Below are 72,089 nucleotides of genomic sequence, written 5' to 3'. Positions count from 1 at the left end.
CATCTCCCTGCCTCTACCACCCAGGCAACCATTGATCTGATTTCTATTTCCATAGATTCATTTCCTCTCTTCTAGAACTTCAAATAAAAGAAACACACTATATCTTCTCTCATGTGTCTGGTAAGAATGCTCACTTTGAAGTTAAAGACGCCAGTACAAATCCTGGTTCTTCCACTCACAATTCTGTGAACATGACCGAGTGTCAGCCTCTCAGAGGCTAAGTTTCCATTTGGAATATAGACTACCCACCTCCGAGCTGTGGTGAGGACCAGCGATCATATGATAAAATGGCATGTCGTTTCTTAAGTGGTATATGCTTATAAACACTTATTACCAACTCAAAATAAAAACTGGATTCTAACAACCTTTGGGTAATGCTATAATAAGTGATTTCTTAAAATATATACATATATGTATTTATCTATCTCAAGTTTGTACATTACCACAGATTTCTTTTAAAATAGGAAAAATAATTTCAAAATTAATTAGCACAGGAATGTTAACCAACTACTTTATATCACAACCCCTTCATTATTATATTTTTTATTTTAATATACTGTTTTAATTAATAACTGTAATCCTTAAATATGTACTTGTTCAAATCGTGGAAAGAGTTTTATTCACCACTATACGAGACACAGCAGAAAATAAGATATAAGGTTCCTAGATTATTATTTTCAAATTTTATAAATCTAAGTAATGTCTAATAGCATGAAATATGTTGCTGTGATGCTGTATCTAAGACTTAAGAACAAGCCACATCACTGAGTATAGCACGTCTAACTGTCCAGATGCAAAATCCTGGGGCAAGACCCATGACTATTTTTTGTCTGTGTCCCCAAGAGCCTCCATCAGTTGCTAGCACATAGCAGGTGCTCAGTGTTTGGGGATAAATATTTTTTCCATATCAATTATGATGTTACACTTCTAACTTAACCATCCTGTCATCAGCTAGTCCAAAATGTCCTTGTTATGATACTAGAACTTTACAGCAACCTCTATCTTTCTACCATTTAGATGTGTGTGTGTGTGTGTGTGTGTGTGTGTGTGTGTTTATTGATCTGAGAAAGAGAGAGAGAGAAACATCAATTTGTTGTTCCATTTATTTATGCATTCATTAGTTGGTTCTTATATGTATCCTGACCGAGGATCAAACCCGCAACCTTGGCATATGGGGACAATGCTCTAACCAACTGAGTTACCTGGGCAGGGCAACTTAGAATGTTTTTGTTGTTGTTGTTGTTTTATTTATTTTTGTTACGATGATTCTCCTTCTCCCCCCACTGATCCCCCCTCCCTCCCTGCCCTGTCCCCAGCTTTGTTGTCCATGTCCATTGTCCATGCATACATGCATATAAGTTCTGTGGTTTATCTCTACCCCACTACCCCCACTTTTGGGGATTGTCAATCTGTACCCACTTCCACGTCTCTGGGCCTACCCCACTCCTCAGACTGTTGTGTTCATTATATTCCACAAATCAATGAGATCATGTGATATTTGTCTTTCTTCTTGGCTTGTTTCCCTTAGAATAACACTCTCCAGGTCCCTCCATGTCATCTCAAAGGATAAGAGATCTTTCTTTCTTATAGCTGCATAGTACTCTATTGTGTATATGTACCACTGCTTTTTTTTTATTTTTTTTTTTTATCCTCACCCGAGGACATTTTTCCATTTTTTGTACAGATAGAGTGGGAGGGAGAGAGAGGAAGGGAGAGAGAGAGAGAAACATCGACGTGAAGGGACACATCGAGTGGCTGCCACCTGCACGACCAACCAGGGCCGGGGACAAACTGCAACCGAAGTACGTGCCCCTAGCGGGAACCGAACCCGGGTCTCTCCGGACCGCAGGTCAATGCTCTAACCGCTGAGCCAAACCGGCCAGGGCTGTACCACTGCTTTTTATCCATTTGTCTACTGATGGACATTTGGGCTGTTTCCAGATCTTACTTATTGTAAATAGTGCTGCTACAAACATGGGGGTACATATATCCTTTCTGATTGGTGTTTCAGGTTCTTAGGGTATATTCCTAGAAGTGGGATCACTGGGTCAAATGGCAATTTAATTTTTTATTTTTTGAGGTAACACCATATTGTTTTTCATAGTGGCTGCACCAGTCTGCATTCCCACCAGTAGTGTACTAGAGTCCCCCTTTCTCCACACCCTCGCCAACACTTATTTGATGACTTATTGATGGCAGCCATTCTGACAGGTGTGAGGTGATACCTCATTGTTGTTTTAATTTGCATCTCTCTGATGATTAGTGATGTTGAGCATTTCTTCATATGTCTCTTAGCCATTTGTATGTCCTGTTTGGAGAGAGGTCTATTTAGTTCCTCTGCCCATTTTTAAATTGGGTTCTTTGTCTTTCTTTTGTTGAGTTGTATGAGCACTCTATATATATTGGAAATTAACCCCTTATCTGATCTATCATTGGCAATTATGCTCTCCCATACAGTGGGTTGCCTTTCCATTTTGATAATTGTATCTTTTGCTGTGAAGAGGCTCTAATACCCATTCTCCTCAAACTATTTCAAAAAATTCAAGAAGGAAGACTTCCAAACTCGTTTTTTGAGACCAGCATAATTCTAATTCCAAAACCAGAAAAAGACACTACAAAGAAAGAAAACTACAGGCCAATATCCCTGATGAACATAGATGCCAAAATCCTGAACAAAATACTAGCAAATCAGATCCAGCAATACATCAAAACAATTATTCACCATGACCAAGTGGGATTCATTCCAGGGATGCAAGGCTGGTACAATATTCGCAAATCAATAAATGTGATACACCACGTAAACAAAATGAAAGATAAAAATCATATGATCATATCAATAGATGCTGAAAAAGCCTTCGACAAAATCCAGCATCCATTTCTGATAAAATGCTCAGCAATCTGAGAATAGAGGAATCATATCTCGACATAATAAAGGCCATATATGAAAGACCTACAGCCAACATCATACTCAATGGGCAAAAACTAAAAGCATTTCCTTTAAAAACAGGAACAAGACAAGGATGCCCACTTTCGCCACTCTTATTTAACATGGTACTGGAAGTCTTAGCCACAGCAATCAGACATGAAGAAAAAATAAAAGGGATCCAAATTGGAAAGGAGAAAGTGAAACTGTCATTATTTGCAGATGACATGATACTACTATATGTAGAAAATCCCAAATACTCCATCGAAAGCTTACTAGACTTAATAAATGATCTTAGCAAAGTAGCAGGATACAAAATTAATGTCAAGAAATCGACGGCATTCTTATACACCAATGATGAACTCACAGAAAGAGAAACTAAAAAAAACAATCTCATTTACCATCACAGCAAAAAAAAAAAAAAAAAAATAGATACCTAGGAATAAACTTAACCAAAGAAATAAAAGACCTATTCACAGAAAACTACAGGTCATTGAAAAAAGAAATAGAGGAAGACATTAAAAAGTGGAAGCACATACCTTGTTCATGGATTGGAAGAATTAACATCATTAAAATGTCCATACTACCCAAAGCAATCTATAGATTCAATGCAATCCCCATCAAAATACCAACGACATACTTCACAGAACTAGAACAAATACTTCAAAAGTTCATATGAAACCAAAAAAGACCTTGAATAGCCACAGCAATCTTGAAAAAGAAGAACAGAGTTAGAGGGATTACATTACCAGATTTCAGGTTATACTACAAAGCCACTATAATCAAACCAGCCTGGTACTGGCACAAGAACAGGCATATAGACCAGTGGAACACAATAGAGAACCCAGAAATGGACCCAAGGCAATATGCTCAATTAATATTTGACAAAGGTGGCAAGAGCATACAGTGGAGTAAAGACAGCCTCTTTAATAAATGGTGTTGGGAAAATTGGACAGCTACGTGCAAAAAAAAAAAAAGAAACTAGACCATCAACTTACACCATACACAAGAATAAACTCAAAGTGGATAAAAGACTTAAATGTGACTCATGAATCCATAAAATCCTAGAAGAAAATGTAGGAAACAAAATTTCAGACATCATACACAGCAGAATTTTCACTGATACATCACCTAAGGCAACAGAAACAAAGGGAAAAATGAACACATGGGACTACATCAAACTAAAAAGCTTGTGAACAGCAAAAGATACAATCATCAAAATGGATAGAATTGTTTTTAAATATGGATACTAATTTAATTTTTACAAAAATGGTTTGGCTTCAATAAACTGCACAAATACCTGAATGTTAATGATACTAATCAAATGTCAACTATTTTATTAGAACTTTATTCTTCATAATTTACAAAGTGCTATTGTAAACCATCCATAATGGACATAGGACTGCCGTGTGATAAAACTGTCCGTGACTACAACCAGTGAGTATATGTTTAATATTATGAACCAAGAGGGACTGACCTCCTAGAATTAGTCTGTATAATTCTTCCCATTGCTGCTGTGATGAAAGGAAGAAAAGAAAAGAAATATACAGAGAGAGATAAAAACATTGCCAGGAAGTTTAGTAGGGAGCAGTCGTGGGGATTCACAGAAATTGCCCCATAGAACAAGCCTCTAGTTCAGAATTGCTCAGAACAGTGTAATAACAAACACAAATAGGGGGCAATACAATAAAACTTTGCATGTATTGAGTGGTTACTATTTGCTAGATACCATATTCAGCAACTTCATAAATATTAATTTTTTCATTTCTCACTACAATCCTATGAGATCAGGGCTGTTGCAGCCCATTTAATAGAGAAGGCCACTTATTTGGCGGCACCACGTGGCATCAGAGCCCGTGCTCTCCATCATTACACCGCACTCACTCTCTAACGATGGCTGGAAAATGATGCTGCATTTAAAGTTTGAATTATAAGTAATTACAGTCGCAAAGACTGAACATTCTCATGAAGCAGTATGTGCGCTTTGTGAGAAAGAAGTGATTATTCAAACACATCCCTGTGGAGAATGTGTAATTACATGGGACACTTAAGAAGATCAAAATGTACAAACTCAGGACAACAAAAGAGCAGCTGTAGGCAGGTTGAAGAGGCAGTCCTTCTTCTGCAGAGTAACCCAACTCCCTGTGGGAAAGCAGTGTAGTTAATACCAGAAGCAATGTCTCTTCTTTCTACTTAAATTAAGAATTTAGCAAATAATATGCAGCTCATGCCATAGCCCAAGTTTCGTTACTCTCAGTTAATCCTTTCTGCTATCATTTGAAAGTCTTGAATAAAGGATCTACTTCTAAGGATTATATAAATTCCGTATCAGAACCAGAGGAACCAGCCCAAAGAAATGAGCTCACTTAAAAAATGACACCCTGACGAAGTTCATTCCCATCTGAGTGTGCAGCGGTGAGTCACTTTGGCACTGTATCTCTTTGATCCCCACAACAAGAGAACAGGAAAGATACTATAATCCTCCTTTTTTAAAATTAATTTATTTTTTTCTTTATTGATTTTAGAGAGAGAGGAAGGGAGAAGGGAGAGGGAGAGAGAGACAGAAACATCGATGAGAGAGAACATCGATTGGCCGTGTCCTGCATGATCCCCACTGGGGATCGGGCCCACAGCCTGGGCCTGTGCCCTGACTGAGAGTCGAACCGGTGACCTCTTGGTGCCTGGGTTGACGCCCAACCACTGAGCCACACCAACCAGGCTATAATCCTCATTTTCTAAGGAAGAAATAAAGCAGCCCAGAGAGGTGGAGGGCTGCGCCTAACACCAGCCAACAAGCCCTAAATCTGTGACTAGAATCCCGGCTTCTCCATTTCTTCTCTAATCCTGACCCATTTGAGTGACAATTTCTGAGATGTATTAATTAACAAAAGAACTGGCTGACTTGGCCTACCCTCTGGTGAGGTATCAGTGAGCGGTGAAATGTTCTAAAAGTGGACTGGGAGAAGAAGAAGGTAGAGCTTCTAGAACAAACTTAGAAAATGCAATAGTCATATAATAATAAATACCATGTTTTTAGCACTAAGAATGTGCCAGGAAATGTGCAAAATGCTATATATATACGCATACACACACACACACATGCATATATATGGGCATATATATGTGTGTGTGTGTATATGTATAAAATACCTCTTCTATCCTTAAACCATCCCTGTAAGGGATATATTATTAGCTCTGTTTTACAGTTACAGGAAGTGAAGGTTAAACAGATTAACTTACCAAGGTAACAGTCAGAATCCTACATAATGGGGAGCTGTGCACTCAGGGTCAGGGCTCAGCCCAGCCTCATGACCCCACAGAGACGGGCATTCCAGGGCTGCTCTCAGGGACGTGGGCTGGCGACCTGCGCAGCGTACCCCCCTGCACGCTCCCACCCCGCTGCTCCGACCTGCCAGCCTGGACTGCGAGGCTCTGTGTTTGTTCGAGCGAGCGTTCACTTTGATGCAGGAAACCTTCGGGCCTCTGGGCAGCTCCTGTTGTGATGCTTTGTGATAATCCACTCCCTCGATTCAGAAGGATCTGAAAAGCCCAAGTGTATTCCCCTTGTGGGCATGTTCACTGGAACTCACAGTGGGGCACAACAGGTAAGAAAAAGAATACTTTATGTAATATTTTGAAAAAAAATCAAAATTAATGCAACAATATCAATTTTAAATCCAGACGGGAGGTCCAACCTCACCCCTGCACCAGTCACCCCACCCCCTCACTTCGCCCCAGCCCTGCGGGATCTGGCTGTTTAAATCGCTGACATTTTGTGCAGTGATAGTTATTCCATAATATGGCACTAAAACATTTTTTATCTTGATGACAGAGGGGTTTTTTGTTTGGGGTTTTTGAGTCCCCTTACATGTTGTGCCCGAGGCCTCCCGGGACTCTCCCTCTCCCAGCCCAGGACTGAGAACGTAAAAGACAGACGTGCACTCAGTGAGCCGACTCCCAGTCTTCTCACGCCCTTTCCCGTCTTCTGTCCGTTCAGTTGCTCCCGTGTCAGCCCCACCGAATAACGGACCGCCACGTGCACTGAGGTGCGCGGCTGAGCTGTGGGGCGAAGGAGGAACGCGAGGGCCCCACCCGCACCAGAGCTGGAGGAGGGTGCGGCTGTGTGTCTTCCTCTTTCTCACAGGACACTTCTTAGCCCATCAGCTAAGCAACTTGCCATAAGGGGAATTCCTATCTTTGACACCCTCAAGTCGGTGCTGACATGTCATTTTAATTATTGAATTCCTATTACTGTTTCTCTAATGCAGTGGTTCTTGATCTTTAGAAAACAAATCCCTGGGCCCAGGCTGCTTCCAAGATGCGATCTCCCGAGGCAAGAGCCCGGCGTCCACACTCTTCCAGCCTCCTCGGGAGGCCGCTGGGCGTGGCTTTCTGTTCTCCTCCGGCGGGGAGTGTTCCCTGTGGTCCTTCCCAGGGCTCCAGGGGCAGAGGGAGCTGGTTTCAATCCCTGGCTTTCCCACACATTAGCTTTGTCACCTTGGATAAGATACTTGATTTTTGTTTCCTCGGCTGGACTCTGGAGATGACGACAGAACCCGCCTCACTGACTTGTTTGAAGGAATCAGGCCGCGGCCTCTGAGCCCCGGGCCCGGTGCTCAGCACGCGTGTGCCTGCATGTACCTGCGTGCTCACTGCGCGCTCTTAGCATGATTAGTTATGAATCCGTCCTGCCAACAAAATGACAAGAAGCCCCGTGACCGGACAAAGGTGGAACTGCTCTGTTGGAAGCCAGAGGTGGGGAGGCACTCAGAACCCCTCTCCTTTTCCAGGGTGCTCTGCGGAACCTCAGGGGCTCCGGGAAGTAATTTGAAGACCACCAGTATGGGACATAATGACATTACGCATCCAAATGTACTCCCTGGACACTGCTGTGGCCCATTTCTGATCTCTTCTGGTGGAAGGATCTGGCTGGATTCGGGTCACCCGTGGAGCAGGACCGCTCGGCCCAAGTGGCCTCTGGCCTCAGGCTTCTTTGTGCAGCAAGCAGCCGAGTTCACTGACCCACCTGAAGGACGCTGCTCTCAATTCGCAGGCCCCAGCTGGTGAATGTCTTTTTGGTTTTTAGGTGCATGGTGATGGCTAGGCGGCTTGAACACGTTTCCCGTTAGAAAGGAGAAGGGGCCCTGGCCGGTTTGGCTCAGCGGTTAGAGCGTCGGCCTGCGGTCCGGAGAGACCCGGGTTCGGTTCCCGCTAAGGGCACATACTTCGGTTGCAGTTTGTCCCTGGCCCTGGTTGGTCGTGCGGGTGGCAGCCACTCGATGTGTCCCTTCACGTCGATGTTTCTCTCTCTCTCTCTTCCTCTCTCTCCCTCCCACTCTATCTGTACAAAAAATGGAAAAATATCCTCGGGTGAGGATAAAGAAAAAAAAAAGAAAGGAGAAGGGTATTTAAGTGCCCTGTGCGGGAAGACCCTGAGGATGACCTGGCTTGGTGAGCACTGCTCCCTTTGGGAAAGAGTAGCTGCCCGTGTTCCCACCGGAGAACGGCTGCCCTGTTTGTTGATTGTTTCAACCCAACACGTCAAAACTCTCGGCCCAGTTCAGAGACCTGGGCCAGCCTCAGGCTGATTGAGAAGGTGAGGCAGACGGTACAGATGGGAATCGGTGTAGCGGAATCGGTGTAGCAGGTGGGCTGGGCCTCAGAATCGTCTGTACCACAGAATCAGCTGTGGCTCCTCTTCCCCTCGGAAGGCCCACCTGGGCCCTGCTGGTTCCTGTGTTACTTCCATCGCTTCCTTTCTTCCCATCAATAGAGTGTCTTTTTCTTTTTTCAGGAAGGAGCACTCCTTGTACCAAGCTAATAGCTGAATAAACTCCTCACTAGTGAGAGTGTTTTGTTTTTTCCTCCCCTGAGCCCATTTCCAGACCTGCTTGGGAAGAAAGTTGATATTTCACCCCATCCCCAGTTTAAAGTGTATGCCTCGATTGTTCTGCAGAGAAGCTATTTTAGTTAGACGCGTAGTCGTTGGGCTCTTTAATTGCAGGTAACAGAAACCGACTTGTGCTGGCGTTAGCCACAGAGAGGAATTTATTATAAGGATAAAGGAACATCTCATGGAAGCACAGACAGGAGTGTGGCCAGACTTCAGGAAGGAACCGAGGGCTGGAAAGCGGCCAGGACGCCTCCGCTGTGTCTCATCTCTGAAGCTGCGGGTGTGTGCTGCCTTTGTCTCTCTGCTGACTGGCTTTTACTGCCTCTGTCCACAGGAGACAGGCTGCTGTCACTCAGAGAGTAATGCTCTCCCTCCACGTCCACTCCCGAGTGCTGTCAGAATGACTGGTGTCTTTCAGTATCGATTCCCGGAAAAAAGAACCTGATTGGTCAGATCCCCCCAGTGATGGTCTGTGGACAGAGCACGGTGGCCGTCTTCTCAACCAAGGTTTCCAGATCTGGCTGATGATTCGAGTCACCAGGGGGAGATTTTGGTTTTTATTTTTCAATACAGACCCAGGCTCCACCTTAGAATCCACAGCAGTAGGAGCTGGGACTCTGCACTAAAAATTCCTCAGGAGATTCTGATGATAAATGAGATTTGAGAGCCAATGAAACACAAGTCTTAGGTATCCATTAATCTTTCTACTAAGGACTCACGAGAGGCTGCCTTTTAAGCTGTCTATTTGTAGAGGCTATTACTATAGGGCTGGAATGAGCAATTCATTTCAGTGCAAATATACGTGAGTGGGATGGGGAACTCCCTACCCGACAGAGCACTTGCTGCAGAACCAGTCTAGTGGAAATCTGAGAAGCCAGCTAGAGTTGGATCTAATGTCACTATTCTTTAAAGCAGTGGTTCTCAACCTTCCTAATGCCGAGACCCTTTAATACAGCTCCTCACGTTGTATGTGGGCGTATCTGCACGTGGGCGGACCCGCCTGGACACGGATGGAGGAGCGGTGTCTTGGTTCCTCAAACCATCAGAAATATGTGTTTTCCAATGGTCTTAGGTGACCCCTCTGAAAGGGTCATTCGACCCCCAAAGGGGTCACGACCCACAGGTTGAGAACCGCTGCTTTAAAGGCTTCATGTTCAGTACTTTTAGACAAGATTTCAAGAACAGTTCTTCCCTGGTGAAATCTGGCTCAGTGTTAGCCAAGCAGAGGATAGAGCATTGTGGGTCAGCGTGAGTCAAGAACAGGGTTAGAACCTAGGTCTTCGACGGAAGGAAAATAGAACTCAGCTGGGAAAACGCCATCTTCGAGAATTGTGTTTTATGTTCCATGCTTTAATTCTCACTCATGCCGTCTCTGCTGCCTGGTAAACCATGACCTCTTCTAACATCTACTGGCTTGTTCTTTAAGACTTAACTTGTGTTCCCACTGAGAGGAAGCCTTCTCCGACTCCTTAGTCCACTCACCTTTGCTTCCACCCCTATAATATCTTCTGTGTACCTCGACCACACCGTGGACTGTACTCCTTTGCTTCTCCACCACCTCCCCTTGATGATGGGGGGTTGGCACTCAGGTGACTACATCCACATAGGGGTTGGTGTGAACAGTCCTTCTACTGAACTGATGTGGTGATGCATCTGCCAATCTGGCCCCTGGCAGCCCTTCTGTCCCTCACACCCCTCTTATTCCCACAGCCAAGACTATTCTGCTTTAGCCAACAATCTCAACACCATTCCAGGCGCTGGGATCACTCGCCACCTGAATCCAGTATGCCATGCTAATTATGACCCCCTAAACACCATGGTGAATTCTGAAGATGTTTTATTTGTATTATACTCTGTGATACTCCAGCTAAATCAGCCATAATTCACTAGCCATGATTTGGATATTACTTCATTTAATTCCTACAACAAGCATACAAAGAATGCTTTATAGGGAAAACAGAGTTGGAAGGTTAAGTAACCCGCCTAAGCCACACCATCAGTAAGTGTCAGAACCAAAATCAAAACCCAGATCTGACCCCAAAACCTTATGTGCTTAAACACCAGGCTGCACATGAGTCCCTCTTTAAACTGACTTTACATAGTTGCTTAGTTAACTAGTCACTTTATATAGTTAGTTATCTTTCCCTGTGTATGCCTCATTTTTCTCAGAATAAAACAGTGTAAGTAAGTTGGTTGGTTATAAACAATACAATTGTGATGGTGTGTCACTAATCTTAACTAAAAAAAAAAAAAATAGTACCTAACCTTCTCTTATCAGCTATCAAGTACAGAATGATTTTCTACAGGTATCTCTTCGAAAGTTTCCAATGGAATGTAAGTCTAGGCCTCTTTGCATCTCATCCACTTGCCATGGCTGAGGAGGAGATTTCTCTATGGCTCTCCCTATTTGCTGTGAGACGTGCCTGAACTCCAAGGAACTCGTTTTAGGTGTGTCGCCTACACAGTAGGGTCTGAGAACACTGTATCAAGAGAGGGTGATGGAGTCCACCACAGCTCTCAGAGTAGTCATAACTGAGTCACGAAAGTTACATAGGCTGGGCCTGAAATAGGGCAGTTGGGGGAGGGCAGTGTGTACACAGATTACCCAAATATACATCTATGTATCTCTGACAGCCCACATAAGAAAACATTCTTCACTAGTCTTAGGAAGGGTTTTTAAGAAGACACCAGAGTTCTACAAGATATCAGAAATGGTTTGCATCATTATAAAGCGGGGAAGTTGAAAACTAAATTTTATTTTATTTTATTTTTTGGTACGTGCCCCTAGCCGCTAGGGCCTAGCAGAAACCGAACCTGGGACTCTCTGGTCCGCAGGCCAATGCTCCAACGGCTGAGCCAAACCGGCCAGGGCGAAAACTAAATTTTAAATAAGTCATGATTATACAGCTCCTCCTCCACATGGAAACGTGGTTCAAAGGCTGGAAACCTAGAGATATTCACTTAACCGTAGACCTATTCTGACAGAAGACGTGAATGTAGCCTGCAGGGGGGCAGGGCCAAGCCTCCTCTCTCCAGAGGCTACAGCAACCTAGTCCAGACCTTCACAGAGATGACAGATGTACCACGCAGATATATGACCCTACACTAGAGAGCAAAAGAGGGAAGGGCTGATTCAGGCAGCCTCAGGGGACACCGCCTGAAAGTATAAGGTTTTCCTTCAACTTCATGAGCAAACTTTTCATTCCAGGTGCAAAGGGTAAATACTTCGAGGCTTCCTCCAAGGGCAGAAAGCCCCAGCAGCCTGCAGTGGACAACTGATGCTCCCTCACAAGTATAAAGAACAGGGAACTGGCAGCTTTGCCACAGGTTGTGAATGTGAGTGATGAGCAGGTGACAGAGCACAGGCTGGGAGCAGGGATGGGGGAGGGAATAACCATGTGTTTGTTTCCTAACCTATCAACTCTAAATGCTGGTAACACTCAGAGAACATCCAGAAAGCTGGTAGAGAAGAAGTTCTGAAACTCTAAAGAGAGGTCCAGTCAGTAGATTTTAGGAACCATTTGCAGGGAAATGATAGTATCTATCTAATGTGTCACAGAAAGAAAAGAGAACCCAGGATTCGAACTTATGGGAATGTACACTGGCTGTGGCATTCTGGTGACACAGTCCCCAAGTTCCTCTTCTCTCTACAGAGATTCCTCTCGGCCCTGAGAAGTCCCTAATGCTTACCGTATTCTATTCCCTTCTACCTTGAACAGCAGTAGTAAATTTTCTCCCCAACCTGACAGTCAAATAGAGCCTTGGAATAATGACTTTACTGAGCAAGCCATAAAAAATGTTGTAGTAGAGTGATCTCTGAATGGATGAATAACCCTTCTCCAGAATAAAGAACTGTGGTATCTAAAACAGCATACGATTCTTATTGCACCCCATTAATCTATATAGTTGAGCAAAAGAAAATCACTTACAAGAATGGTTTAAATTGTTGAGTTGGAACTTTATTACATCTAATTTTCAAAAGCTCCCCTTCCTTCTCTCCTCCCCAAACACTAATGGGGAGAACGGAAGCAAGTTACCTGTAGAAGGACTGTGGGATTTAAAGCAAGTGATTTGATGTAAGGCCTATTTATTATATTTTCCGTCTTTCTTGAATTTCTCGAATCATCGTCAAGTTCTTGTTTGAAGTTCCCACATTCTTCTCCCTGTACACACAGAATGAACAAAAAGCCGTGATCATGGTGTTCTTTATCCCTCTGGCGCAGGCCCGCAGAAGTGCTGGGCAATCGCTGGGACACTCAGCAGAGCGAGCGATTGGGTTTCAGCTGTCCGCACTGAGATGTGTTTCCTAACATGACACCAGCACGCGGGCAGTTTCTGCGTGGCTCGGGGCTGAACAAGCACTAGACTGAGGTGGGAAGAATGCTAATCCAGGTTTCTTGACATTATCAGATAAAGGGAACTCAAGAGGCTGGGTGTTGGCTGGCTGACAGATATACTCTCTGACACTAATGCAGGTTCGTTTGTTTAACACTCCCCCTACAAAAGATTAACCCAGTTTCTTCACAAAGAACAGTGGCCAGCTTGCTCCTTCCCAAAGCTGTGGGGAAAAGCAGCAGCCCCGCCCTCAGAGATTCAGCTCCTTCCAGGTGAGGCAAATAAATGCAAATTGAGGCTTATTAATAACCAGCATCTATCCCACCCTCTGGAAATCCTCTTGTGCAGAACAGCAGGGCTACATTCCAAGTCCCTGAGTACTGAGACGAATAGCCTCTAGGCAAAAAGCTAGAGGATAACTGAACCATTTCTGGGCTTGCAAATCTACCCAGGAAAATAAGGGTTGACAGTGGTGTTTAACATGGGCCCTCTTATGCACATCCAAACCCACTAGAGGGAGCCACAAACAGCAGAACACCAATACCCACAGGGAAAATTTGGCAGGCTCCAAAACCCATTGAGATAGCCAAAATGGTGATACAAAGAAACAAATCCCAAATGAAAGAACAAGAGAACTCTATCGAAGATAAGTTAAATGAAACGCAATTAAGCAAGTTATCAGAGGTACAGTTCAGAGCCATGATCTTGAGGGAGCTCAACAGCATGAGTAAGGACATCAACACCATGAGTAAAGATATAGAAACACTGAAAACCAACAAAGTAGAAATGAAGAATGACACAGCAGAAATAACACATTGGGAGGACTAACCAATAGAGCAGAGAAAGCTGAGGACTGAATCAGTGAATCAGAAGACAGGGTAGAAAAAAATCAACCAATCAGAAAACCAAAAAAAAAAAAACAATAAAAAAACAGGAAGGCAGCTCAAGAGAACTGTGGGACAACTAGAAACATAATAACATTCACATAATAAGAGTCCCCAAAGAAGAAGAAAATGAACAAGGGTTAGAGAATATATTTGAAGAAACAGTGACAGAAAACTTTCCGAATTTGGTGAAGAAAGAAGGCATTCAAGTTCAAGAAGCACAGAGAGCCCCAAGTAAGAACCCAAACAGGCCCACACCAATACACATAATAATTAAAATACCAAAAATTAAAGACAGAGAATCCTAAAGGTAGCAAGAGATAAGCAACAAGTTACCTACAAAGGAACCCCCATAAGGCTATCAGCTGACTTCTCAAAAGAAACACTACCGGCCAGAAGGGAATGGCATGAAGTAATCAAGGTCATGAAAAACAAGGATCTGAATCCAAGACTACTCTACCCAGCAAGGCTATCATAAAAATAGAAGGTCAAATAAAAAGAGTTTCCCAGACAAAAAAAAAAAAAAAGCTAAGGAAATATATTAGCACCAAACCAGCCTGCAAGAAATGGTAAAAGGACTGCTGTAATTAGTAGAAAAAATAGGAAGATATATATAACCACACTAAACAAAAATGGCAATAAATAAGTACATATCAATAATCACCTTAAATGTAAATGGTTTGAATGCTCCAATAGAAAGACAAGAGTAGCTGACTGGATAAGAAAGCATGACTCAAAATATATGTTGTTTACAAGAAACCCACCTTACAACAAAAGACTCACATAGGTTGAAAGTGAAGGAAAAATATCTTCCAAGCAAGCGGAAAGGAAAAAAAAAAGCTGGAGTAGCAATACTCTTATCTGATAAACGAGATTTCAAAATGAAGGCCATAAGTGGAGACAAAGAAGGTCACTACATAATATTGAAAGGATCTATCCAACAAGAAGATATAACATTAGTAAACATATACACACCCAATATAGGAGCACCAAAATATATTAAAAATCTTCTTGAGGATTTCAAAGGAGAAATCGATAGCAATACTATCATAGCAGGGGACTTCAACACCCCACTGACACCACAGGATAGATCATCTAGACAAAAAATTAACAAGGAAACAGACTCTAAATAAAGCGCAAGATCAAAAGGATTTAATAGATATCTACAGAGAATTACACCCCAAAACTGCAGAATTTACATTCTTCTCAAGTGAACATGGGACATTCTCAAAGATAGGCCACAGGTTAGGGCACAAACTAAGTCTCCACAAGTTCAAAAAGACTGAAATCCTATCAAGCATCTTCTCAGATTACAATGGCATGAAACTAAAAATCAATTGCAACAAGAACATGCAAAGACACTTGAAAACGTGGAGGCTAAATAGCATGTTATTGAACAATGAATGGGTTACCATGGAGATCAAGGAAGAAATTAAAAACTTCCTGGAAACCAATGAAAATGAACACAAAATCTATGGGACGCAATGAAAGCAGTTCTGAGAGGGAAGTTCATAGCACTACAGGCCTACCTCAAGAAACAAGTAAAGTTACTAATTGACTATTTAACCTCACAACTTAAAGAACTAGAAAGCAAACAAAAAGAAAATGCCAGAGCAAGTAGAAAAAAGGAAATAGTAAATATCAGAGCAGAAATAAATGACATGGAGACCAAAAAACAATTCAAAGGATCAATGAAACAAAGAACTGGTTTTTTTGAAAAGATAAACAGGATTGATGGACCCTTAGCTAGACTCACCAAGAAACAAAAAGAGAGAACCCAAATACACAAAATCAGAAATGAAAGAGGAGAAGTAACAACTGACACCACAGAAATACAAAGGATTGCTAACAAATATTATGAACAATTATACGGCAACAAATTGGACAATCTAAGAAAAGTGGACAAATTTCTAGTAACACACAGTCTCCCAAAACTGAACTGGAAAATAGAAAACTTGAACAGTCCAAGAACAACGATAGAAAATGAAGATGTAATCAAGACTCTCCCAACAAACAAAAGCCCAGGCCCACACAGCTTCATGGGGGAGTTTTACTAAACATTCAAATAAGAACTAACACCCATTCTCCTCAAACTATTTCAAAAAATTCAAGAAGGAAGACTTCCAAACTCATTTTATGATGCCAGTATAATTCTGATTCCAAAACCAGAAAAAGACACTACAAAGAAAGAAAACTACAGGTCAATATTCCTGATGAACATAGACGCCAAAATCCTGAACAAAATACTAGCAAATTGGATCCAGCAATACATCAAAAAATTATTCACCATGACCAAGTGGGATTCATCCCAGGGATGCAAGGCTGGTACAATATTGACAAATCAATAAATGTGATACGCCACATAAACAAAATGAATAAAAACCACATGATCATAACAATAGATGCTGAAAAAGCATTAGACAAAATCCAGCACCCATTTCTGATAAAAACACTCAGCAATTTGGGAATAAAGGGATCATATCTTGACATAATAAAGGCCATATATGAAAGACCTACAGGCAACATCATACTCAATGCACAAAAACTAAAAGCATTTCCTTTAAGAACAGGAACAATACAAGGATGCCCACTTTCGCCACTCTTATTTAACGTAGTGCTGGAAGTCTTAGCCACAGCAATCAGACATGAAGAAAAAATAAAAGGGATCCAGCCCTGGCCAGTTTGGCTCAGCGGTTAGAGCGTCGGCCTGTGGTCCGGAGAGACCCGGGTTCGGTTCCCGCTAAGGGCACATACTTCGGTTGCAGTTTGTCCCCGGCCCTGGTTGGTCATGCGGGTGGCAGCCACTCGATGTGTCCCTTCACGTCGATGTTTCTCTCTCTCTCTCTCCCTCCCACTCTATCTGTACAAAAAATGGAAAAATATCCTCGAGTGAGGATAAAAAATAAAATAAAATAAATAAATAAAAGGGATCCAAATTGGAAAGGAGAAAGTGAAACTGTCATTATTCACAGATGACATGATATTATACATATAAAACCCTAAAGACTTCATCGAAAATCTACTAGACTTAATAAATTTGGCAAAGTAGAATACAAAATTTATGTCAAGAAATTGACGGCATTCTTACACACCAATGATGAACTCACAGAAAGAGAAACTAAGAAAACAATCCCATTTACCATTGCAGCAAAAAAATTAAGATACCTAGGAATAAACTTAACCAAAGAAATAAAGGACCTATTTGTAGAAAACTACAGGACATTAAAAAAAGAAATAGAGGATGATACAAAAAAGTGGAAGCACATACCTTGTTCATGGATTGGAAGAACTAACATCATTAAAATGTTCATACTACCCAAAGCAATCTATAGATTCAATGCAATCCCCATCAAAATACCAATGACATACTTCACAGAACTAGAACAAATACTTCAAAAGTTCATATGGAACCAAAAAAGACCTCGAATTGTCACAGCAATCTTGAAAAAGGACAAAGTAGGAGGGATCACAATACTGGATATCAGGTTATACTACAAAGCTACTGTAATCAAAACAGCCTGGTACTGGCACAAGAACAGACATATAGACCAGTGGAACAGAACTGAAAACCCAGAAATGGACCCAAGGCAATACGCTCAATTAATATTTGACAAAGGTGGCAAGAGCATACAGTGGAGTAAAGACAGCCTCTTTAATAAATGGTGTTGGGTAAATTGGACAGCTACATGCAAGAAAATGAAACTAGACCATCAACTTACACCATACACAAGAATAAACTCAAAATGGATTAAAGACTTACATGTGACTCGTGAATCCACAAAAATCCTAGAAATATAAGCAACAAAATTTCAGACATCATATGCAGCAGAATTTTCACTGATATATCAGCTAAGGCAACAGAAACAAAGGAACAAAATGAACACATGGGACTACATCAAACTAAAAAGCTTCTGCACAGCAAAAGAAACAACCACCAAAATGGAAAGGCAACCCACTGTATGGGAGAACATAATTGCCAATGATACATCAGATAAGGGGTTAATTTCCAAAATATATACTCATACAACTCAACAAAGGTAGACAAAGAATCCTATTACAAAATGGGCAGAGGAGCTAAATAGACACCTCTCTAAACAGGATATACAAATGGCTAAGAAACATATGAAGAAATGCTCAACATCACTAATCATCAGAGATGCAAATTAAAGCAACAATGAGGTATCACCACACACCTGTCAGAATGGCTGCCATCAACAAGTCATCAAATAAGTGTTGGCGAGGGTGTGGAGAAAAGGGGACTCTAGTACACTGCTGGTGAGAATGCAGACTGGTGCAGCCACTATGGAAAACAATATGGTGTTACCTCAAATACTTAAATTGCCATTTGACCTAGTGATCCCACTTCTAGGAATATACCCTAAGAAGCCTGAAACACCAATCAGAAAGAATATATATTCATGTTCCCTCATGTTCATAACAGCACTATTTACAATAGCTAAGATCTGGAAACAGCCCAAGTGTTCATCAGTAGACGAATGGATAAAAAAGCTGTGGTACATATACACAATGGAGTACTATGCAGCTGTAAGAAAGATTTATCCTTTGAGATGACATGGAGGAACCTAGAATATATTATCCTAAGCGAAACAAGCCAAGCAGAGAAAGACAAATGTCACATGATCTCACTTATCTGTAGAATATAATGAACATAACAGTCTGAAAAACAGGGTAGTCCCAGAAACGTGGAAGTGGGGTACAGACTGACAATCCCTAGAAGAGGGGGTTGGGGGGCAGGGAGATAAACCACAGAATTTATATGCATGTATTCATGACCAATGGACATGGACAACAAAGCTGGGGACAGGGCAGGGAGGAAGGGGAGGAGGGTGTTAATGGGGGAAAAAGGAGAAACATAACAAAATTAATAAATAAAATAAATTTTAAAAATATTTAAAAGGGGACTTTTTTCCTTTTTATTGAATTTATTGGGGTGACAACGGTTAATAAAATTATTATGGTTTCAGGTGCACAATTCTACAACACATCATCTGTACATTGTACTGTGTGTTCACAACCCCAAGTCAAGTCTCCTTCCATCACCATTCACCCCCTCTTCCACTGCCCCCCGCCCTCTCCCAGGCGATCACCACCCTGTTGTCTGCATCCATCAGTTCTTTGTTTTTCTTTTTTGCTCAAATTTTATATTTCATTTAGTATCAAAATTTTTAATATAGTTATATTTGACCAATTACGTAAAATAACTTTAATAAGTCAATATAGGAGAAATTTAGTACAGCCTTAACGTGACAATAAATTTAAAACTTTAAACATATTTATTTTTGTTGCAAAAATGTATGAGAATAATCAATATGACTTTCAGGTATAAAAATGTATAGTGAATCCTATGACATCAAACTCCACCAATATGAAAACCTGGTCCAGTGGAATTAGTCCCCATCCTCCAGCTCAGGCCCCTATTCCCACCATTGTAAGTTTCTCAGGGGAAGGCATGTGATATTAGTGGTGATTAGAAAGTGACTGCCTTGTGATCACCGGGGGCCTTTCTCCGTCTAATGTACAGTCAGTTTGTACAGTAAGTTACACTACCGTGACATTTGTCCTTTCTGTGACAGTACAGACTAAAACGTACATTTTTAAAATGATTATTATTGCAATAATGACTATATTTTCACAATTCAATTTTTTGGGTCCCATCTAGGTATTATATTCTATTAGGATAAAATCTTGTGGAAAAATTACAATAAAAATATAAGTTCAAAGAGAAAAAGGAAATGTAAAATTTTAAATATCTTTACATATTTGCTATATGGTTGATGGTATTAGGACTCCACTGGATATATGTGAAAAAGTAATGAACACTTTGTTTTAAAATGTCAGTATTTATCCTATGCTGGATATTATATCCGTTGCCAGTATTTAAACTTATAAACAGTTTTAAATGTGCAAAGAAACAGATTTCCCTTTTACAACTATTTGTACAAGGGAGTACTTGCACAAAAAAGTTTAAAAATCACTGCTCTAGAAAGAGGAAAGGTTAAGCAATGACCCTTCTCAAGGCCAAATGTACTTGGAGCAAATTTTTTTTTTATCAGCAGTGCATAGACTGCACAAGTAGGAAGGAGAGCTTAACATTTGTTTGCTTTTTCTGGCCCCTAGAGGGAAAGCCAAGCATGGACAGGATTAATTAAGCATTTCTGCTATTGAGTTGGAGGCTCTAAAAATGTATTTATGGTGCAGTTAGAGGGAAGGGGCCAGCTCATACCTCTAACTCTACCTCAGCAGCAACTCCTTTATGAGAGTAGTTCAGACTTAAGCTCACTCTACCCTTTGCAATTTCAGGAAAAGGTACTGATCTCTTGGAATATATATTTACCACCATTCATAATTTTTAACTGAGCATCCCTTATGTGTTAGGTTCTAGGGACACAACATGTAAGAGCCCTCACTTGAGGAATTTGCAGTTTCACTGGAGAAACAGAAAAAAACATGGAGATAAAGCAAATCTGTGCAGTACAAACTAAGGGTCCCGTGAGTATAACAAAAAATGTAATGAACAAATGGAGTTATTGCCAAAGGTCAGGGTAGTCTGGGAAGGAGAAGGCAGGAGTCAAAGTAGGTCTTCAAAAAAATCAGAATCAAGACAATGACACTGATGGGCTGATTTGCTGGAGACAGGAGGATGGTGTAGGTGTGATGCAGGTATGAAGGTGACAGGAATGGTGACGAGTACAGAGCAGATGGCTGCTATAAAACTTGGAAGGTAGACAGAAACCAGGCTGTGGAGGATCTTAAATGCCAAAGGAGAGCTGTGTGTTGTCCTACGAGAAATGTTAAGGTTTCTGAGATTAATATGCAATATTTGAGGAAGTTTTTGTTGCTTTTAATGACAATCATCTACAGGAAAAGACAGCGAGAGAGAGAGATGAGTCAGTTATATTTTAGCAACAGTCTGGGTAGCTAGGATGGCAGCAGCCTGTGGCAAGGGTTGTATGAATGAAAAATAATCAAAGGACAGTGTGCTAATGGCAGAGGGGGAACTACAAGTAATCCCCAGGTTTCAAGCCTATGTGACTATGATGATGATAGTCCCACTGACAATAAATCCAAAGGAAAGCAGGTGTATGTTGAAGAAGCAGGGTCAGCAAGCACGAATGGACATGTGAAGGGGAAGGCTCAATCTCCAACTCGTCGGACATCACCAACTATACAGAAAATCATACATTTTCTCCTATTTTGTTCTCTTACTCAATACAGAGAAAAAAGAATTAGTATTCTAAACTTGCCATTGATCACACTATATCCACAATTTCTCAGTATTCACTCTAAATAAATATAAGGACATTTTCCTTGAGAATACTCATTTACAAGTACAAAAACAGATCTAGGTAACGCCTCAGACTCATCAGCCTCTCTTACTCAAGTCTTGCTGCACAATCCACAAAAACAATCACCTCTACCCCTCAGCCTCTCATCAGCCAAGCTTAAGTCCTTGACCTCCGTCTCATTACAGACCCATTGCAGTCCTCACCTCCAGCATGCTGGGGAACATTTTAAACATAAATCCTTTTCCTTTCCCACTGACCCCTCTGTCCAACAAGCCTTGTAGGCTTGTTAGCTCTGAAGTTAATAGTATTTGTATGTTTGTTCCATTCAAAGAATAACGTCAAATTATTTCCTGATATGCAACATTTAGCACAATCAATCAGACATTGGAAATGTCTCAAGTGGAGCAGGAAAATGTTCAGACTATGTAGGACAACCTATCTGTTCATAGAATATCAAATGAGCTGAAGTCTATCCAGGGGAGGTGGCATAGTAAAGGGTAAAAGTGCAAGGCTCAAGTCAGAATGCCTATGTTTGAAACTCCCACTACTTAAACTCTGGCAAGCTAACCTCTCTGTACCTCAATCTTTCCATCTGTAAAATGGAGATAATCCTGTAGGATCCGATGTTAGGTAAAATTCTTACTGTACCTTAGCACCCTTACTACAGTTGATGTATTTATTGATGGAACCTTTATATTGCTCTAGGTCAAGGAGGCAGCAGGGGAGGACAACCTCTTCTCCAAAGGGTGAGCCTGATATTTTCGGCCTTGGTGGCCACAGTCTCTGTTGCAGCTACTCAACTCTGCTATTGCAGCACAGAGCAGCCAGAGACAACATGCGAGCAAATGAGCACAGACGCTGTGTTCCAGTAAGAATTTGTTTATAAAAACTGAAATTTAGCCCGGCTGGCGTGGCTCAGTGGTTGAGCACTGAGGTCGCCAGTTCGATTCCCCATCAGGGCACATGCCCAGGCTGTGGACCAAATCCCCAGTGGGGGGCACGTAGGAGGTGGCCATCAATGTTCTCTCTCACCAATGTTTCTCTCTCTCCCTCTCCCTTCCTCTCTCTAAAATCAATAAAGAAAAAAATTAAGAAAAAAAACAAATTTAATTTCGTATCATTTCTGTGTCACAAAGTATAGATGTCCCCTATGCTCAAGCACAGCATTCCTGCGACCCCTGTCATATACTGAAATGGCATCAAGCGAGGAGTATACCAACTTTCTGAAAATTCACATGACGCCACTTCACTTTTACCAAAGTATGGTAGCGGCTTTTTTTGGTAAAAGCTAAAATCTTTGGATTTCTTTCAATCAGTGAAAACAGGTATTAATGTAGGTCTTCTATAAAAGTGAAGTGGTATAATGTGGACTTTCAGAAAGCAAAGGATACCTATATTATTATTATACCTTAATTTTTTTCAACCACTTAAAAAAGTAAAAACCATAGTTTGTAGGCCATACAAAAACAGTCAGCAGGCCAGACTTGGCCCATGGGAGGTAGTTTGCCAACCCTTGCTCTAGATTAACAAGTTTATGGGCCTTGGAAGTTTGGCGGGGACAGGAAATTGACTCATGCTGCAGAACAAAGGAAACATCTAAGTATACATTTTTAAAAAGATATTTTAAATTGTCATTCATCAACAGTGAACCTAACTATGTGCAATGCACTTCTGGAATCACACACCATTGGAATCAAAGGTGGAGAAGTCACAGTCCCTGCTCTCAAAGAATTTATACTTCACAGTAGCTTAGATACTGAAAGTTTTCCTTCAAAATACAATCTATCTAGTCAGGCTTTTGCAGCATATACAGGATACTCATAAAAGAGGCAGGTGGTTGCTCTGGTGACCCCACCTACAGCCTACGCCAAACACACAATTATCCCGACCACCCAGCTTTTTCCCATCCTCAATATTACTACCAGCTCTCTTCCTCTCCTCCAAAATACTCTGTTTTGCATGATCATGGGGATAATATTTATGATGATGTACTAAAGAGAGCAAGGCCATTGGTACCATTTTTAAAAATGACCATTGCCTTGGCCGGTTTGGCTCAGCGGTTAGAGCATCAGCCCGCGGACCAGAGAGTCCCGGGTCCGGTTCCCGCTAAGGGCACATACCTTGGTTTCAGTTTGTCCCCGGCCCCGTGGGGTTGTGTGGGTGGCAGCCAGTCGATGTGTCTCTCTCACATCAATGTTTCTCTCTCTCTTCCTCCCTCTCTCCTTCCCACTTTATCTGAAGATAAATGCAAAAATGTCCTCAGGTGAGGATATAATAAATAAATAAATAAATAACCATAAACTAGTCTTCAATAATATCATATCCCTTTTAATCAATAACTTGACAGTGACTCCTATGGTTTTTCATTTCAATACAGGCAGAAATTTGTCTCTAAGAGGCAGGTTAAACAGGTCTATTTTTAGGCCAAAAAAAGACACTTCAAAAAAAGATTTTTTTTTTTTACAGCAAATGTTTTGAAGTATTTTATCTAAAAGAACACAAAACAAAACATGGACAAAATACAGTGCTCTGGTATATACTTCATTTGTTTTTAAAGACTGTGGATCTGAAATAATACAACAGAAACCTAGTATGTCAATATATCAGAACAAGTGGAAAGGAGAGAGCAAAGAATTAACACTGCTAATAGTTAAAGAGCAAAAGGTTTTTTAAAATAATAAATATTAATATCATTATTGTATATAGTATATATTACAATATTAATTAAAAACTGACAAGAATAAATTATTAATATTGTTAATTTTTCTAAAATACTAAATGGCATTCATCTCTCAAGCATTTTGCTTGCAAGAATCAGCATTACTGAACACCGTAAAGACAACGAAACACAACAAAACTCAAAAGGTGGAGAGCAGTATTCCCAATGTCTAATTTCATCTCATCAGAACAGGCATGACTGGCAATCTCAGCAAAATCCAATAAAAAGTCCACTTAACACAAGCTATACCAAACTGGAGGGAAGAGCAGAGACTCAACAAAGCAATTTAAAATGAGTTCAGAGGAGGGTGAGGTCAGCAAGATGAAGGGCTAGGTGGTTCAGTGCTCATCTCTCCCACAAAAACAATAAACAGGCAACTACAAACTAACAAAAGCAGGGAAAGCTATGTTTTCCTAGCACAGAGAAAGCTCTGGATTATAATGGAGCATGAAAAGCCCAGCAGAGCTCAAAAGCCGAGGACGGCGCATGGAAAGTGCAGGAACCATTTTAGCTGCATCACCTCATTTCCCAGTCCAGAGCAGCTTGGCAGCAGGAGGGATCCCCTCAGAGAAATTTCACCCCATGGGGGAAAGGTGAGAGCAGAACCCCAGCATGCCTCGCTGCTGTGGACATTTGCAGCCTTTGCTAGTGAGGACCCCCAAGTCTTCACCAATGCCGAACCCTGCTGAGAACTGCCCAGAGCCCCTGCCACTGCATCTCCTCCTCAGGCCTAGCCCTGTCGCTAAGGTGAGACCTGTTCCCAAGTCTCAAGCTATCTAGGAATTGCTGCTAGACCCACTCTCTGAGTTCGGGATGCCACAGTGCCTTGCCATATATAGGACCAGGGCTGTTGTGCTCTGCAACGTTCCCCCTAGGCCCCAACATGTGGCTTTTCTTGTTTATTTTATTAAATTTATTGGGGTGACACTGGTTAATAAAATTATATAGATTGCAAGTATACAATTCTATAATACATCATTTGTAAATTGCACTGTGTATTTGCCACCCAAACTCTCATAGGCAAAGGTCTAATACATGGTGATGGATCATGTGGCTTTCATGAGCCTCCACCAGGAAGGGATGTGCTGCTATTTTTAGATTGCCCCCTGCAGCCAAAGTTGGGACTCTAACCCACCATCCCCAGGCTGTGCTGCTACTGCACTCTGCTCCCTCGGTCCAAGTCACCATTGCGTGCTGTCATCCCAGGACATGCGCTGCTGTTGCTGCTGTATCTCCCTCTGTCCCACCCCATCCAAGTCACTATGATGGGCTCCAGAGACCCAGATCCTGGTTCCAAAAATAAGCAAATGCCCACACCTTAGACACCAGTGCCAGTGACGCCATAAGTGTATCTGTGCTCAAAGACCCAGGCACAGTGGTAGTTTCATGTGCAGCTGATTCCAGGACTCTGTTCCCTACAGCTCTAAGAGCCAGCATGCATGGCCAAGTGCCAAGAAGGATCCCCTCGTCTACAACTTTATTCCATGGACAAAAAATGGAGGATGGAGGACCCAGCAGCCTTCGCCTCTGAGGATCCCAAAAGCCAAAGCTAGCACTGCTACCTCAGGACCTTTATAGTCTTCGCCACAGTCTGCCCCAGTGTTGACCTCAGCCAACAGAGATGCAAGGAGACTAGACCACTATGCTCTCCTAGGAACCAAGGGCATAGAAATCCACCCAGCTGGTGACCTCACAGCCACCTTGAGGTGAAAATCTTTCCCACCTAAGCCAGGCCAAAAAGGCTGGACGAGGTAACTGCTCCCTTAAATACACAGACATTAGAGCAAAGCCATTAGAAAAGTGAAAAAGTAAAAAAAAAAAAACATGACACCACCAAAGGAACACAATAATTTGCTAGTAACTGGTCCCCATCCCCAAATGAAGATCTGTGAGTTACCTGAGAAAGAATTCAAAATAATCATTTTAAGGAAGCTCAGCAAGATTCAAGTGAACATAGACAGACAACTCAATGAACTCAGGAAAATAATGCATGAACAAAACAAGATACTCAACAAAAAGACAGGAATCATAAAAAAGAACCAGACAGTAATTTTAGTTGTAGAATACAATTTAAAAAAAAAAAAATGGGGGAAAAAAATGCAATAGAGAGCTTCAACAGCAGGCAAAATCAGCAGAAGAAAATATCTATGAAATTGAAGACAGATCTCTTAGTATCATCCAGAGGATAAAAAAGAAATTAGAATTAAAAAGATTAAAGAAAGCTCACATGAATTATGGGACACCATCAAGTGAAACTATACAGTCAGCTCTCCAAATCCACAAGTTCTGCACCCATAAATTCAACCAGCTTGCTTAAAATAAACTTTTATAACTACAAGATGTACCATGAAGGTGTATTATGAAAGCCTCATGGTAATCAAAAGGCAAAAAACTGTAAAAAAAAAAACCACACAAATGATAGAGAGAAAAGAAGAAAAGCATACCACTACAAAAAGTCATCAACTCATGAAGAGAGGAAGAAAAAGAACTACAAAACAGAAAGCAATTAACAAAAGAGATAATAAGTCCTTACCTATCAAAAATTACTATAAATGCCAATGTTTTAAATTCTCCAATTAAAAGGCAAAGTGACTGAACATTCAAACAAGACCTAACTAACTATATGCTTCCCACAAGAGACTAACTTAAAGGACACTCATAGGCTAAAAGTAAAGGGATGGAAAAAGATAGTCCATGCAAATGGAAAGCAAAAGAGAGCAGTGGTTGCTATACTTATAACACACAAAATAGACTTGAACGCAAAAACTTAACAAGAGACAACGAAGGTCATTATAAAATGATAAAGAGGTGAATTCATCAAGAGCATATAATATAAAAACATTAGCATGTAATAAATATAAATATATATGTACCCAACATCAGAGCAACTAAATATATTAAACAATTATTAAAAGATCTGAAGACAAAAATAGACAGTAGAGCAATAATAGTAGAGACCTTCAATACCCCACTTTCAACAATGGATAAATCATCCAGACAGAAAATCAGTAAGGAAATAATAGACTTGAATAACACTCTAAATCAAATAAACCTAAGAGACATATACAGAACATATTATCTAACAGCAACAAAATACACATTCTTCTCAAGCACACAGAGAACATTCTCCAGGATAGATCATATGTTAAATCACCAAATAAGTCTCAACAAATTTAAGACTGAAGTTATATCAAGCTTCTTTCCCAACCACAATAGTATGAAACTAGAAGTCAATAACAGGAGGAAAGCTGAAAAGCTCACAAATATGTAGAAATTAAATAATACACTTCTGAGCAACCAATGCATCAAAGAAATCAAAAGGGAACTCAAAAAATATCTTGAAACAAACAAAAATGGTGTGTGTGTGTGTGTGTGTGTGTGTGTGTGTATGTATATATAGGCCCTGGCTGGTGGTGCGGGTGGCAGCCACTTGATGTGTCCCTTTCACATCGATGTTTCTCTCTCTCTCTCCCTCTCTCTCCCTCCCATTCTACCTGAACAAAAAATGGAAAAGTGTCCTCTGGTGAGGATAAAAAAAAAAGGAGTTAACAACATGAGGTGATATGTTAACTATTTTGATCTTGGTGATCCTTTTACAATAGATATCAAATTATCACATTTACATTTCAAATATATAAAATTATATTTGTCAATTATTTCTCCATAAAATCTAAAAAAGTGAGTTAGGACAATAAAGCATCACCAGATAAAATATTGGGTTGCGCCAAAGAATACTGAGAGCTTATAATGTTGAAGACCTTAACAATAAATACAAAATGAGCTTCTTAGTACTTGAGTACTTGGCAAGAAAAACAGGCAAAGAAATCAGCAGCTTGCCCTGGCCAGTTTGGCTTAGTGGCTGAGCGTCAGCCTGTGGACCAGAGTCTCACGTTCGGTTCCCGCTAGGGGCATGTACCACAAAAAAAAGAAATTAGCAGCTTGACTTAAAAAGAAACAAAACAGGAGGACAATGTAGTATTTCTTTGCCATTCTCAGATTTCCCACTTGTAGTTTCAGCTATTGATGAGCAACCCTGGGAGCTGGTGAGAGAGAATTAGTTTTACCATGGCATGAATTTGAGTCCTACGGTAACGTGGCTATGTGGGAAATCACCTAGGGAGTATGCCAAGTGTATCTTTGGCATCGACGTTTCAATAGTAATTTGCTATTCTCTATTCCTCTGCCCTGGCACAGTAGCTCAGCAAGGATTTGAAGGAAATTCTTTAAAACGTTCAGTAATATCATATGGTATATTATATGGTGATATTTGGGATTTTAAAATCTCAGCATGCATTCACTTCACCTCAAGAGTTTACTGTAAAAACCTGAAAATTCTAGATGTTTTACTATAATCCATATCAGTTTGTCTAAGGGCGTGATGTACCCCTGTGCCTTCTGTTGTCCACTTCTTATTCTTTATTATGCTGACTCTACAACTCCTGCCCAAGGGCAGAAATTCATTCTTTCAAGTAAGAAGCCTACAGCACTGTGTGCTTTCATACCAAGAAAAATACCTACTTTTATCCTATGCATCAGGGTTAGAAGACCGCTATAAAATTTATTTGATTATAACACATAAATCATTAAAATAAAGTAGCATCACAGTTATTATTAGAAAGTAAAAGAAAAGAAGCAAACAATCTCAATGAAATTGTTCCATGGAAAGGAAGCAATGCCAGTGAAGTTGTTCATGAAAGCTACAGAAAATGTAATTCTGAAAATATGTATTTTAGCTTCTAAATAAAAAGTTTTACTTCTCAACTCTGTGAACACATTTTTGTTTTTATACCTAATTAAAAATTAACTGTTCAACATTTAGTGGCCACTCACCATGCAAAATCAGTTTTTAATAATAAAAACATAAAATATGGTAGAAAGCATTACTTGACTTTATTAACCTCACTCACAATGTTGAATACAAATGTAAAATTCAGTAATGATCCTTAATTTTACGCCTATGTGAAAGCATGGTCTCTTAGATTTAAGAATTGGGGCAGATATATGTGACAAGGAGGAGGGGAATCAGAGAGCCAAGCCCCCAACCCCACTGATTTATCTATGTATTATAAAATCTGAGGTACAGCCCTTATGTTCTTTCAAATAGTATTTTCTTGACATGCCATTAATGTCATCAGTACTGAATTTTTAACCAGACCCTATAATCTATCACAAGTCGTACAATTATGAATTAAAAGAAACACAAATATGTGTACCGATTACTTTATGAAATTCACCACAAACAGTTGAACTTCACATATAAATTTCAAAAATCAATAGGACTATAATATTCTTAGACCCCAAGGCTAGATAAGGTCCACTTTCCAATTTTTTCTGCAATTTAAGAAATAATTTAATCTAATGATGTTAATGTAGAAATACATTAGATTTAACAATAAGAGATGACATTCAAAGGGAGAACCAATAAACCTTTGCATTTAAAACCAAAAGAAACACATCTTAGACACCTTAAACTATAAAATTCAGTTCTAAGCAGGAACTGTTACTGTGTAACAAATACTGCTCATATAAAAGTGCTGGTGACAAATAATTCAATATACCTATGCCCTCTCCACAGAATCTGTTCACATATATCTACCTATAACTGTAATAAGATTTTGTCTAAGGTGCTTAAATTTTGCACTGCAAGATTAGTTCAATAAGTATTCATCTGCTACCTCTTTGTAGCAACTCCAGTTAGAGTGAATGATCCATGGGCAAAAAGGCAAAAATGCTGTTATTTTCTAGAATGTGGCATTTGTGGAGGTGGAGCACCCTCTATTGGTAATGAGGAGGACACACTCATTAGCTGTCCTGCATGCATTTTCTCATTGATTCGGAGTTCACATCCATCCTGAAGCATTCGAACTGCTATTCGGGCAATGTTCTTAGAGTCATCAAGACCACTGTGAGGCCGCCCATCATAATCCATTCCTAGTTTTTCAAGCATTATTGTCAATTTGGTTTGGCTTCTAGGAACCTGAAAAATAAACGAACAGTAAATAATTCTTTATTCATTCTATAAGTCACTATAAAGTAAAAACAAGAAACTGAAAATTAACAGTAATAGCTAAATAAAGTTAGGAAAACAGCAAATACTCCTGGTTAATTAAAGCAAATAAATAACTCAAACCTTCAGGGCTTTAGTGTTTTGGATTAAAGTATATTTCAACAAATGGAATCCTCAAGACATCTAAAACGTTTGCAGTTTTATAATTTAACAAATCATTTATGAAAGGAAATGCATTGTTCTTCTAAAATGAGGGTTCTACCATTTTAACCCAAATTAATTCTTTTTCATATGATATTTTTCTGTAATGCATTATTTTATTTGACTGACTCCTTACTAGCGGTTCTCAACCTTCCTAATGCTGAGACCCTTTAAAACAGTTCCTCATGTTGTATGTGGGCGTATCTGCATGTGGGCGGACCCTCCTGGAGACAGATAGAGGAGGGGTGTCTCAGTTCCTAAGGCCATCAGAAGTATGTGTTTTCCGATGGTCTTAGGTGAACCCTGGGAAAGGGTCGTTCGACCCCCAAAGGGTCACGACCCACAGGTTGAGAACTGCTGCCTTAGACAGACACACCAAAACATATTTAGCATTTCTAGATGATGAAAAATAACAACAATCAAAAATGAAAGATGCCCTGGCCAGTGTGGCTCAGTTGATTGGAGCATCGTCCCGTGCACAGAAGGGTCATGGGTTTGATTCTCCGTCAGGGCACATACCCAGGTTGTGGGTTTGATCTCTGGTTGGGGAGTATTCAGAAGGTAACTGATAGATGTTTCTCTCTTTCTCTATCTATCTAGTTCCCTTTCTTGCTCTCTAATCAATAAAAAAGAATGAAAAACAATGTCACGTGATCTATTTCAACCTATTTAAATACCTGTTCCATTTTGAAACATGAAAATCTTACACACTCCCCAAATTTCACTTTTGAGAATCACTATTCTATCTTTAGTATATCCTGATTAGAAAGATTTGTTAAGTTGCCCAGTCAGTGTTGCTCAGTGTATTGCACGTCATTCCATGGACTGAGAGGTCCCAGTTACATCTGGTCAGGACACATGCCCGGGCTGCAGGCTCGATCCCCAGTAAAGGGCTCGCAGGAGGCAGACGATCAATGTTTCTCTCTTACATCGATGTTTCTATCTCTCCCTCCCTTCTCTCTAAAGAATCAATAGAAACATATTAAAGAAAATAGTTCTTAAGTTTTACATTTTGTAGTTTGTATAGTTGAATCACCTATACATCTTAAAGCCTCAGCTTCTTCACCTTTACAATGAGAATAACAGTTGTACTCTTTACTCACTACAAAAGAAAAGACTAATTTTTTAAAAATGGGTAGGAGATTTAAACAGGGCCTCCATAAAAAAAGAAATCCAAATGGCTAATAATCACAGGAAAAGGCGCTCAGCCTCATAAGTAATTAGGCAACTGCAATTTAGAACCTCAAAAAGATGGCATCACACATCCACCAGACTCACAAACATTTTAAATGTATGGTAATACCAGATGCTGACAAAGACAAAGAGCAATTATCAATTCATACATTCGTCAGGTGAGAGTGCGGACTGATATAAACTCCTTTGGAAAACTATTTGCATTATCTTGTAATGCCAATGATGCACATACCTATGACCCAGCAATTCCACTTCTAGGTCTATATCCTGGAGAAATTAGTGCACAAGGCACCAGAAGACATACACAAGAATGTTTATAGCATCACTGTTCATAATAGCCCCAAACTGAAAACCACCCAAATGGCCAGCTAAAGTACACCAGATAAACTCTGGTATATTCACACAATGGGATTCTGCACAGCAATAAAATAAATGAGCTGCAGCCATATACACAGCATGGATAAATCTCAAACATAATGATAAGGGGAAAAAACAAAATAAACAAAACAGCCAGTATGACACTAATGATATCATGTTCAGAAACAGGCAAAACCTAACTATATGATATAAGGATAAACACAAATATTAAGGCTTTATAGGAAAGCAAGAAAGTGATCCTACTAGAAGTATGGATTATGGGAGCCCTGGGAGGAAGGAAGGGGAATAAGAGTGGAAGTTACACGGGATTTCACTTTAAAACACTCTGTCAAACTCTACTTTTCTGTATTCATAGTTTTCGGTTTTAAGAAATGTTAAAACCACACACAGAAAAAATATTAAAATAAAAACAACTTTTTTCATGAACCTACTTTAGGATGTGCTTCACCAAATGAAATAGTAAAGGAAAAAAGATGACACAGATCTAACACATGATAGAGGGAAAAGGAAATCTCCTAGGTGATTTTAGAAGCCTGAACAAATAGTTCTGATTAGAACAGGATTAAAGGCTCCAGGAAGGCATTCCTCAAAGGAAGAACAAAAACTGACAGACTACCTGAATGTTTTGAGTACAGATCCTGAGAAGTGATTTACAAGTTTGAGTGAAAAGGAACAGAATAAGAAAACTAAAGAAGTCAATTATTAAATCTGAGGAAAATCTGTGAACACTCTCCATCATCATAGGAATGTTAAATACTGAATAATGATTTAATTACAGAGGTAATGTAACTATATTAGAAAGATGCAAGGAAGAGAAGGACCTGCAGAGGTGGTTTTTCAATAGAGCTAAATCTTCATCTTCCACTGCAGGAACTTAATAGATTATCTCAAACTAAAATTCAAGAAATAGCATAAACACATAATTTAGATATATTAAGTTCTAATATTAGAAGAAATAGCTTCAGAACGTTGAAAGTGTTTGTCTCAGGAGAATAGAAACCAGTACTGGTGAGGGCCATGGTATAAGACTGCCAACTGCTATAAGTTTTACAATATTATTTTTAAAATTTACATTATACACGTGTTAAATTTGATAAAATTAAAATTCAATGGGGATTAACTGTTCCACAATCAATCAACATATTGGATACCCTTACATTTTCAAACCTGTATTGAAGATATTAACCTACTTAGTAACATTAAATGAGCAAAACAGCTTATCTTTCTAAACTCAGATGAATATAACTAATTTGGAATCTGAAAAGTAACAACCAATTATATGGTCTTTTTCTGTGAAAAACACATAGTAAATCACAATTTAATGTGCATGCAAAACATAAACTTATCAAGAGCATAAGAGTATATCATCAATAAAATACAGAAATTTTACCTTGTAAAAGTTTCCATATGATTTTCGAATATTGATCCACTTTTTAGCAAAGGGAGGATATTTGAGTCTGCTGAGCCGGCACTGAATGTTCAGGAACTTACTCATATCCCATGAACTTGTATATCAAAAATGGGGGGGAAAATGGATAAAATAAATGCTACAATATTTTTATATGAGTTCTTCTTAAGTCATTCTATTTATTTTTTTATTTACACATGACACCTTTCTCATACTTACACATAACATCAAGCTTAGAAAATTAAAATCTCTTCCTCCAAAATACTAATTCAAAAACAAACTTTAAATAAAAAAATTAAAAGTTGGGTATATTTAATTTTTTTCACAAACTAATTCTTGTTAGGCATATCTTGACTATTTTTATGGTTCTGATTATCTGTGTAAGCCGCTATCTTGTTGAGTCTTTTTTCATCATTCTAAACAATTCTGCTAAGCTGACTTTTAATGCCAGGTTTATCACATCAGGAAGTTTCTGCGAGGATTTCTTTTGAAATAAAACAAATAAACAACATACTTAAAAGAGAGCTGGTATCAAGAAGTCAGAATAAAATTTGTTCTGCTACGGTAGATGTTTTTATAACACTAATTAGCCTATGTAGTTAAATAGGAGAATATGGACTGTATAATGCGAAAGTGTATTGGTTCCATACATGGGTTTTCCTAGCCAAAAGGAGTTAAGTATAATAGCAGACAAACTTATAACCTTCAGCAAGAAAGAAAAAAAGCTCACAACTCAGCTTCTGTACTGGCAATAGGAGTACTTTCAAGTAAATTTTAAGAAAATTAAAAACAAGTGCCTGTCCCCAGGATTCCATTTCTTCTGTGCATTTGTAATATCCTTGGAGGCAACTTCCACCTACCAAGATGCTTGCCTGCGCTGTCCAAATTATGTCTGGTGGTATCAATTATTGTTTTTGTTAGTGCTCTGGTTACAAAACGGCACAAGTTTTGAATGGTCTTTCCCAGAACATGAGGTTCTTACAGAATCGCATGTACTGTGTTACAACAGAAACACCTGTATACTTGAGTACTAACATTGATCATTTGTGTTTGAAATCAATAGATTTCTAAAGAGGTCAATCAACATTTTCCCAAACGTCCATTTTCCAACACAATTACAATGTGATTAAATTCAATGCTCTTTCCTTGTTGTATGTGAGGGTCTCTAAATTCTTTATATAGGTGACATCGTAGCTATGGTGTACAATCTGTCTGTAGTTTGAAACAGAATCGATCAGAACTTCCTCCTTGAACCTTAAAAGCACTATGGAGGAGTGCCTTGGCACAATGCTTATTTTGGTGTTACCCATCTTCCCAGTTAGTCTTTCACTGAGCATCCATTTTGAACTCAACACTACAATAAGCGTTATATGAAAGCCTACCAAGTAGCAAAAGTCCCTGCTCTGAAAGGACTTTTAATCTCCTTGCAAACACAAGTCTTAAGTACATAAAATTTAGTATCAGAATATTGTCAGATGCCAAACATGAATGGTACACATCAGACAGGCTATTATATAACTTCAAGGAAAAAAAAAAAATCAATGTCAATTATAGTGTCTGGAGTAAAACATTAGGTGGGCTTTGAATAATAACAAAGAAGTGGTCAAGGAAGAGAGCCTTCCAATAGAGAGGAAAGCCCAAATAAGTACACAGAAAAAGGATAAACAATGTGATTCATGGGCCAGCAGGACTAGAATAAAAAAGAATGGCAGGTGACTTAGGCTACACAGGTAAGGTGAGATTAGATGAGAGATACTTGAAAGCAAGACTGAAGAGTTTGGACTTTTCTGAGTAAGTGTCTTGATGAAAACAGTTTTAATTTTACATATTAATATTTATCTTTCTCTAGTCTTCCAGTCCTAGATTAGACTGTTATCACTGCTTTCAATGGTAACAAAAAGAAAAATATTGTCTTCATTAGTAAATAATATTTTCTGTGGTTATTATAAAAGTTAAATAAGGACATCTTTAATCTTAAAAAGTAGATAAAAAGATGATTTCCTACTTACCCATCTGTTAATATGCAATACTTATACTTTGTTCCTAATTCCTTCAATTTCATCCAGTCAATTACTTTTTTTAGTACCTGAGGGAAGGTATCAGCTCTGTCTACCTGATCCTGAGGATATAAAATACATAAAAATCAGAGAGTTACATGTAGTCCTACAAAATACCCAGATATAAGCAATGACAGAAAAGGAATAGAAAGATAAGTCTTATCTATAATGTTTTAAATTCTTCATGATTTCCTTGGCTGAGATACACCTAGTATTTCATTTTTAAGACAATTAAAAATTATTTATAGCCAAGTATTAGGGACTGCTTTCAAATGAAGCACATAATCCTCCCCAAATTAAGATTTAAGATCAAAATCAAGATTTAAGATCAGCCCCAATGGTTCTCTTTTTGTAGCCTCAACCCAGTGGGTCACCAACTCACTGGAGTGGAGGAAAGGGAAATCTCTTATCGCTGAAAGCCAGAGCCTTCTGCACTAATCTCTCTATCTCGAAGCTCACATCTTTCTACCACATCTTCCTAAAATGTAAATCTTACCCATCACACCACTTTCGTACTTAAAACCCTCCAAACACTCCCCAAGGCTTTCGGAATAAAAAGACACACAAGACTCTTCATGACCTGGCTTGCCTCGGCCTACCACTTCAGCTTAAACACTACAATATGAAAGATCTTTACCAAGCAAGCAAAATATACTAACTTAAACTGTTTACAACACTAAGTTGTTAAAACTATGAAATAAATCACCAATTTCAAAATTTCTTTCAAACTTCTAAAAAGAAACCTAGAATTATAACCTGAGTAATTCCAGTTAGATTGATGCAGAAATCAGACAGCTGTGTGTTAACCTCTGGTCTCACATACTGCTGAAACGTATCTTCCTACAAGGAAAGGACAGCAAGTTAATGCATTTTCTCAGACTTAACAATGCATGACATAAATACAGCCACACAAGATTATAATTTTACAGGTGCTCATGGCATAGAACTTCTAGAGTTTTAACAATTTAAGAGTAATTCCCTGTTCCCAAAGCACTCTGATTTTTTCCCTTATAATCCATTTTAATTAAGGCAGCTCTGATAAATTCTCCAGAAGCACTCTGATTTTTTAATTAAAAATTATGTTTCATAGTTTAAAAAATTTTAAAAGAAAGCAAGTGTCTGCAAGCAAGCTAGCAAACCGAAGTTTAAATAAACATTTTCCCTAAAAGCACAATGTTGATAATTTTGTAATATTTTGAAACTGTAAAGCCTATTAAATATAACCTCTACTTCAAGATAATAAAAGCTTTTCAAATTATAATAAATTCCTTTAAATACCAGTCTTGTTATAATAAATTTGCTCCAGATTACTGCTTTCTCATTTATTCCTGAATAGTCATTATTATATTAAGAATCCATTAAACTGAATTATGAAGTCAAAATTTGACTCTATGATATTTCATAGTTTAAAGGGTGAAAATGTTTCATTTTTTTTTAGTAATTTTTAAACTCTTCAAGAAGCTCATGTGTGCCTTAGTTTATGCTCCTGACTCTGTGGACTCAGTAAGGCCAGTGTTGTTATTATCAAGCTCAGATCTCTAAGTGGTTTTCCTCTAGGGCTAACTGCCTCTCTAAGCCACTTGGTAAAAAGTAAGAATGATTTCAAAGCCTAAAGAGTTATAGGCAGAAACTGTTAATATATAGATATGGATAAAAAGACAAAAGAAGGCCTGGCCAGTTTGGCTCAGTGGTTGGAGCAGCAGCCCGCGGACCAGAGAGACCAGGGTTCGGTTCCCTCCAAGGGCATGTACCCCCCCCCCCCAAAAAGACAAAGAAAATTGTTTGTGGTAGAAGATTTAAAAGTTAACTAAAAGTAAAAAGTAATTATATAGTTCCTAAGAATAATTATTTTTATACACTAGTGTATTAGTAGATGAATTATAGTTAGTAACAATCGTAAAACAGCAAAAGAACAAAAAACATTTGAACTTTAAAACTTAGATGCTCTTTACTTACAAGTCATATTACAAAAGAAAAAAATTCTACTTAATTGAATTTCATGGATAAATGAAGTCTATATTCTTCTAAGTATCAATATTTTGTTTTACAATTTTAAATGAAAATCTTTTAAAATATGTGACTTTCCTTATCATTACAAGCAGGCGATTTACTAAGTATAACACATAAAATTTTATTCACTATTTAATACTTTTAACAGAATAATGCTACAGAGAACTATGCCTTCATTGACCAAATACTTAATTAACACTTAAATAACTTACATAGTAAGTTAAAAGGTGATGAAGGTTATTGGAAAAGAGTATGTAAAAGGAATCAAACACTGGGGGTGTAAGAGTATTTAAGCTACACTATTAAATAGTTAACCCGGTTAGGCTTTATTTAGAAGGTGAGAGTTAAGAAAGCACAGGGAGGGAGGGAGGGAGGGAGGGAATTAGCAGCAAGACCTCTGGAGGACAGGAATTAGAGATAAAGCCTAGGAGGTGAGGGGGTGGAGCATGTCTGGCATTTTTTTGAAACAGCAAGCATGTCAATATGGCACAACCAGAGGTAACAAGAAGCCAGATCATATAAGGAATATGACATTTACTCTGAGCTCAATGGGGAGCCATTGAAGGGTTTTGAGCAGGGAAGTGAAATGATCTGACTTATACTTTACAAGAATCACTCTGGACACTATGTTGAAAACTGGCTGGCTGTGTGGGACAAGGATAGAAACCCAGAAACTGGTTAGCTGGTGAAAGCAGTAAATCCAACAAGAAGTGACTGGAGCTCCCTCTGTTCTGGATATATTTTGAAGGCAGAGCAAACAGGAGCCACTGTCAGTCTGGATGTGTGATATGAGAGAAACAGAAGTGTCAAGGATGACTCCAAGGTTTCTGAACTGGGCACTTAGAATCCCAGAGTTGCCATCACTCATGCTAGGGTAGGCTGAAGATAAAATGGATAATTCAGGGTGAATTCAATGTGGGACTTGTTAAGATGTCTATTTAGATGTCTAAGCAGAGATGTTAAGTAAAGAGTCTGGATTTGGAACAGAGGACCAGGTTTGACATATATATTTGGAAGTCATCAGCATACAGTTTCTGGGAACAAGATAGATAAAAATCATTAAAGAAGAGGACTTGGGATTGAACCTGAGACATTTGATATTAGGAAGTTGGAAAGAAAAAAGAAAAAGAAACCAGAAAGGTAAATTGCAAAAGGCAACTTCATGAGGTTGGAGAAAAATAAAGAGAATGAGGTGTCCCGGCAGTTACTTGAAGAAAGTATTTCAAGGAGGGAATGGTCATTTATACCAGGATTTAGGTAAAGGTCAAAGATGACAATGATTACTGATTTTAGTGGAGTGGTGGGATTGAATACATAACTTAAACCTACAGTGGTGTGGGTTTAAGAGAGAATGGGAAGAAACAGAGACAGAAGTACATATAACTTTTTCAAAGAAATTTGTCATAAAAAAAGAAATAGGGTAGCTGGCAGAGACATGGGATCAAGTGAAGGCTTTTTATGTTGTGAAAAATAACATGCTTGTATGTGATGGGAACAATACAGGAAAAAGCAATAAACCATTAACATCTAAACAAGGGAGAACTGCCAGAGGAATGGCCCTGAGTAAGAGAGAAAGTAGAATCTAGTAGATATGCAAGATTATCTTTTTGCCTTCATAGCTCATTTTTCCTTTTGATTTATTGACCTTTAATATGCTTTTGACATGGAAATTAAATAAATAGGCTGATTAAAAATATAAATAAAAGGGCTCTGAAGAACATTAAGAAAAAACCTATGCATTTTAATGTATAAAGCTATTTTATATTTTCTCCCAATGTGTTGGCAGTAACTTCTGAATAGATGGGATGTTATGATATATCCTCACTAATATTTTACAAAACAGATTATTCAGGATAATTCCTGGTGACTTCCTGAACTAGTGGCACTGACAACTACTATCTAAAGCATATACATTACATGGCTTAGAAGCATAGGTTATAAGAGTTGTTTCCCCAATAAACATTTCACCAGAAAGATGGTCAGTTCTAGGTTGAAAGATGATTTCTGTAAATTATCATTTTCAGAGATTAGAGCAGACATTAGTCTATAGCAGTGGTTCTCACCCCTGATTATGTGTCAACTGAGAAACTTTAAAAATTGCTGACGTCAGGGGCCCCAGCATAGAACAACTAAACCAGAATCTCCGGAATGAGGGTCAGGCATCAGTTTGTTTGTTTTTCTCCCACACTCCAGGAGATTCTGATGTCCAGCCAGATGTGTTCTGAACAAACAGAAAAAGAAAAAAAAAAAAAAAACCACTACAGTTTTAGCTACTGGAAAAGGAGAAAAGAAGACTCTGTAATTATTTTATTATAGTTTTTCTATTAACCAAGCTGATACAAAGCACACAAGAGCAAAAAGCCCACTCAGAATTCTAATTCTAGCTGAAACAGCAACTGAGATCCTCCACCTTACTAACCAAACCCAGGATATTTACTGCTAAAAATAAAATTAAAATATAACAATTCACTTACTATTTCTAAGGTCTGAGTATTCAGTAAAACAACAGGAAATTCAATTATTTCATGTATAAACTCCGTTGGGTTACCCTCTTCACAAGTGGCTTCAAAGTCAATAATACAAATGTAGTCATAGTAACTGTCAGCACAATTGTCCTCTTTCAACATCAACTTCTGCTTCTTATAATAATTTTTCAGCCTCTTCTTTAGTACATCCTTTACTCCTCTAAGGAAAATAATAAAATTAACTCTTAGGTGAATTTCAGTCAAGAATGTGAACTCTTACCTGCTGTCACTGGACTGAACACTGACAGTCACAGTATAATTTAGCAAATGCTAAAATAAATGTAAAGAAAGCAAGACTCAAAGCTAATTTAGCAAAGAACTAATTAAAATATTATGTTTAATACAACATCAACATTTTCCTTTGAAAGTAACTTTTAATTTTTGTAGTATATAAGAACATTTTCCTTAACATATTCTGGTACTTCAAACCATAAGCCCTGTCAGCATACACCACCTACACAGCCATACTGCCTTAAGGTTAAGATGACTTACATAACACAAAAATTGCAATTAATATTAAATTATTCTATTGGCCAAATACAAATTTCAGAGTATAAAACTCAGGTAACGTCCAGCTGGTGTGGCTCAGTGGTTGATCATCGACCCATGCACCAATAAGTCATGGGTTCAACTCCTGGTTAGGGCACATGCCCAAGGTTTCGGGCTCAATCCCTGGTGGGGAAAATGCAGCAGACAGCTGATCGATGTTGATGTCTCTCTCTCTCTCATCGATGTTTCTATCTAATCTTTCCCTCTCCCTTCTCTCTCTCTAAAATCAATAAAAAACGTATTTTAAAAAAACTCAGGTGAATTGATCATACTGTGCAATCTCTTCCCTTTTTTTGGCTTTTACATGTTAGACAACTGAAAGACTCCATATGAATATGAAAACATATGAGCCTAGTATATACAGTTGAATGTCTGTCAGCTATTTAACTAAGAAAACTAATTTAGAAGCTACCCTAGGCCCTTGTTGGATAGCTCGGTTGGTTAGAGCGCCATTCCAATACAGCTTGGTTGAGGGTTCGATCTCTGGTCAGGTCAGATACAAGACTCAAGCAATGAATGCATAAATAAATGGAACAACAAATAAATGTTTTTCTTTCTTTCTCTAAAAATCAATAAATTAAAAAGAAAAATAATGCCCTAGAGTCACCTGTGTCCAGAATAACATAATGATACTCAGTAAGTTCTTAATTAGATGTAGCTTTCTTAATTTACCATGAGTAGAATATGATTTAGGAGATTTCCGTATTATAGGTATTTTTAAAATACATGTTCCACAAGAGGGCGGGGGGTGGGGAAATGGCTGTTCTAAATAGATAACAATGCTGGTAATGGTAGTCACTCACGTTCTTCAAACAGTATGCATTTCTTCAAAAAACTAAGAGCAACAATTAGTGCTCAGACTTCTTTCAGGACTTATTGGTTGAGTCCCATAATGGCTTGCAAATACATAATGGTAGTACAAATAAGATCTTATTAATGTATAGTGACAAGTAAGACATCTTGGTCACATCACTGATCAGTGTCTATTTTTTAAAAAAGGTTTTTAACCTGTTTCCTTTATAAACCGTTAATGAAAAGGAATCCTGTCCATGAAAATACTGATAATTAACCAGTTAGTTGTTTTAAAACAAAATGCCTTAATATATTTATTTATTTGCTTGAGATTTCTCAAATTATCAAAACCTAAAAGGAAACCCCTTAACTCCTTTCATATTAAAGTAATGTGACTTCTGTGTCATGTGACAGTTTTGAATTACTACTTTGTCTTAATGTCTTTTCTTTCTTTCTTTTTTTAGAGAACCTATATATTACTAAAAGGTTGCCTGTAAACCTAATGGCAACACAAACTTATAACCAGTTGCTCCACAGGGAAACTTACATCTTTTACATCTCCCTTGCCCCTCGACATTTAAATAATCACCATTTTTGCCAATTCCAACTCAGAAAAACATTCAGAAATTGGTTCCACTTAATTCTCTCTGGTATGGCTCTCATTAGCCTCCTGGACAATGGCAAATGCTGCCACTATCACAACCCTCCTATTCATTCTTTATGTTACTTGAGAACTAGGCACTAGTGCCAATTTCCTGCTGAAAATACCTTCAGTGGCTCTCTTCTGCTTACAAAGCAAAATGCAGACTTTAGCAAAAAGTTCCTTCATAACTTAGCTATGACCTATGATTTCAGTATCATCTTCAGATGATCCCACTGCCCATGGTACATAGCATATTGCAGACAAAACACACTATAAGTCATTGCCTGAATATGTGGAATGCTTTTGTGTTCTATAACTTTGGTTGCACAATAACTAAAGAAAAAGAAATATCATGTAGCAGAAAAGATACAAACAGAAATTAGTGGGAGTTCTGCATTCTTTTTGCCTGAAATAGAAGTGCTTGGCACATCAATTCAAATGTCACCCCTGAATTCCTAAGACAGAGTCTGTGTGTTCTCATGCTATACTTGGCCAGACCTCCAATATAGCTCTGGTCACTCTGCATTGTGATTATTTGTTTATTGTTTGTGTGTCTTCCCAAAGATCATGAGTTTTCCAAAGTGGGGAATTTATCTGTTTTACCTTTAAAACTTTAAGATCTAGTATAGTGCTTAGAATTCAGTAAGTGCTTGTTGAATAAATGTATATACATAAATGTAGATCTCTAGTTCTCATGCCAGTCAGGAATAAGCAACTGGTCTTCACATCTAGAAAGAACTAAAGTTTTGCCCAGAAAATTCACAGGCTACAGGTTGTATCTTCTTAATACAAAGAGGGGAAATGAGGTAAAAATTTTCTTCACAAATTAAGATATAGACAATCTAGAAGAAAAAGAATACATGTGTGCTCTTTTGAAAAGTAGTAGAGGCTCTATTTTAAAGGAAAGAAGCAGTACTCCTTATAAGAGAAGAATGATTCAGGGATACCCAGAAACAGTATTATAGGTAGTCAATTCTTTACTTGATGCCTAGAAGTTCTACTGTCTATAAAAAATCTTAATGTTTTTCTAGATTTCTAAAGGTCATTCCTACCCCATGTCCCAAGTCAAAATAACTTGTTTTACAAAAAAAAAACTAATAAAATCATAAGTATATATATATCTCACTGAAGACACACACACACAGAGTTGGCTAAGCTGTACTGAATTCTCATTTAATATACACTTAAACATAATATATACTATTATTCTTCATATTTTTAGAAATCAATACTTCCTAGTAGGTGAATGACTTTTTAAAATAACCTGGTTTCAAAGAAATTCTCCTTATAAAATAATACAAATGGACAAAAGAAAATATTCAATCTCATTAATAAAATATTTTCCAGTGACCAAATGGCAACTAAAAGAATTTAAAACATACTTGGTATAATAAGATAGATATTCCTATTCACTGCTGGTAAACTATCAAAATATTCAGAGACTTTGACTTCCCAATCCTAGTCTATCATCTAAAAGACTAATAGGAAAAAAAACAGAGTTACACACAAAGATTCAAATACAAGAATATAAGTTACAGCTGTTATTTGAATTGTTAATAATGGTTATTTCTTTATGGTAAGATTATACATTATATTTATTTTTTTAATGTTTTCTAAGATTTTCTAAGATGAGTATATATATTTTTATAATTGTAAAAAGTTATTTTTATTTACCTGGTTTCAAGTTTGAATTCTGAAAGTTTAGCTCTGAGTTCTTCCTTACTCATTCTATTAATGCAACCATTCGTAATAGCAATCTCTTTGTAAACTGGGTCACTGAAATCACTTGAATTGGAGGTAATGAACTTAGATCCTTTTGTTTCTTGGCCATCGTATCTACATCGTTGCTTTTTCTACCAAAAAAAAAAAAAGAAAAAGACATAGTTTAAAATTAGTACAAACATCTTCAAGATTCAAACTCCTGAGGAGGGGGTCTCTTTGTGCTCCATGTTCAGTGAAATATGCCTGTTGTTACTACTGGAGGGAAGGCGGGATAGGAAGAGATGTGTTTCCAATACAACTGACCCTACTCTCTTTTGAGTCACGAAGTTCCTTATAAACAATAAAGCTAAGCAAAAAGAGCACTGATGCTGAGAGTCACAGGCACCTCAGTACCAAGTCAAAGCTGGCCATTTACTAGCAGCATGACCTTAGGTTACTTATTAACCTCTGATTTCCCATTTCCTTATCTATAAAACAAAGCATAATCATAATTGTCTCAAATGGCTGTTTGGTAATGGTAAATAGTATTTATGTAAGATTAGTATAAGGATTAAATAAGATTATGTATATATCAGGCTCCTAATATCATACTCACAGTGGCATTAATAAATGATAATTTTACTTATTACCACCACAGATTATAGAACAGACCTTTTCACAAACAACATTCTAAAATTTACAAAATTTTAATCTTTATATTATACATGTATAATTCAGTGACTTCCTGAGAATTTTCTCACCTGATTTCATTTCACAACGCCAACAGAAACTGCTCAACATAAAAACAAAATAGACTAGACATCTAGTTCAAAATGTCCTAGTGCCCAAGGCAAAAAAGAAAATGTATTCAGTTTCAAGCAATGTCTGAAAATCACATATAACAGTTATTCAGGATAACTATATTATCTTATAAACCTTTTCTCTTTTCTTAAATCAAAATCTGTATTAAAAAAATAAAAAATAAAAATGACTGCCCTGGCCATTGTGGCTCAGTTGGCTGTATTGTCCCATGCATCAAGAGGTTGCCAGTTCGATTCCTGGTCAGGGCACATGCCCAGGTTACAGGCTCGATTCCCAGCAAGGAGCATGAAAGAGGCAGCCAATAGATGTTTCTCTCTCTCATCCATGTTTCTATCTCTCCACCTCTCTCCTTTTCTCTCTCTAAAATCAATTTAAAAAATTCTTTAAAAAATCTTTAAAAAAAAATGACTTAATTTTAATCATTCCACTGGTAGTCCCAAAATACTAAGATGCTGTTTCAAAGATTCATTTATAAGTTTCCTATTTTCCATATGCAATATTATAAATATTAAGGATGTTCCAGAATTCTCAAAAATACTTTGGTATTTACTATTAATCCATATCAAAGCTTGTCAACTTAGTCATAACTTACCACACTGTCCCCATATGAACTTTAATTACTGATTAAGGGGGAATAACCAGGAACAAGTCATAGTCCTTGACGTAGAGCTGATCTTGATGGTTCAGGAACTATTTCTCACTCTAAGTTCTCAATTTAATGCAACACACAGTTACTGGAAATGTAACACTAGGGACTGTGCTAGAGTACTCAAGAATTACTGCATCTCCTCTGAAGAAGAGGCCAGCAATTCTAATGCATGAATTGCCCATAAAGTGAAAAATAACTATATTGCAGTTCCTTGTTGACAAATATTTATAAGCTTTATTATACTGATCTTTGACTAAAACTAAGAAAATAATTAGTTTTTAAAAATCTATTAAATTTATGATAACTGGTTCCTTTATCATTAGAATTTAATCAGGATAAATTATCCTGCCTCTAAATTTACACTGAATTTTAAACTTCATCTTCAGTCAGGTTCAAATTTAGGTCAACAATGACCTACCAAAACAGACGTCTTGATTAACTTAAGCAAATTTTCACTTTGGCTAAATCCTCTCTCTGACTCACTTACTTAATTCTTATCTAAAACTGAAGCTACAAAAATTACCCACAAGTAACACTTAGGCCTCTTCTAGACATGCTATATGATTTCTATAAAGATATGCTTCCTCTCCTAGGTCCAACTTGAGCCTTCTTCCTTCAGTGAAGTTTAGGGCACAGTCGAGATCCAGTACTCAGTGATCAGTCTCTCTACACCAGTGGTTTCCAAAGATGGATGCTCAAGTCAGTTCACTAAGGAGCACAAAAAAAATTTAACTCTACATAGATTACTAATCTACAAAAACACAAAATTACTTTATTAAATAATACACAGTTTGGCAACTGTGTCCTCCTGGTTGTCTGTCTACCTGTCACATGTCACACAGTACCAGCCACATAATGAGGAAGTAGGACAGATTACACAGTATGGAGAAAAATATTCACCCTCACAATACTGTGACATTTTGTAACTTACATGTATCCAGGTGCTTGTATGGTTTATAATATCCCAAAAAGGGAATCTTTACATTATGGAGTGACCACAAAAATCTTTTATACCAGAGGTTTACCGACGATCTTGTGGCAAAGTACTTACGTGCTGCTGAACTTAAACATGGGTATTCCAAAATTGATGTCCTTTTCCATAAGGAAATGATAGCTTGATCTTTACAAGTTGTTTTTTTTTAATAAACACAACTTGATGTTTCAAGATGAAATATGCTTTAACAAATAAGTTAGTAACTGATTATAAAAAGAAAATTTTTCCGCAGCAAGAACAGTCTTGAAAAGAGATGTTCTTGAAATGTTTCCATTATTTTATTGCCCCCCCAAAAGTGTATTATCTAGCAAAAAAAAATCTGCATCTGCACACTAAAAAAAAAATCTTAGGCCCTGGCCGGCTTGGCTCAGCGGTTACAGCGTCAGCCTGTGGTCCTGAGAGACCCGGGTTCAGTTCCCGCTAAGGGCGCGTACCTTGGTTGCAGTTTGTCCCCGGCCCTGGTAGGTCGTGCGGGTGGCAGCCACTCGATGTGTCCCTTTCACATCGATGTTTCTCTCTCTCTATCTGTTCCTCTCTCTCCCTCCCACTCTACCTGAACAAAAATTGGAAAAATGTCCTCGGGTGAGGAAAAAAAATAAAATAAAATCTTAGAAGAGACTTGATCAGCATTCTTCCAAAGGAAGAGTTCTGATGGAATTTAAACCTACTTGTTAAAAATACAACCGATTAGTTTACAAATACAACCAATATTGGGAATAATGGAAATTTACTTAGCTAAATTCCAACAGAAAAAAATCTGCTTAACTGAGAATTTAGAGTATCTAGCAATATATTTTTAACAAATATGGCAGTCACTGAAACCAATCTGGAACACAGATATGAGTCACCATATCTGTTTTAAGACTCAGATGTAATAAAGTATGTCCAATCATACTTCTCTTATTAAAAGAAACTTTAAAAATTACTCTTAAACTGACTTACACGATGATGTTATTGAGAGGACCACAGATTGAAGAGTGGTTTTGTGTCTTAATATCTTACCATTTTTTTTTTTTAGAGGGAGGGAGGGAGAGTGACAGAGAAACATCAATGAGAGAGACACATTGACTGGTTGCCTCCCGATGGGCTCCGTGGGAGATCTAACACGCCCTTGACCGGAATGGAACCCACGGCCCTTGGGTGCACAGGCCCACGCACGCTCCAACCGCTGAGCCAAACCGGCCAGGGCATTAGAGTGGTTCTTTAGAGAGAAGGGTCAACGAAGGCCTCTTCAAAGTAATATCTAAAGGGAAATGAGATAACTTATGCAAATCTCCCAGGAAAGCACACAGAGACCCTTACAGAAGGCAAGGCAGCCAGCCGCACTGGGAACAAGGGAAGAACTTTGTGCCAGCAGTTAGCTATGGACACAGGAGCCGAGTCCTGCGGAGTAGCAAACTGAAGACTGAGGGGAGCAACCTAGTCAGATGGGTTATTTAAAAAGATGACTCCTGCTGCTACTTGGAGAATTAGCTGTAGATGGAAGCAGCAGCAGATGGGAAGTCTTCACTCAGTGAGGTGCTCGCCATTAGCTTGGTATTAGTAGAAAATGACCTAGTATTTTAGTACTAGATTAACAGTCCACAGCGCTGATCAAAATAGCTATCTTTGCCCTGGCCAGTTTGGCTCAGCGGTTAGAGCGTTGGCCTGCGATCCAGAGAGACCCGGGTTCGGTTCCCGCTAAGGGCACGTACTTTGGTTGCAGTTTGTCCCCGGCCCTGGTTGGTTGTGCGGGTGGCAACCACTCGATGTGTCCTTTCACGTCGATGTTTCTCTCTCTCTCTCTCCCTTCCTCTCTCTCCCTCCCACTCTATCTGTACAAAAAATGGAAAAATATCCTCGGGTGAGGATAAAACAAAACAAAACAAAACAAAAAAAATTGCTATCTTTATTAAATAAGATGAATACATAAGCTCTTAAGTCCAATTTTACAATTCTGCCACTGTAACTAGGATCTACTTAGCGACCGTCGAAATCATTAACAGAATTAGCCATATGTCTATATGACAGTGGTAAATGGGCAAAAACCAGGAAGGAAGCTCCAACTAATAGACACAATCACCTTTTGTTAAGGCTGGAAGGAGATGGGCCTAAAAGTCTTAAGTGACATACACACACAGTGCCATTTTTTTAAAAAAAAAGACAGCCTACAATTACCAACAAGGCTGGGCAGAATGACTACGACAACAACGTGCACAGAATGTTTAGGTCAGGTCAGAATTCCCATTCAGAACTTTTAAAACCACAGTTTGCATGCTTGTCCTCTTGAATATTACTCTCGTGCAGGAGGTTATTCAGAAGAGAGACAGCGGGCTCTATGGCAACCACCCGGAGTGAAGGCTCCCGGAGCAGAGAGAAAAGGCGGCCGGGGCTGGGGTCAAAGGGCGCGCAGGCAGCGGAGGCCGCCCGACACCCAGGGCGAAAGGAGCGGGCGGGCGACTGGGGTGGCGGGCGCGGGCAGACACCTCACCTCGGGATGCCGAGGCGGCGGCTCCTCCCCGGACTCGGACCGCGGCGGCTCCTGCCGCACGGGAGCCACGGCCTTGCCGCCAGGCTGTTTGCTCTGCTCCTCCTCCATGCTGGGTGTCACGTAAAAAGGGAGCTGCTGGAGACCGACACTCGCTCACTCTTTCTGGGCCAGGCTCGAAAACCTCGCCTTTCTCCGTCGAGAAATTACCGGCTCGCGTTCCCGCGGCGGCAGCCACACAAACTCGGGCAGACACCTCCCACTTCCGGGAGCGTGTGGCGTCTGCACGCCGCGCAGGCGCAGTGAGCCGGCGCGCACGGAAAGCGAGCGTCTGTGCCGACGGGGGCGGGAGGAAAGTGGGCTTACGGGTCGCCACACGGAGGCTGCGCAGCTTCCTGTTGAAGTTACTCAGGGTCTGAACTTTAGTCCTTAAGAGGATGCCGCCAGAGAAAAGCATCCCACCAACATTTTCTGAGAAGGAAAACGAGGAGTACTAGATTGAGAGGTGAATTTTAACCATAGGAAATAATAAATTAAGACGTCCTCTTCTGGAAAAGAAAAAGAAATGGTTCTGGACTTACTGAAAAACTGACAATGTATGAAACAACTTTTCAGACAGTGGGCAACAGGCAGTTCTGGACTGTTGCACCTGACAGAAAAGAAACAAGGTGATTCCTCTATTACCCTGGCTTTCTGCCTAGAGGAAATTTTCAGTTTGGGGGCAGGGAACTCAAATAGGGAAACTGAGGAGATTGGGGTGAGTTTAGGGGGTTTGTGGAGGCCAACTTGGGTAGAATTTATGAGGTGGAGTTTGTGGAGAAAGAGCTTCAGAAATCTACATAGAAGTACCCTTGAATCTTTATTAGAATAAAAATCAATGAATCTGTCATGGGAAACTCCACAAGGCCTGGAAAGAACAACTTTGGGGGAGCAATAAACCCAACACTTCTCGGAACACACACAAGACTAGGAATCATGAGTTTCTCACAGCCAGAGTGGAGAGACTGTTAAATATGTCTAATTCCCTCTAAAGGGCTGTGACAAAATCCAGAACTCAACAACATTAAATTCAACATATCAGGCATCCAGTCAAAAATAAATAGACATACATGCCAAGGAGTAGGAATATATAGCATATAGGCAATATAAACATCCAGAAAGGACAAATATGATGACATTAATAGGCAAGGATTTTAAACACCTGCTATAAATGCACTCAATATGCTCAAGGATTTAAAGGAAAAGATGGCAATAGAGAAACTGAAGAGTTTTTGTTTGTTTTTTTAAAGAAGAAGCGAACAGAAATTCTGGAGATGAAAAATATCTGTAATTTTAAGACTCTCTGGATGGGATCGTTAGTACATCAGGCACTGCAGAAAAAAACAATTTGCAGATGTAGCAATATAAACAATTCGTAAATATAACACACAGAGAGAAAATAGACTGAAAAAGAAATGACAGAGCCTCGGCGACATATGGGACAATATAGAAGAGGCTAATTGTAGCCCCAGAAAGGGGATGACAGCGAAGAAAAAAATATTTGAACCATGGACAGAAGTGTTCCGAATTTAATGAAACCTATAAACTACAGATCCAAGAAGGTCAAAGAAACCCAAGTAGGATAACTATAAAGGAAACATCAGACCAAATCATCACACTGGTGATAAAGAGAAAATCTTGAAAGTTGCTAGAGAAAAAAAGGTACATTATTTACAGAGAACCAATAATAAGAAATTTCATAACTTCTCATTAGAAATTATGTAAGCCAAAAGAAAATGAAATGACAACTTTAAAGTGCAAAAACAAAACAAAACTATCAACTTGGAATTCTATACTCAATAGGGTGAGATAGACTTTTTCAGACAAACCCAGGAAAGCCACATCCTGAAGTAGAGCCATCCCAGCAGACTTTCAGACGTGTGAGGAAGAAAACTGAATGCCTATTGTCACCACTGGGATAGTTTATTATTCAGCATTATTATAAAGATAACAAATACAGGATCATGAGAGGACATAGAATTTCCTAAAAGAGAATGAAATGGGACACAATTGGAAATCTACCAATTTACTTGTAACATCATCTGTTTCTTCCTAAGTAGACTGTATTTTTTCCCTTATAACTACAGACTTACCTTTGTGTTTATAAACTAAGGTGTATAGGCTCAGAAGTTATAAAGACTTCTAAGGTACAACTTCTGAACTAATCATCTCTTTTCACCAGTATTTATTCATTTTCTCCAGATAATGACTGAGTCCTGATATACAACTGCAGAGAAATTAATGAGAATTGTTCATCTCATTTCTTTTTCCTAAAGATATATTGTCTCTCAAAGAAGAAAAAAATCACTCAATGAAGTTATCAGAATCCACATTACATGAATATTAATAAGCACTAGTTGCAAACTGTTTCACTTGAACTTTTTTATTTGATACATGTGACTCAATTGTTAAAGAAGATTCACTATCAAGGGCCGATCACTTATCTACACTGCAAATGATTAAGTCAAATCTTAGTACTGCTGCCTGTATCTATGAGGATGTTAAAATAACATTAAACATTCATTCATTCAACAAATATTTATTGAACATCTTTGTGCCAAGAATGAACATTGAACAAAATGACAAAAACTTTGCCCTAGTGGATTTTACATTCAAGAAGTGAATTACAGACAGTAAACAAAAAAAATAAAATAAAATAAAGTGTTTACAATACGGAGAAATGATAAGCAGGTAAGTGGGATGGAGGGATGTCCATTTGAGGAGGGGGGTTGCAATTGTATATAGAGTGATGATGGGAGGTCTACCTAATGATGTGCTATTTGAGCAAAGACTTGAAAGAGGTGAGGGAGCAAACTGTGAAGATACCTGTGGCAAGAGAATTTCAGGCCGAGCAAGCACCAAGTGAAAAAAGCCCTGAACTGAGAACATGCCTGGAATGTTCAAGAAATAAATACCACATAGTTCCATACAAATGCTCCTTGACTTAAAATGGGGTTAGGTCCCAATAAACTTAATAAATTGAAAATATCATAAGTCCAGATGCATTTAATACCATGCTCTGTATCAGTTGGTTGCCCTAGTGATCACGTGTGGTTAAGTGGGAGCTGTGGCTCATTGTAGCTGCCCAGCATCATGAGAGAGTATCCTACGGCATATCGCTAGCCTGAGAAAAGATCAAATTAAAAATTCGAAGTATGGTTTCTATTGAGTGGGAATTACTTTCACACCATCATAAAGTTGAAAAATCTAAAGTGGAATCATCCTAAGTCATACTGTCTGTATTTCCCTTTGTGTAATATCTGCGTTCAGGGGACCCAAATGTTCTGTTGCTCTCTGTCTGTCTGTCTGTCTCCCCTCCCCCCCCACCCCCGCCTTTAGGGAAAAACCTCTCAAAAGAAATATCTCTTTTCTCACACCATCCATTTACTATACAATTTACCCTAATTTGGATTCCACCCCCACAGTTCAGGGTCCTGACTGCTCCATTGAAGTCACCAATTATCTCCATGTGGTTAAACCCAGTAGGCTCTTGTCAGAGCTCATTCTAGGTGACCTTTCAACAGCATCCAACATTGTTAGCCTTTCTTTACTTTCTTGAAACACTGTCTTACTTTGGTCTCCGTGACAACACACTTGCCTGGCTTCCTTCATTTCTTTCTGGCCATTTCTTCTTAATCTCTCTGGTCAGTTCCCCCTCTTAAATTCAATTGTATAATGTAGGAATTTTTTCAGAGCTGGATATTAGACCCTCTTCTTTTCTATTATATTCTTTTCCCAGTGTAGACTTTCACACAAAGTGTTCTTATCCATTCTTATAGCTTCATTTACCATTCATTTGCCAGTGGCTCTAAAACTTATATTTCCACCCCAGATCTTAATTCTCAGCGCCAGATCCACATATCTGATTACCTTCTTACAAACACCTCAAACTCAATATATCCAAAAGTGAACTAGTCTTCCCACTAAAATCTACAACTTCTCGGTTGTTTCTTTTCTTAGCAAATGACTCTATAATCTGCACGGTTGATGGGACCTGAAATATAGCATTTACTTTACTCATCTTTTTCACCTTCCTTAGTCAAGATGACTGCGATACTCAAAATGATCTGGGTTGCGCTCTCTCTGTAGGTCTAGCATGAAATACCTTCTATCTCCTTTCATATTGTCTTCTGTCAGTACCTAAACATCCTATGCTAGTTTTTCATGCCAGGGCTTTCCCAGGCTAATTTCTGTGATTCTTTAGATTAGAGATTCAATTTTACTTCTACAGAATGTTTCCCCCAAATCTCCAGATTTTCTTGGATTCTTTCCTTTATAAGATCTGCTTCTTCCCTTGGCTTTTTTTTTTTTTTTAGAATAAAGATTGAACCATGTAAGAAAAAGACCTTAAGTGTCAGTGGTTTAAATAACATAGAAGTTTATTTCTCTTGGAAGTTAAAGCTTGGCTCTAATATGCAAAGATGTCAAGGGCCCTGGGTTCTTCTTTGTTGTTGCTGCACCATTCCTAGTATGTTGTTCTCATTCCCATGTTCCAGACAGTTCGACATTCTGTGTGCAGTCCAGCCAGTGGAGAGGGGGAGAAATTGAAAAGGAGAACGTACATTTCCTTTTATGGTCATACCCAGAAGTCACGCAGATTATTTATGCTTCTATCCCATCTCTTCGAACTTAGTCACATAACCACACACTAGTTGCAAAAGAAGCTGGAGGAAATGTTGTAAAGGTTCTGTGAACAGTTAACTTTAAATAGTTGAAAGTCTATTGACAACTAACAGTCTCTGCCACAATCCTGGTGAATACACATATTCATGCAAACCCTTATTCCTGCACATAATGCACACTCATCCCTTCCCCTAATGGAGACATGCCCCAAATCCTATTCAAATTAGTGCATCTAGCTCAATACCTACAATCTCTGGGTGATGTTCAGTCCTCTCCATCAGGCCCAAATTGGGCTATTTTTTTTTTTTTTTTTTTGGTCTAGCCACTTATAAACTAAAAGACAAGTCATCTTCTCTGACCATATCCAATATAAAATAGTAGGAGCAACAGCAAGATAGCTGGAATAAGAATGCTTATTTGGAAAAAAAATAAGAAGAACCAAAAATATAGAACGTTACTGGGCCATAGAAATGAGCAAGAACTGAAAAGACTTTGGACCCAGATTGATTAAACTCATGTGACAAGTGTTGTTTCTGCTCTCAGGGGGATGGATGGGGAGGGGATCCTTTCTCCCATCTTATCTTCTGTGGCTCCCATCTGGCAATATACATTTCTCTTATACTTGCTTAGCAAGAATTCCTTTCCTATGTAAAATATTTGAAAGTTTAAATCATTTTATTTAGATTAGATACAAATATATGTGTGTATATATATGCCTATGAGATATATATGTGTATATATGTATATGATTTGTGAGTTAAATAATTCCTTATTCTAATAGGCTCTCTTCTTGTCTGATATTATGCAATTGCTTAGAAACATTTGTGTAATCTGGTATACAAATCATGCTCCAGCTCATCTAGAACACAAAACAAACAATGTCCTCTTCTCTACCCACAGCATGAGGATGTGTAACCTTGCTGACAAGCACAGACCTGCATGACAATCCAGAGACGGGAGGTATGTACAAATTTTGAGATATTTTGTTAAATAAATCTTCCAAGAACATTTATTTTGCACATTTTTATATGTTTTTGTTTAAACATGCTTAAATATGCATATTAAATATTTCAGGTTTATTTTGAAATTGAGCAGAAAAACAATTTTGGTTTTCATTATATAAAATACAATTGATTTTTTATTATAGAGAACTTCAGGTATTTATTCATAAATATTTGAATTATAAAAATTAACTTGAAGGTTATAATTTAACTAAGTCAGATTAAGAAATAAGAAAATCAAAGTAAACACCAGAAATACATTGTATTTTATGAACACATAATTTATATTTGTATTTTTGTTTAGCTTCCTAATGTCCTCATATTGTATCAGAAACTCACCAAATTATTTTGAAAATTATAGCTTTTCTCTGATTATAAAACTCATACATATTCAATTGGAAAAATTTTAAAAATAAAGAGATGCATTCCATTGAGATTTTAATAGCAATAGCCACAGATAGCATCTCTCTTTAATGACAACCCACAGGCTAGTTTCTTGAAATGCCACCAGAGGGCGATAAATCCAAAAATTGCTCTAGCTTGATGTATACCTAGGCTTCTATGCTGTGGAGATGGCAACAGGTTTTCAGTTTTAGTTTGGGAAGGCATCAAAAAAAAAAAAAAGAGGAATTAAATTTTTTTAGTTGGTGCCCATCCAGTGTGGCTTAATGGACTGAGTGTCGTCCCATGGTCTGAGAGGTCCAGGTTCTATTCCTGTGGTTTGATCCCCAGAAGGGGGCTTGCAGGAGGCAGCCTATCGATGTTTCTCTCTCACATCAATGTTTCTATCTCTATCTCTCTAAAATATATATATATATATATACGCGCGTGTGTGTGTGTGTGTGTGTGTGTGTGTGTGTATCCTGGCCGGTATGGCTCAGTGGTTGAGCATTGACCCATGCACCAAGAGGTCACCTGTTCGATTCCCAGTCAGGGCACATGCCCTGGTTGTGAGCCAAATCCCCAAGGGGGGCATGCAGGAGGCAGCCAGTCTATGTTCTCTCGCATTGATGTTTCTATCTCTCTCTCCCTCTCTCTAAAATCAATAAAGAAAAAAATTTTAAAATTATAATAATAAATATATGTGTGTGTATATATATATATATTTAAACATTTTAATTGGTAAAAAATTGTATCTGAATAAATGTTAAATTTTTAAAAAGGTTTATCACTACAATTTTTGGAACCTAATCATACATTCCTGAATATAACAAACATTTATTGAGTGCTGACTGTTAATTGTGATAGGTGCTGTTGATAAAACTTGGTCCTGGCATTTTAGGATTAATATTTTTTTCAGGAGAAAGAGGCATATGAAAAATTAATTAGGATCAAATTTGTTTTGTACCACATTAAAAACCTTTCAGTGCAGTAAAGGACAGGATTAATTCTGCTGAAGGAAAACGTTTCAGGAGAATGTTCCACAAAAGAACTGGACCTTACAAAATATGTAGACACTTTTGAACTTCCAGGCTAACGTGTGGATTGAACATATGCATTTAATTTTCCTCGTTCTTGAACAAACATACAGATAAGGACTGTTTTGTTTCAAAACCTAAACCCACAAAAATTAGAATAGGAGACAACAGCAACAAAATTTTGGAGGCTAAAACTGACAGATCAGTGGTAAGTGATTTAACAGACCTGAGAAAACAAAATCTCAAGCCATCAATGGGAAAGCTAAGAACTAACCATATTTATACAGCAAAATCTTCAAAGGGCACACAATTCCTGGACTCTTTAAGTTAGTACGAAAGTCTAGGACTGGAGGTAAAGGGGAGAGATGAGCTGATACAAGGAAGACCAGGGTGACAGCTGTTTGAGAAGAAATTGGAGCTGTTGGACTTCCCTGGCAGAAGGCTGAATACTTATTCTCATTTAGGGGGAATAAGAAGTCACCCCCACCCCAAATCTCTTCTCCAACTTGGTTCCCAGAATGCAGCAACTAGATCATTACTGTTTAAATGGAATATCCTCAGAGAGAGAAGAGGAAATACTACATCCACTAAACAAGAACCAAGGCTATGGAAATGGAAGATTTGGGGGGAAAAAACTAGAAAGAGCTCTTGGAAATTAAAAACATGGTAACAGAAAACAAATGCTAGCCACTACATTTAAATTTAAGTTACTTAAAATTAATAAAGTTAAATATTCAACTCCTTATTAGCACTGGTTACATTTCAAATGCTCAAAAGCCACATGTGTGGCTAGTGGCTAAGGTATTAGACCGCTCAGATGTAGAACATTAGCTTTTATTAAACCTAATGAAAATAATAATGAGAAGGAATTTTGCAGGCAAAGGAGGCAAGAATACATATCAGGGAACATTCAGGGCAGTAAGAATAAAGGTGAGCTTTGAGGGATCTGGCATGATACTCTTCTCGTGTGTGTGTGTGTGTGTGTGTGTGTGTGTGTGTAAAATATACATAATAGGTTTATACTTTAACTATGGTTCTGATGCTTACCTTACCTGTGTGTTCAATAAAATGTCTCCAAAGTCCTCTCTGTGGTGCTGTGTGTACACTTAGTTCAATGGTTCTAAGCTGCATGTTGTTTCATATAATTATCCACCATATTTTAAAATCAATTTTTCTTGTATTGTTACCTTGTTTATCTCCAGCTCCCCACTACACAGCTCACAGTAATGAACAGTCTCGCATTTGTCCTTTGTTGACCCAGGTGAGCATTTTTCTAGGACAGAAGTTTTGCCAGGGTGTAAGAATCACTTTGTGGGAAGATGTGGAAGGGTGTTACTTATTAAAATGCAGATTGTCGGCCCTTCCCTTGGAGATTCTGACTTAGTAGATCTGAAGGGGCCCCCCCTGGAATTGTTAGGTTTCTTTTCTTTTCTTCTTTTTTTTTAATCCTCACCAGAGGACATTTTTCCATTTTTTGTTCAAATAGAGCGGGAGGGAGAGAGAGGAAGAGAGGGAGAGAGAAAAACATCGACCTGAAAGGGACACATCGAGTGGCTGCCACCCGTGCGACCAACCAGGGTCGGGGACAAAATGCAACTGAGGCACGCACCCTTAGTGGGAACTGAACCCGGGTCTCTCTGGACCTCAGGCCAAAGCTCTAACCGCTGAGCCAAACCAGCCAGGGCCGGAATTGTTAGGTTTCACAAGTGCCCCAGGTGAACTCATTGTCAGGTGTATTTGGGGGAAAATGATCAACAACATAGCCTGGAATGGAATTGCTGGGCCAAAGGTACAATTTCTTCATTTCACTCTTCGCCAGAAAGACTGGTCCATTTAGCTTTTTGTCCCAACTGGATGTTTAGTAAAAGATAAATATGGCATTCAAAGTATTAGAGAAAGTGTAAGAGATTCAATTACATGGGTGTTGGAACAACTGGTTAACCATTTATATAACTATAAAGCGACATCTTTCACACACCACACAGAAAGAAATTCCAGGTGGAGTAAAGAGCTAAATGTTAAAAGTAAAACATGAACTGTAAAAATAAATTATAAGATAACATTTGTATTATCTTGGAGTGAAAAAGCACTCTTAAGTGAACTACAGACTCAGAAATCATAAAAGAAAAAATCCTGACACATTTTACTTCATATTAACATTTAAAACTTCTAAATCCCAAAGCCCGCCATATTAAATTAAGATGAGCAATATCCTGGGGGGAAATAGTTGCAACATACACAAGATTAAAAACCAAAATATTTTGAAAGTACACACAAATCAAGAGAAGCTCAACAATCAAAAAAATTTACAAAGGATGTATGGAAGCAACTCTCAAAAAAAACACACAAGTAGTCGATAAATATATTAAAAGATATTCAACTTCACTAATAGGCAGAGATAAATCTAACAAAATGTGCTTGTATGCTAAAAACCACAAGACAATGATGAGAGAAATAAATAAGATCTAAGTAAATGGGTAGATGCACTGTGCTCACAGATGGGAAGACTCAATGTTGTTAAAACACCAGTTCTCCCCAATATGATCTATCAATTCAATGAAATCCCAATAAAAATCCCAGCCAACTTTTTTATAGAAATTAATTAGCTGACTATATTTAAATAGGAAAGCAAAGGACTTAGAATAGCCAAAGTGATTTTGAAGAAACCAAGTGGGAGAATTTATACTACCTGGTTTCAAGACACCCTATAAAACTATAATAATGAAGAGAGTGTGGTATCGGCATAAGGAAAGGCATATAGATTAATAGAACAGAATAAAGAATTCAGAAATAAACTTACACATATATGGTCAATTGATATTTTACAAAGGTACCAAGGTAATACAATGGAGAAAGCCTAATCTTTTCAGTAAATAATGCCGGAACACTGGTTTTCCATATGCAAAATATGAGCCTTAGCATACACCATATACAAAAATTAACTCAAAATGGATCATACAACTAAATGTAAAAACTAAAACTATGAAGCTTCTAAAAGAAAACATAGGAAAACTATTTGCAATCTTGGACTATGCAAAGATTTCTTAGATATTACACAAAAAGGACAAGCTATGTAAAAAAAAAAAAATGTGAACTGGATTTCATCAAAATTATGAACTACAGCTCTTTGAAAAACACTACTAAGAAAATGAAAAGACAAGCCACAGACTAGAAGACAGTATTCACAAAACACATATGTGATTTAAGACTTGTATACATCATGCATATGTAGAGTCTAATGAACAAAATGAACTAACAAGCAAAATAGAGACAGAGATAGAGAGCTGTTGGGGGGGAGGAGGGGTGAAGGGATTGAGCAAAAGAGAAAAACTCATGGGCCCAGACAACAGTGTGATGATTGCCTGGGGTAGGGAGAAGGTGGAGGAGGGTGTATGGGAGATAAATGGTGATGGATAGAGACTTGACTTGGGGTAGTGAACACACAATACAGTATACAGATGATGTGTTGTAGAATTGTGCACCTGAAACCTGAATTTTGTTAATCAGTGTCACCCCCAATAAATTCAATAAAAGGGATAAAAAGACTTGTATCCAAAATATATAAAGAACTCTTTTAATTCAGTAGTAAGAAACAACCTTTTTTTTTAAGTAGGCAAAGTGATTTAAACAGATGCTTCACCAAAGAAGAGATACCAATGGTAGATAGATACACAAAAAGATGCTAAACATCATTAAGCATTAGAGAAATGCACATTAAAACCACAATGAGATCTCACTACACACTTACTACAAAAGCTAAGATTAAAAAAAGAAAGGAGGAGAAGGAGGAAGGGGAGGGGAAAGGAGGCGCAGAAGGAGAACAAGGAAAAAAGAAAGAAAATAAGACCTGACAATACAAAGTGCTATTGCAGATATGGAGTAATTAGAACTTGAATGCACTACTGGTGGTAATGCAAAATGGTACAGCTCCCCGCCCTGGCCGGTTTGGCTCAGCGGTTAGAGCGTCAGCCTGCGGTCCCGAGAGACCCGGGTTCGGTTCCCGCTAAGGGCATGTACCTTGGCTGCAGTTTGTCCCCGGCCCTGGTTGGGTCGTGTGGGTGGCGGCCACTTGATGTGTCCCTTTCACATCGATGTTTCTCTCTCTTCCTCTCTCTCCTTCCCACTCTATCTGAGTAAAAAATGGAAAAAAAAAAATGTCCTCGGGTGAGGATAAAAAAAAAAAAATGGTACAGCTCCTTTGGGAAACATTTTAATATTTTCTTTAAACTTAACTACATAATTATACTACTCAGCAGCCCCAGTCCTAGATATCTATTTAAGAGAAATGAAAACAAATGTCCACAAAAAGAACTATATGCCAATGTTTATAGTAGCTTTGTTCATAGTCAACAACAACAAAAAAACTAGAAACAAGCTAAATGATTAGCTGGTAAATGGATAAACATTTATTGCACATCCATACAATGTATGCTTAGTATAAAAGATTGAACTACTGATACACAGCTTGAATGAATCATAAAAGCATTATGCTAAATGAAAGAAGCTATACTTAAAAAATTGCATACTGGCATTTATATCACATTCCAGAAAAGGCAAAATGCTAGATTATTTCAATGGCTACCAAAGGCTGAAAGTTGAGGGAAGAGATTAATTACAAAGGGCCATGAAGGAACTGTTCATGGTGATGAAAATGTGCTACACCTTGGTTATCTTGGCTACATGGCGTTGTATGCCTTTGACAAAGCTCATTGACTTGTATACTTAAAAAGGGTTAGTTTTACTCTATAAATTAGACTTCTATAAACATGAAATTTTAAAAAGTATATAGTTTAACTGTGGTAGGCAGTTAGACGGACAAGATCAGAGCAAGAACAATAAGCCAGGTTCAGAAGGTCACTGGGGCAGAAAGCCCCAGGTGCCTAGCAACAGGCAAAACTGGGAAAACAGGGACCTCACACCCAGAGTGACCTTTCCTCTCCAGGCATATTGCTGGTCATGCCGTCTAGACCCCCCGACCTTTCATATCTCTGGTCATGCGGTTCGGACCCTCTCCTGACATTTCCTTGTCATGCGAGTTAGAATTCTTAGAAGGGGAACAAACAACGGGACCAGAGAATAACCCTTAAGCATTAAGCTCGAGGACAAGGAGGTTCTGACCTGCATCAGATACATCTAGGCCTCAGTTGTGTTTTATCTCCAGGCCCAGAAAAGCAACAAAACCAGACAAAGGATGCCAGGGCTGACCTCAGGACCAGCTGCATTGACTAATGATCTAGTGCTGACCAATTAGTGGAGACCACAACTCTGCAAGGACACACCTGATAGATGGATGAATATTCTACTGAGGTCCTCCCCCTAGGACCTCCCCTGAAATCTCCACCCTTAAAAGCCCTTAGGAGGGAGGACCCAGTGCACTCTCCCTCCAGAGAGTATGCCGGCTATTAAGAACACTAAAAGAATGATTCATGTTATTTCTGCTATGTCTCTTAAAATATGTGAGAGTATTTGCTAATGGAAAATACCTGTTTCTGAAAGTTATTACTTTTCATTGTTGCTAAAAATTAAGGTTTCTAAGAATTAAGAATTCTAATTAAGTAGGAAAAAAGAGTATATGGTTTTGATAATATAGAATTGAAAGTAGGTTGTCCTAAAGTTGCGTATTTCTGTATGAGTTAAGAAAAAACAAACTGAAAGGAACTAGAAAAGTCGCAAGACCATGTAAGTTGCAGAGGGTTTAGAAGATTTGTGCAAGTTAAGGATTATGTAGAGGGAAGAAGCAAAAAGAAAAAATATAAGATTTTTCTTTTTCTTTTTTGTTAATCCTCACCCACTGATTTTTTAGATAGACTGGAGGAGAGGGAGAGAGACAGAGTGAGAGAAACATTAATGTGAAAGAGACACATCATTGGTTGCCTCCTGCACGGCCCCAGGGATTGAACCTGTAACCGAGGTACGTGACTTTGACTAGGAATTAAACCCGAGACCCTTCGGTCCACTGACTGACACTCTAACCTCTGAGCCAAACCAGCTAGGGCTCCCGTTGATTTTTCAAAACCAATTGTAATTTCCCCACAGGAACCCCAGGTACAATTGACAGTAGGGAACAAATTAATTGATTTCTTAGTCTGATATACTTTCATTTGTAATTCTGAGTGTTATCTTTAAATGTTGTTATAAAATAAGCAAATTTCTTTGTCAATTGCATTATAATCATATCTATAACCATGTCATTTAAACTATTTTTTGTCATTTAAAGACAGTCATTATTTCATTCTGATGCATTTGCAAAAATATTACATCTTCTGATTTATTCTAAAATATGAATTTTTGAGAATAAATTTTGATATCATTCCTTTAAACTGGATGAAAATTTATAGAATTCTAAGAAACAACTAGATTCATGGAAATACTGGCAAATAATCAGGATAAACAAGAATTAACTATGGGACTGAATAAACAGAAGATAATTATTATTCTTATAAATTTGTTCAAACTATTGCTGATTTTTAAAAACTTGTTTGTGCCCTGGCCAGTGTGGCTCAGTTGGTTGGATGACATCCCATGCACCGAGGGGTTGCCAGTTCTATTCCTGGTCAGGGCACATGCCCGGGTTTCAGGCTCAATTCCCATTGGAGAGTGTGCAAGAGGCAGCCAATCAATGTTTAGCTCTTACATCAGTGTTTCTCTCTTTCTCCTATTCTCCCTTATCTCTCTCAATATTTTTAAAAACTTGTTTGTTAAAGCAACTTGGTAAATTGTACCTTAATAAACAATATTAAGCATTTATATTTTTCTTCATACTTGAGCCCTCCAGAATTTAAAAATTCTTAAAAAGGATTATTATTTTCATGGTGATATGTTTGCATAAATTCAATAGGAATCTCATTTCTTCATAACAGGACACAAGAAGCCAGTTTCCAATTGTCATTTTATTAACCAAGACTTTGACTGGAATGTCATGTTTGAGAAATACATGCCTAGAACCTGGATGTTAGCAAAAAGCTTTAGGGAACGACGATTGACTTTGAAGCCAATAAAAGCCCCTTGGAAAATGGTCTGGTACCTTGCTTCTTTATATGGTTCATGGCAGTCTTTCCATGTAAGGGATGAAGGTCACTTTCCTGGGAGATGGTAAGGAATGAACCTCAAGACATTTGGGGACCTCAAAAACGTGAGTAATTGACACAAACTTATAGGCATTGCAGGCAAAGCCTGATGGAAACTGTGTGGCTCGGCTTCTTTGCCCTGAGAAGCTAATTAAAGTTCAATCTGAAAATTTCTTGTGAGATTCCAACAAATCAGATTTAAGAAAGCCTATACAATCAATTGCTATTCCTATTGTGTTTATACAAATAATCAGGCCAAATTGAAACTGGACTTAATGCAGTAAATCAATTGTTCTTGACTTGGTTCTTTAATAAAAATGAGAGTGATTTTAGGGGGGGAAGTGTGTTTCAAGAGCATCTATAACAGACAATTATAGATATGAAACTGTAGTTCAGTTAACTGTAAAATTTTATTTTTCACCTATTAACTAGATCCTGAATTTTTCTAGTTTTCTGAAGTATTTTGGCTACAACCCTCTAACTTCCATGGAAATGGAAGAAAAATTGACAGTGGGGAATTATAAAAGTATGAAATTATAATTCACCCCACCATTCTTTTAACAAGGTTTTTGCAAATACTAACTGACTAACATGTAGCTTGTAGATAAAAACAATTTTGTATAAGAAAATCCTAGGAGCTAACTTCAGAAGATGCAGACTCCAACCTTCAGTCATCCCAGTTCCAGGAGATTTGCTGACTTTCAACCATAGACCCAGGATGATGTATACCAGACCATCATTTGACCAGCTTTGAGATCCTAATCAGAATGAACTGTGCTAGCCTACACATAGGGAACTTTTCAACTCCCTCCCCTTGATTTCTTTGTTCTGCTTTCCCTCTCCTTCCTTATAAAAACCTCTGCCTGCACTGAGATGAGGAGATGGGCTTTGTGACAAGGGTTTAACATCTTCTCAGGTATCTGGCACTTAAATAAACCATGTTCCTTTTTACTAGCATCTGTCTCACAAGTTTGACTTTTGTGGTGGCAGGCAGTTGAACCTTGGTTCCAATTACACCAAGGCCCAAAGTCAGGTATATGGGCACAGGTGTTTCTTGGAATTTATGTTCCATGTCCTTCTTCACATCTACTTAGACCATCCAAGGCATAAGCCATAGAATACACAGCTTGTTTGACATTGTTTGCAGTTCTTCACTGAGACACATCCAGATGGGTATTTTTAAGATCTTTCAACTTTTCTCCAGTACAGAATTTATCAGACATGTATTCTTCCCTATTCATCTGTCATATTCACTCTATGGTTAATGTTGTATGGAACACTGTTTTGGGGCCAACTACAGTTAAAAGCAGTTTGTCAGAATTCAATGGTCAGAACATCATTTGGATCTTTGCCAGTATATACATCATAAAGAAATTTTTTTAATCCTGGTATACCAGTTTTTGGTTTTGCATACCCAATGCTTCCACCAAAATATGAGATATATTCAAGGCTTTGCAGTGAGGGCTGAGGTCATCGAGGCTTCCCTCATTATCTATGTTCTTTCAGTTATGTTACGGTAAACCATCTCCAGCACAAAAGGGCTGAATTCAATACTAGATGCATAAAGTACAATGACTCTGGCAGTGGATTTCTTTATAGCATCAATAATTTTTTCATTTTCTCATTGGAATGGACTTTGAGAAATGGTTTCAGAGAATGCAATATAGAGAATGCAATATGACACTCTCCAATTTTTCCTTTAAAAAAAATTTTTTTTTATCTTCACCCAAGGACATTTTTGCATTTATCTTCAGATAGAGCAGGAGGAAGAGAGAGAGAGAAACATCGATGTGAGAGAGACACATTGAGTGGTTGCCACCCACATGAACCCAACAGGGGCCAGGGAAAAACTGCAACTGAGGTATATGCCCTTAGTGGGAACCGAACCCGGGCCTCTCGGGTCCACGGCCCGACACTCTAACCGCTGAACTAAACCGGCCAGGGCTCCTTAAAAGTTTTTACTCCATATTTGTTTTTTGTTTGTTTTTTAGAGAGAGAGGAAGGGAGAGAGAGATAGAAACATCAATGATAGAAACATCAATGAGAAAGAGCAACATCAACATCGATCTGCTGCCTCCTGCATGGCCTCCACTGGGGATCGGGCCTGCAACCCTGGCATGTGTCCTGACTGGGAATTGAACCAGCAACCTCTTGGTGCATAGGTTGACACTCAACCACTGAGCCACACCAGCTGGGCTTTAGTCCGTATTTTCCATAATCATCATTAGCTGTGATAGCACCTACTCAGACCCAACCAAAGTGTTGGATAAGCTTTACCATGGCCTCTGCCTGGACCTTATCACTGGCTACAGTGTGAAGATAAGACCCAAACTGGTATTTGTCACTGAGAATTGAGCAGGTAGAGGCATAGCCCACCTACAATGGAATATTCATGAAGTTATTAGAAAGCAATAACATAATCTCAAATTAAACAATCTCAAAATATTTTTATTGGTGAGGGAGGGAACGTAACAGTTCTTCTCCCTTTATCGTCATACCCTTTCATAGACAAAAAGACTTCTAGTCCTTTCCCTACTCTGTGTGTGGGGACTGCTGAGGGAAAATTTTGGGCCTCCTTATTCATCCTTTTCCCATTTCACCCCAAGGGAATTGGAGGAGCTAATTATTAAGATGCTGACATTTAATGCTCCACTTTTCACAGGTGAGGTCACAGCATTGAAAAGGAGTTCAGCCCTGGCCACGTTAGCTCAGCGGTTAGAGCGTCGGCCCCAGGACTGAAGGGTCGCAGGTTCAATTCCAGTCAAGAGCATGTACCTGGGTTGCAGGTTCAATACCCAGTCCCAGTCAGGGTCATGTGGGAGGCAACCAATCAATGTGTCTCTCTCACATGGATGTTTCTCTCTCTGTCCCTCCCTGCCTTCCACTCTCTCTCTAAAAAAAAAAAAAAAATCAATGGAAAAATATCCTCGGGTGAGGATTAGCAAAAGAAAGAAAAGGAATTAATTTGCCCTTTTGTCTAGGTTCTACTGAGACCAGGTGTGCAAGTCAAGCCATCCAGGCTTTCTCAGATCTAACTCCTCATTCATACAAATGATGGAGTGAATAGGCTCACAATGTATTTGGCAGGCCTATTTCCCTTCCCTCTCTTCCCCTCCTCTGACCCTCCCCTCTACTCCCCTCCCCTCTCCTCCCCTCCCCTCCCCTCCCCTCCCCTCCCCTCTATGACTCTCCCCTCCTCTGACCCTCCCCTCCCCTCCCCTCTACTCCCCTGCCCTCCCCTCCCCTCCCCTCCCCTCCCCTGGTGGTGGAAAAGAACTGAAGTGAGTATCAGTCTGGCTCTCCCAGTCTGTTCCTTTTTTTTTTTTTACTTTCAATGTTATTTTCACAGCCTGGCCTTTCAATCTCACTATGACAGCTCATCTTATTCCCTTTCACCAATCCTGTAGACTGTGCATTATATATGAAGGCCCTAGTTCATTTTGTGGCACCTTTAGGGCCAGAAAAGTGCTGGCTACACAAGCCTGGAATTAGTATTTATAGAGCATAAATGGACAGAAATGTTAGATATGGGATATTCTGAGAGAAAATAAATAAATAAAGCCTAATGTGGGCTTTGTGGAGCATTAACAAGATAGAGGTTCAAAGCTGGCAATGGCAAAAAAAAATTGGGAACAGATTCATAACTGAATATTGAAAGTCTTTTGAATCACCCCCTCCATCCATATTCAAAGAAAAAAAATTCTTTAAGAATATGAAATTATTTTTAAAGATATTTTTTGTTTACATTTTAGAATGTGTATTTTTTTAATGGAGGCATATTTGCTGTGTTATGAATCCTAAATCCATTTTTTATTTCATTTAATAATAATACAATGGTGATGATGAAATAGTTATCTAGTGAGCACTTTCTATCAAATACATGCTAAGTGATTTACGCATATTATATCATTTAAGCTTCACACCTGTGTAATGCAGGTGCTATAACTAACCTCATTTGACACTTGACATTGAGTCTTAAAAGGTTAAATTAACCAGTCCAAGGTCATATTGCTGGTTACTATTTCAGGATGAAAACAACACTGTGGCCCAAACCTCCCTTGTGGAAGTATCCATATGTATTTAATTACTTTGTGAAAGCTCTGGACTGGCAACACAGACAAGTGTTCACTCTTTTGTATCCAGCTGCCAAATTGGTATTCTCTGCTCTGACTGCAAATTAGAGTAATCCAATGGGCTTATAAAATTGATGCTGAGGTCCTACCACCAGCCAATGTAGTCAGAATGCCATGAGTTGACATCACTGTAGAATGAGTTAAGCTAACAAGTTCAGATGGATGGAAATGGGAAAAGCAGGGCGTGGGGGATCTCATTGCATTGAAAATGTCGTGGTAAATTCTTTGCTAAGGGAATGTGAATTAGCCCTGGCCGGTTTGGCTCAGCGGTTAGAGCGTCGGCCTGCGGTACAGAGAGACCCGGGTTCGGTTCCCGCTAAGGGCATGTACCTCAGTTGCACTTTGTCCCCGGCCCTGGTTGGTCGTGCGGGTGGCAGCCACTCGATGTGTCCCTTCACATTGATGTTTCTCTCCCTCTCTTCCTCTCTCTCCCTCCCGCTCTATCTGAACAAAAAATGGAAAAATGTCCTCGGGTGAGGATAAAAAAAAAAAAAAAAAAAAGAAAGTACAGAGGGAATGTGAATTAGAGAGACAAGGTGATGGGACTACAGTCAGCTCTTAGCTTCGATGAGTGGGAGGTTAAGTGAAAGAGGTAATGCATAATGAAACAAATGTAGAGTCCCTGGTTTTCTATTTCATAAGATGTGTTGTAAAACCCCAAGCCCTGAATTCAGGAGGAAAAAAAAAAAAAACTGAGATGTATAGAACATTCTCAAAAATAATTACACTGGGGACAGAGAGTATGCAAAATAAGAACATAAAACTAATAAAACTAGCTAACAATTACTGGGAAGAAAAAGAATACCATAAGAATAGACCCAGGCATCAACATTTTTTAAGGGCTTCCCAAGAGATCCCAGTGTAAGGGCAGGATTGAGATTTATTACCTCATCGCTTTCCTCTCAATCCAGTCTTACTTCCCTGTATATCTCCACGTCACTGTTTGGCTTATGGCATATAGGATGTGCCTGTGATTTATGTTGTTTCCAGACAAGCAAATGACACTTAGCTCTGCAGAAGAGATGCTGTGTTCAAGCTAGTGTGACGTGGTTTCTGCAGAAGAACACTGTTTGCAGATGCAGAAGCTGAGAATACTCCCTCTAATTCCCACATTTCATTTAGCTCATCACTGGTGATCTATTTGCTGCAGTGTTCTTCTCCTGACTGAGCTCCTAAGGCATCACCCGGACTTGGGGCCAGCTGCACTTATAAAATGCTTATAAAAGCTTTTGGAGACTTAGCTCTTTTTGTTTGTAAATAAATTAGTCATTTCAGTCCTCTCCCAAAGCAGCAAGTAGTAGGAAGATACTGCCTCTATTGCGATCATCTTACCACTCTTTGATTTTAAGACAATCTGATTTTCAGCAACTTTGCATTTCATTCTTTGATTCAAATCTCAAGTCAATGAATAAAATACAGTAACACTGTGTTCCTGTTGGAGTAAGAGTTCTGTCTTTAGAAGAGTGATTTTAAAGGTAGGCTGTTTCAGAATCGCCCCCAGCGGGTGTTTGGAAATCTGTGTGGAAAGGAAGATTAGCTGTCACAGTATTTGGTTAGCGCTGTTAGCATGAAACAGTTCTGTTAACTTTTGAATACCCCATTGGATATTTGTGTAAGAAAATCTAATAAGCTGAAAATCAAATAAACTTATTTATGATTATCTGAGCCTAGAACACATTTTACATATAGACACAAAATATCTTTTGCATGATTTTAACATACACTGATGTCCATGATGCAACTACAAAGTAAAAAGAAGGGAGAGCATACTCTCTTTGTCTTGCTTTACTAAGAGCTTGTTTGCCATTTCAAGAAATTCTGTCACCAATTTGGGACATTTTACTTGTCAATATGAGACACTGGTATTAGCTTTCATTTGTAGCTGTCACTTTCATTTGTGATGCTACACATAAGGGCAAGCATATGTCTTGTTCATTGTGTCTTTTCCTATCGTGCCCCCATATTGTAGTATTATTTTCCTTTTATCTCCCCTTTATGTTTTAGAGCATTGTATTGATTTTTTTTTATCCTCACCCGAGAATATTTTTACATTTCTCTTCAGACAGAGTGGGAGGGAGAGAGAGAGAGAGAAACATCAATGTGAGAGAGACACATCGTTTGGTTGCCACCCGCACAACCCCAACCAGGGCCGGGGACGAACCGCAACTGAGGTACATGCCCTTGGCTGGAATCAAACCCGGGACTCTTTGGTCCGTCGGCCAGCACTCTAACCACTGAGCCAAACCGGCCAGGGCAGCATTGTATTGATTTTTTTTAAAATTATGTTATGGAAAATAATATTGCCTATGAAATGCATTTTAGAGCAGTTAAGGAAGAGCTAAAATATTTGTTATAAAAAGTGAGTATTGGGGGTTATCGGGTTGAGAACTCTTCCTTTAAAAGGAAATGAAGCCTTACTTTTTAGGCTAGATCCAGAGGACTGTTCAATCTCAACTCTATATTTAATATAAGAATGAAAGATAAACTTCAAAGTATAAAGTGTGCAAGTGTTTTTCAAATTATATCAGTTTGGAAGTACAAAGTTTGAAAATAAATGTACTATTATATAATTATATCACACATATATAATTATATATGCATTATATGTGTTATATGCATGTATGTATGTGTGTATGTATACATATCAAATGAAGACCAGCTTTGAAAATTCACTGAGCAAAGCCAGTTTCATCATACAAACAAAGCTTAATTTAGTTTATTTTGCAAGATTAACTTGATTTGGGTCATTTCTTGATATGCCTCTGGAAATCATATGTAAAACTTGTTTCCCAGGGTTAATATGAGGTAACTATGGAAAATTCTAGTACCATTACCATTCACTGTGAAGAATAAACAGTCACTGCTTTCTCACTGTATAAGCTGCTTTATAACAATATACCTGAGTCTTATTCCATGGTTTGGTTTATGCTGAGTGTTCCGGTTTGCACAGTCTTTTGCTGTGTGCAGGATAAACTGTTACTAATTACTACTTTGGTGCTTCATTGTCATTACTGTTACTTCTGAACTTTTGAATATATACATATCTATATGTTATGTTCTATAGATTATGTATGTTATTATATATTTATAATACATATCAATAATATAAAGAATAATGCATGCAATTGTATGAATACGAACTAAGGTGGAATACTTTCCCTTCATGTAACTGTTTGACATAAGCATTAACACTGAATTTTAGTATTTCCTTTTAACCCAAAGGGTAGGGAATGCTTTTGAAAGTTTTCAGCTGAGTTAGCACACTGCAGAATTTATCATGAAATCATCGTTGTCATACTGGCTTTTCTTCCAGGCCTGCTAAGCAGGCCCTCCCTTCCCACCCAGGCCCTAGAAAGAAGATCCCCGCCCCAGCTGTGGAGCCTGGCTTTCTTGGGAGGTTTCCTTTCCCTACCCTGGTGGAAGCCTGATCTTGTTTTGTTGCAGTTGCCATAGGAGCAGCCCTTGTTGCATGGGTGGCTCCATCACTAAAACAAATGCAAGCAAAGAGTTGAGAAGCAGATTTCAGCCTTCAATACTTCAGACTCCAAGGAATGAAAACAATCTGTGCAATTTAAATAGACTAAATCCCAATGCCCCCAAGGGGAGTGGGTGTTTATTTTTAGGCTTGTGAGCACCACCACTCAGTCTAACCAATGACAGACAACGTCCACAGTGGTGTGTGCGTGTGCCCCTTGCACTGCAGATTTAAGGGGCCTGAGCTGGGCCTGGGCAGCCGGAAAAGCAAACCAGCCCCGCCCCGCCCCGCCCAGGGCGCTCTAGGTGCCGGTGAGCCTCGGATCCTGCGCCCAGTACTCCAGGTCGCCTTCGCAGAGAAGGGCTCATAGCCACCAGCTTGCTCAGTGCCTGCACCATCCTGGTGCCCGAGCGTATTGCAAGGGTGCTGGTGATAGGCGGAGCTGCGAGAGCGTGTGGAGCCCGAGCTGTGGCGAGCACGGTGCGTGGGCGGGGCGGGGTGTCCACTGCGATCACCAACCTGGTAGAAGAGGCACACGCTAAGACGCTGGAGCTGCAGGCGGTGCCCGTGCCCTAGTGGGAACCAGAGGGATCCGGGCGGTCGGTGGAGAGCGAGCAAGGGCAGTGCCCGCCAAGGGCGCGCAGGCAGAGAAGGGCACACCAGGTCAGCGCCAGCTCCTCGTAAGGGAGGACCTGGACGGGTTCCAGGATGGCTGTGCAAGCTAGATAGCGAAGAGAAGCATTCTTGCGCCTCACCTTGTAAAACACGGCCTAGAACACTGTAGTCTGGACTTGGTTTTGAAATGCTAGTTTGTAATGCTAGTTTTATGTTATTCCTGGCTTTGTATTATGTTATTCCTGGCTTTTTATTATTACATATAAATATTTTAAAACAGCATTAAGTTATTAAAAAATTAATAGACTTATTAAAGGGCAGCTTTAGGGGTTTGACAAAAAAAAAATTGATCAGAAAGTACATAGAATTCCCATGTGCCCCCCCACACCCTCGTTTCTCTATTAACATCTTGCTTTGGTGTAGTACATTTGTTACAATTGACCAATCAACACAGATAGTTATTATTAACTGAGCTCATAGTTTTCTGTATGGTTTACTCTTTGTACTGTACTGTTCTATGGGTTTTGACAAATGCATGCCATGTATCAATTATTATAGTATCATACAGAATAGTTCCACCACCCTAAAACCCCCCTGTGCTCCCAGAATTCATCCTTCCCTTCTTCATTCCTCCCCCAACCCCTGGCCACCTAAGATCTTTTTTACTAACACCAGTTTGGCCTTTTCCAGAATGTCATATAGTTGGAATAAAAATCATAGCCTTTTCAGATTGGCTTCTTTCACCTATACATTTAAGGTTCCTCCATGTCTTTTCATGGCTTGATAGGTCCTTTTTATAAAAAAAAAAAAATCACTGAATAATATTCTATTGTATGGGTGCTGTAGCCTTTGTCTAGCCATTCACCTATTGAAGGCTATCTTGCTTGCTTTCAATTTTTGGCAGTTAGTTTTTTACCCTTTTGATGCATAGTAATTAAGAGATTGCAAATCAGAAGCAACTGTCATACCAGTGTTTATTAACCAAACATGGTTGTTAATGACTTTCTGCATCCAAACACTCTTGGGCACTCTGACATCACTCTCACATTGTCTACACACCTCTTCTGCGGTCTCTCCTTATGCAGATCAGGTGCAGAGTATAATATTTTTTAAAGATTAATTATTATAAAAGATAATACCCATGCCCTGGCCGGTGTGGCTCAGTTGGTTAAGCGTCGCCCCATGTACCAGAAGGTCACAGGTTAGGTTCCTGGACAGAGCACATGCCTGGGTTTAAGGCTTGATCCCCAGTAGGGGGTG

The 72,089-nt window shown here is 38.8% G+C and overlaps 1 protein-coding gene and 2 long non-coding RNA genes across 5 annotated transcripts; 1 reads left to right on the top strand and 2 right to left on the bottom strand.

The window, feature by feature from the left end:
- Positions 1–12,853: 12,853 nt before the first annotated feature.
- On the bottom strand, positions 12,854–48,730 carry ERI1 (exoribonuclease 1). 3 transcript variants are annotated; one of them, XM_036250330.1, is made up of 8 exons: positions 48,462–48,730; positions 43,500–43,678; positions 39,791–40,001; positions 36,063–36,146; positions 35,259–35,368; positions 33,232–33,346; positions 29,737–30,038; positions 12,854–12,979 (listed from the first exon to the last, which is right to left on the bottom strand). In XM_036250330.1, exons 1-7 carry the CDS (start codon positions 48,567–48,569, stop codon positions 29,796–29,798), a joined length of 1,050 nt encoding a protein of 349 aa, XP_036106223.1. In that variant the 5' UTR covers positions 48,570–48,730; the 3' UTR covers positions 12,854–12,979; positions 29,737–29,795. The 3 variants fall into 3 exon arrangements, with proteins under 3 accessions (XP_036106223.1, XP_036106225.1, XP_036106224.1); XM_036250332.1 differs by lacking the exon at positions 48,462–48,730 and adding an exon at positions 45,525–45,678; XM_036250331.1 differs by lacking the exon at positions 48,462–48,730 and adding an exon at positions 44,288–44,364.
- Positions 48,731–52,864: 4,134 nt separating this feature from the next.
- On the bottom strand, positions 52,865–70,841 carry LOC118622940. Its single transcript, XR_004958162.1, has 3 exons — positions 70,734–70,841; positions 56,727–56,812; positions 52,865–53,006 (listed from the first exon to the last, which is right to left on the bottom strand). It is a non-coding gene; the product is annotated as an uncharacterized LOC118622940 (long non-coding RNA).
- LOC118622941 lies at positions 54,030–60,734 on the top strand. The gene is made up of 3 exons (XR_004958163.1): positions 54,030–54,080; positions 56,742–56,800; positions 60,701–60,734. It is a non-coding gene; the product is annotated as an uncharacterized LOC118622941 (long non-coding RNA).
- Positions 70,842–72,089: the final 1,248 nt, after the last annotated feature.

This window comes from Molossus molossus, unplaced genomic scaffold (assembly GCF_014108415.1).
Source record: "Molossus molossus isolate mMolMol1 unplaced genomic scaffold, mMolMol1.p scaffold_m16_p_9, whole genome shotgun sequence".
NCBI lineage: Eukaryota > Metazoa > Chordata > Mammalia > Chiroptera > Molossidae > Molossus > Molossus molossus.
Note: the sequence above shows the minus strand (reverse complement) of the source record. Positions and strands in the feature narration are given on the sequence as shown.

Coding starts and splice junctions, on each gene's coding strand:
- ERI1 (XM_036250330.1), bottom strand. CDS start 48,569: ATGGAGGAGGAGCAGAGCAAACAGCCTGGCGGCAAGGCCGTGGCTCCC. Junction 43,679..48,461: donor CGCCGCCTCGGCATCCCGAG/GTGAGGTGTCTG, acceptor TTTTTTTGGTAG/AAAAAGCAACGATGTAGATA. Junction 36,147..39,790: donor ATACTCAGACCTTAGAAATA/GTAAGTGAATTG, acceptor CTTTCCTTGTAG/GAAGATACGTTTCAGCAGTA.